Source organism: Meriones unguiculatus, chromosome 7, assembly GCF_030254825.1.
Source record: "Meriones unguiculatus strain TT.TT164.6M chromosome 7, Bangor_MerUng_6.1, whole genome shotgun sequence".
Classification (NCBI taxonomy): domain Eukaryota; kingdom Metazoa; phylum Chordata; class Mammalia; order Rodentia; family Muridae; genus Meriones; species Meriones unguiculatus.
The window spans coordinates 13,970,001-14,032,757 of NC_083355.1; the positions used below are offsets into that span (position 1 = coordinate 13,970,001).

Sequence of the window (62,757 nt, forward strand, 5' to 3'; positions counted from 1 at the left end):
CTTCTCCAAAGCCTCAGCCAGCCACACCTTTCCCTCACCCCTCCTTAGCTTCTGGCCTCGATTTCAGCTTCCTCATCCATAAACCAATCCTGAGAGACAGAAAGGTGGCCCGGTGAGCTTTCGAATGGAGCCACATCACTGCACACCAATAAACCCATGAAAATATTGTGTCCCGTCCATGTCAGATTCCCACTTGTCCACATGTCCGAAAATATCTGCATCAGATTCCCGCCTCAGAGCTGTTCCCCTGTGGCTGAGGAGTACCGGCTGCTTAGCACAGAACCCGGCCAGGGCACGGCACCCCACCATTGAGAAAGGCAGGGGCAAGTTCAGCTGAGAAGGGCAGGGTTGCACACACCGTGCCCGGCTCGTTGGAAACGGCCTCATGTCTGTGGCTGTGAGCTAGCCATTCCTCATAGATCCTACGGCTGCTGCAAGATAACCACGTGCTCCTTGGACTCTCCTGGGCCCCGGGAGACGCTCATTTGCTTGAATAATACAGTCTCTGGGCATTTCCTGTGCTTTGCCTAAGGGGAGTTAGCTGAGAGTCTGTGACTCAATACCCAGTAAAGGCTCCTGTGGCCTGCTCTTGGTCCATGAGAATTTTCTAGTTTGGGGCAGGGTCCGGAGATGGCAGGCTCACCTAGAAGAGCTCTGAAGGCTTCTTCGGTATGAAAAAGTGGCTTCCTGCGCAGTTTCCTTCTTTTCAAAAACGTATATGAGTGTGTGATGTGCCCAAGTGTGTGAGGGCTCATCTGTCTGCAGAGACATCCATGCTACTGCCTATGAAGGCCAAAGGTTGACCTTAGATAATGTCGCCAATCCTTCTCTTTATAGAGGCCCAGCTTCTCACTGAACGTAGAGCTCATTTAGCTAATCAGCTTGCCCCAAGGAATCCCCCTGTCCTCAATTCAGGGGTGCTAGGATTACTGGCATAGGAAACACCTGCCCGGCTTTTATGTGCATGCTGGAGATCTGAACCCCTGTCCCCACACTTGGGTAGAGTCACCCCTCTAGCCCTTCGCAGCTTCTCCAGACATCCTTACTCGGGGAGCATTGCCCAAAAGACTGTAACTGCAGCAAGAACAATTTATAGCCAAACAAAACAGATCCCAAAACAATAAACTAAGAGTGGAAAAAAGATTAAAGGCCGGAGAGCAGACGCTGGAAATTTTATCAGACTGAAAAATTGCAGCATAATGGTTTTTGTGAGCTAGGCAGATTCTTCCACCCTCGTCCCCGGTGACTGGGAAAGTTCTTGTCCCCTCCCCCAGCCACCTCACACCACCTGTCTCCTGTGGAGCAGAACTGGAAGGCTAGCTGAGGTCAGAGAGTCCCCCATGCCCCTCCACCAGCATGTAAGCAGGACGCATGCAGGAGACTATGTAACTAAACACCCAAACCAGGACACGCTATGTAAAAAACGTTACCCTAAGAGTAGCAAGCTGTCCCTTGGTGTCTGTACTGTTAAGGTTTTTTTGTTTGTTTGGTTGGTTGGTTGTTGTTGTTTTTTTGTTTGTTTGTTTTTTGTTTTTTTGTTTTTGTTTTTGTTTTTTTGTCAGTTGGACGTAAACTGGAGTCACCTGAGAAAGAGGAACTCCGACTGAGGAATTGCCCCCGTCAGATTGGCCTGTGGACATGTCTGTGGGACGTTTTATTGATTGATGGTTGATTCAGGGGTGCTCAGCCCTCCTCAGAGGTGTAAGTCTTGCCCCCTCTGAGCAGGTGGCCCTGGGTTGTAGTAAGAAAGCAAGCTGTGCCAAGCCACAGAAGAGCAAACCAGTAAACAATTGTCCTCCACCGTCTCTGCCTCAGTTCCTGCCTGGGTGTCCCTCGGTGACGGACTGTGACCTGTAAACCCTTTCCTCTCCAGATTGGCTTTGCCCATGATCTCTGTCACAACAACAGAAACCAAACTAGGACAACATCCTTGGGGTATCCGAGCACATCAAGATCCATACTGGTGCTAAAGTGCCTTATATGGAATGGTGGAGGCGGCGCATGACCCAGCCTGCAATGGAGGCTAGCAGGTCCCATAAACAGACCTAGGAAGGCTGCCATGGCCAGCAGGGACTCATCCGGCTCCTCTGCGCCTCTTCCAGCAAGCTCTTTCACTCATTTATTTCAAGGCTTTTTTCATTAACTTCAAAGCTAGGAAATGGCTATTTAAGATACTATTTCCTGTCATCCTGAGAGCCAGGTAATTGGGGGAGGCGACATGAGCCCAGCCCTGCTTTCTTTGTTCTGAAATAAATGGAAATGCTCTCCTTTTCTGGGCCCCCTTTTCTCTGCACTCCCATGCCATCCTTGGGTGGCAGGGTTCTTGCCTTTGCCTTGGGAGTCCAGCCTCTCCCCAGGCTGATGATGTCTGCCCTGCACGGCGGAGCTGGTGGGAGGTGACTGGTGTGTGATCCTATATTAGCTGAGCTGAGCTGAGCTGTCTTCCCTGCATGGAGCATGGAGCCCTGGATAAGCTTTCAGAGCTTGTGACCATGAAGCCACTCTTCTTGTGGAACATCTTCTAAGACCCTGCACTGTTAACCCCTTATAGATGGTAGACACGGGTCCATGCTGATGTCTGTTTTGTTTTGTTTTTTGTCTGTCTGTCTGTTTTTGTTTGTTTGTTTGTTTGTTTGAAATAGGGTTTCTCAGTATAGCCCTAAATATTCTGGAACTTGCTTTGTAGAGCAGGCTGGCCTTGAACTCACAGAGATCCACCTGCCTCTGCCTCCTGAGTGCTGAGACTAAAGCATATGCTGCACGCAATGCCTAGCTATGAAATCTTTATCTGTGTGTGTGTGTGTGTGTGTATTTGTGTGTGTATATATATATATGTGTGTGTGTGTGTATATATGTGTGTGTGTGTGTATAGGTGTGTGTATGTGGGGGGTGCATAAGCATATACATACTCTTGTTTATGCAGGTGTGTGTAGCTGTATTTGCATTCGTGGAAAAGAGAGGTGGATGTCAGGCATCTTCTATTGACCTCCACTTTTGGTGGTGGTGGTGAGACACAGCCTCTCACCGAGCCTGGAGCTCCCACTATCAACTCTGCTGGCTAGCAAGAAGCCCCAGGGACTGCCCAGGAGAGGGTGAGGGAGATGGAGTCCCCAACCCGGGAAACACTCCAGAGACCAGCAGATCTGTGTTACCGCACAGCAGCAAGCATTTTTGTATAGCCTTTGGACCAACGGGGAGTTGACACGAGCTCCAGGGCTGCCAATCATCCCACTGTCACTATGGAGAGGTGCAGGCCTGCCAGCACTCCAAGGAACTTCCAGGCAGACAGGGAAAGCATGGCTACTCTCCTTGTTTCGGGCCCATTCCGAAGCTCTACTGGTTTGCTGGCATTCTCTGTGTCACGCAGTTTGCCAGCGGACACAGGCTGTCATACTATAGAGCTGCCTCCTTTACAGCCCACCGGGCCCCACTCAGGGGCCACGGCACCCACACCCCATCTCCCCAGTTCTGGGATTACATGCACCCCCATCACACCAGCACTGTAGTGGGTGCAGGAGAGCGGAGCTCAGGCCCTGTGCTTGCAGGCCAAGTGCTTTACTGACGGAGCCATCTCTCCAGCTCAATGTCTTCACCTTCTCAGATGAGGTTGGTGTCTCCTGGAGACCCAAGGTATGAGCCAACAGAGAAATTTCAGAGGGCTCAGTTGAGGACAAGAGACTGTCTAAGCAGTGGTTCTCAACCTGTGGGTCATGACCCCCTTGGGGCTGCTGCCTATAAGCTATCTACATTACGGTAGCAATGAAGTAGCAAGACAACAATTTTATGGTTGTGGGGGTCACCATGAGGAACTGTGTTGAAGGGTGTCAGCAGCGTTAGGAAGGTTGAGAGCCACTGGTGTGGAGTCCCTGAGTTCCAGCAGACGTCTGTACCAGCGGCTGCCTGGCTCGGGAAGCCAGCCAGGAGCTGTCCAGGTGCTGACTGGACCGCTCTCCTTCCTACCCTCCTGCTGACGTTCCTTTCTTCCTGCTCCCCACCAACACTACCCCCAGGGCCCGTACTCGGAGCTACTTCTTGTAACTTTCTCCATAATCAAAACCGAGAGACATCTTCATTCTGTTGTTGGGCTCCCCTGACCTTGAAGCTGTTTTAGAAATCTAGTTACCAAGGGGACGACGCAGGAGAGCAGACGCCGAACAGCTGGCCTTTGAGTGAGCGCGGAGAACATGGAGAACAGCCATGCTGGGAACAGGAGCTGCTGTGGCAGTCACCGGGTGGGGATGCAGGCAGCAATGTAGTCGCCCGGGTTCCACGGGACGCTGCCTTGAGAATAAGGGAGAGCGTGTTCCCGGGCAAGAAAGGAAATGACTTCTTTTCCTGCTGGGCCTGGAGCCTCAACAAGGCACTCACTGGGCTGTGGGAAGGAGAAGGGTGGGTAGCTGAGAGGAAGCATGGAAAACAGCTCAGGCTGGCTGATAGAAGATGGAGGATGTGTGGCTGGGTCCGACAGAGCAGGAAGCAGGGGAGATTATGCTAGTGTCTCTAAAGGACACATATCACACTTGGCCCAGCAAAATTAAGTGCAGGAGGGAAGGGTATCTGTGCACAGAGCAGACCCCACAGGCAAAAAACAAAACAAAACAAAACTGGTGAACAACACAGCACAGCCTTGCCTTCTAGGTCCCCATGGACCAGGCTGCCCCTCCTCTTTCCCATCTCCTCTTCCTCTACCTCTTCCTCCTCCTCTGCTCCTCCCCCTCCTTTTCTCCTCCTCTTCCTCTTCATCTCCATGGGTTTCCTGTACTTCAGGATGGCCTCAAATTTACCATGACCTCAAAATCTCTGAACTGATCTTCCTGCCTCCGCATCCTAAGTGGTTGGATTATTGATATTTGCCACCATATCTGATTCATGTGGTGTTAGGAATCAAACTCAGGACTGTGCATGGCAGTCTACCGATTGGGCCACATCACCAGCCCTGGCTTTTCGCTTCTTGAAGCCTACTATTCCTTAAGCTCCGTGGCCAGTCATCCTGTCCTCTGGGCCTTCCCTGCTTCCCCATTCTGAGCTTTGTGCTTCAGAACAGCTTCCCGGCTCTCCTGTAATGATCAGCTCCTGGGAGGGGGACCTCGTCTCTGAGAGCAGCCTGAAGACTGTGGCTTTTGCTCTCACCTTCAGCAAGGGTGATACCCCGGTAAGCAGAGCATGGAGTCGCCATTTTCCTTTGGGCATCAGAATCTGGCTGTCTCTGGGGGGAAATTTACCCCTTTAAGTCTCCAGTTCCCCACAGGCAGTGATGACATCTGAGCTGGTAGCCTTGTTTTAAGAACCAACTATGCTAACACAGAGAACACACTTCATGTGATAGGGATTAATGGTGTTATCAATCGTCCCTCTAAGGGATTACACCCAACTCCTACCTGTCCTCCTGCTCGTACTTCCCCTGGCCATCTTTCCTCTTCCCATCTCCACAGACATAGACACACCTACGTGTCCTCATGTCACACATACACAAGCCTGGCAGAAAAGTGTTGATCCCCTCTGTCTTTGACACCAAAAAGGGGCGTCACCACCTGTCCGTCACTGACAGGTTCACATCTTCGCTGACTGCCACTGTGACCTGGTGTTTGGGTTCCCAGCCATCCCCTCTTTGCTCACTCTGCAGCCATCAGCTCACAGGGCAGGGCAGAAGCACCAGGGAACACTGTGGAGGTAACAACTGGCTTGCCTTTTCTTGCCCATGGCATGGGCCCATCAAAAGTCATCCAGGAACATACAAGAACTCAGGTGACAGAAGACAGCATGTCACCTGTCTCCACGATCCCAAAGGCAGACAGAAGTGGCTGACAAAGCAGACACCTGAAAATGACACTTATCACCACCTCTCCCTCCCTGGGGCCAGGAGGAGGGCTGCCAGGAAGCCCCACCCCCACCCAGATGTGCCGGCAAGGCCACCACGCACGTGTGGAGTGTGGCAGGGTGTTCCTAATTAAAACCTAACGAACGCGTGGAGCCTCAGACTCGCTCGACTCAGCTGTGGATTCAGAGAAAGCCTGTTTCATGAAACTCCTCGCCCAACAGGGAACGCATGAATTATTGAAAGGACTGAAAAAAGAGAGTCAGGGAGGGAGCTCTGCTCCATTATTCATCAGGCCCGGAGTCCCCAAGTCCCCAAGCACAGCTGCTGGCGCTCACACCTACAGCATTTTCCCATTATGTCGACAGGAGCGTTTCCAGCCCGCTGTATTGGCAGCCTCTGAGCAGGCTTCCTCTCCCGCCGTTCAAGCCTGTCCTCATCTGCAGCCCGCCCTGCAGGGCTGTAGCTAGGGATGGAAGCTCTGCGGAGAGCTGAATGCCTTCCTTTCCCTTCCCTGCCCCAGCTCAGGGGTCTTCCGGCCTGAGGGTAAGACTCCTTCAAAATCCAGAAGGACTTTTCTCTACGGCCCCCTCTGGGTCCGCAGCCTTCGCTTCCAGCAGGCCACGCCCACCCGACCCCAGCTCATTTGCATGTCAAACCCTGACTGAAATTTCCTCAGATCTTGGTCCGCGTTGACCACTCCTTCTGCTCCAAACTCTCTCTCAGCGCTCTCTGCCTTCCCACGGAAATGCTCTTCCTCCTACAAGTCCAGATCTCCGACCCAGGAAGTAACTTTCATACAGACCATGGCAGGTGTCACACCTCTTTGCTAGCGAAGTCTCAGAGGCATCCCAGCGTCCCAGGAAGTCCAAGATTCTCACCAGCTTTGGCTGCAGAGTGAGGAAAAAGTCTGTGCGGAACTTAACAGGGCCCCTCAACCAAAATGATTAAAGAATCGCAAGGTGGGCAAGTTTATCAGTAAATACACCCGACACCGACCTTCCTAAGAAAGGGCTCTACAAGCCCAAGCCGTACCCCAGTTACACAGAAGTGAAGAAGCTCAGGGAAAAGTAGTTTGTCTAAGGTCACAGAGTTAGCTGGGTGGAAGAAGAGACAGGTTGAAGATGGGCAGAAAGACTGGGAAGGGAGCCGTGAGCATCCCTGAAAATGCCCCCAGCAAGAGTTTCTTAGGAAAGAGAAAAGGTCGGGCAGGGGGGCACACACCTTTAATTCCAGCACAGAGGCAGAGGCAGGTGGATCTCTGTGAGTCCGAGGTCAGTCTGCTCTCACTATGTAGCCCTGGCTGTCCTGGCACTCACTGTGTAAACCAGGCTGGCCTCAAACTCAGATCCTTTTTGCCCTTTCATGGCACAGATCCACCACACCTGTAGTGTAGTTTGTTTAGTAGTTATCTCCTTGGCAGCTTTAGCCTCTGGAAAGTTTATCCAACTTTTAGTCATCCGTTCAACAAACACCTCCATCACACCTGCTATATACCAAGCCTTCTGTCTGAGCTCACAGCATAATCAAAAAGACCGCCAATCAACTCATCATTGCCACGCTGATGGCTCCTGGGCCCAGAGAAATGGCTCCTTAGACCATAGAGAGCACCCTCAGTATGTGGCATAGTTTATACATGGCGGTGTCCAACCATGGTGTCTGGATTGGGTGACATCAGCCACATAGGGCGTCTGTATGGGGCTCATGTGTTGACTGCTGACAAGTCAGTGTCTGATACCTACCTATGCATTTAGGCCGAGGAGACAGCTGAGCCGGTAAAATGACAGCACACGACTGTAGTCCTGACCCTGGGGACACAGCAACAGGAGAATCCCTGGGGCTTGCTGGCCAGCCAGCCAGGTCTAATCAGAGTCTCAGTATGAGACTTCAACTGAACCCTTTCCCCCCTCCCCCCAAGAACACTCCGCATCTTGTCCCACTTCACCTGTAGGAACTTGACAGAGCTGTTGCTGCTGGAAGCTCCCTGTGGCCTGGCTGGCCAAGCCTACATCCCTGCAGGGCATCCTTCCAGCTTGCAGCAAAAGCCGCTGTGTGCAAAGTTCACCAACGTGGGGACCAAGGTGCCAGCTGCCATTTCAGAGACGGGAAGATGGATGGGTAGATGATCCGGCCAGAAATTCTGAACGCTTGTGTGTGTGTTTTCCCAGCCAACATGGCTGGGTAGCCTTTCCCCACACTCTGGCTCCAGCTGCAAATTGTCCAGGGCCCCACAAGCCTGTGAAATTAAGTTTGATGGTGCTAGGCGTAACCATGGAAGCTCTGCATTCCGCTTAACAATTTAGAGAAGAGGAAAAAAAAAATGCCTAACACCAGAGCCAGGCAGCTGTAAACAGCAGACATGGTTACACCCCTGGGTCTGAGTCTCTGTGAAATGGGACTGTTGTGAGGGCCAAATGACTGGAGGTCTGAAAAGCGCCTTGACCGGTGCCTGGCCCTCAGGATTTAATAAACAACTGGCTGATGCTGGCGTGTTCTCGCCATGCTGGCCGCAGCCGGCACGGGAAGGTGGGTCTGACTCGTCAGGTGTTCTTGGGTTGGACAGCCTCCCCTGTCCCACGACAGCCCCCAAACTCTTCACCTACAGCCTCCGCAAGGGCGCTTCCCCACTGCGAGGGTTTTCCTCTCGGCGGCGGCGGAAGGCATCCTTCAGTCCCAAAGCCCACCCGCAAAGGGCAGCCAGGCCCCGCCCAGGCCCCGCCCCAGGCCCCGCCCTCCCCCAGCCCGGAGCTCCGGCGGCGGCCACCGGCACAGTCGCTGGCGCAGAGCGGCTCGGGCGGATCGGACGGGGCGGGCGCCCCGCAGGCGGCGCAGTACCTTCCACCGCGCGCTCCCCGCACGAGTCTGGGGTCGTAGCCGCGAGGTAAGAGCCCAGATGAGTGGGAGGGATAGACTCTCGCCTCGTCGAGGGTCGGGGAAGCGATGATCTCTGCGGGTGCCACTGCCACTGCGTCGGGCTGGCCTCTTTACTGAGTAGTCAGGGGCAGGGTGGGGCGTGCGCTCTCTCTCTCTCTCTCTCTCTCTCTCTCTCTGTGTGTGTGTGTGTGTGTGTGTGTGTGTGTGTGTGTGTGTGTGTGTTGCGCGCGCAGGGGTTGGGGATCATGATTTCCCCCTTTGCGGATGCTTCCAAGCAATCTGCCTACTCCAAAGCCAAAGCCACACTTTCCCATCACAGACCTGGGTGGGACTGAGAAACGACCCGGGTGCGGTAGAGCGAAGCCCTCCGCCACCTGTTGAGCTGGACTGCGGGCCTCTGAGGGCCGAACTCCCCGGGCTGTCAGAGTCTGACCGGACTCACCTCCCAGGGGCCTCACCCATCTGCAGGTTACCTGCCCAGCTTAGGACATCCGGTCTGCTTACCTTGCCCTCATCCTGCCTGCCCTGGGTGACAGGAGGGTGCCTGGGGAGGGCTGGTAGGAGAAAGGGGTTTTGCCGAAAGCCCCGGGGCTGATGATGACCTAAGGTGGAAGAGCATGAGACATAGGGACCCCGTCCATGCCTTCTGTGAGACACCGGCCCCCAGGAAAACCCCATCTCCCCCTATCGCTTCAAAGCGCCCCGCTTAACGACTTCATCCCGTTACTGGAATCCTAACTCGGCAATGGACGGAAATGCAGCATGTTAACAGTTTTAAAGTGAAATCAAATCCTGGGGCTGAAAGGGGGGTTTGGAAACCAGGGTGCCCTGCTGAGAAGCCCCGCAGTTGCTGGGGGAGGCCAGCTCCCAGGGTGCTTAGAAACCGTTAGCTTTGTGTTTGGTCTTGCCTCACAGAAGGCAAGAACCCCAATCATCCCCAGGCTGGAGGCATCAGGGGTTCGGGACCGAGGCTCCACTTCCCCCTCTTGCAAAGCGGGGCTGCGAATTGTGAGGACTAAGTAAGCTCACAAATGTCAGCGTCCATTCACAGACGTGTCCAGGGCTGCTTCTGCCTCCTCAGAATCTGGACTTGAGGGTGGTGACCACGTGTGAGGAAGCCCAGTCAGTTCTCTGAGAGGGAGAGGACCGTGTGGGTGTGAGAGCTTGAGAGAGCTCAAGTTGAGCGTAAGTGAAGATGGAGGAGTTGTAAGTACGGAGCCCTGCCTCTAGGGGGAGCTATCACTGCCTCCCCAGGCTTCTGGTCCATTCTTGGCAGACTCCTGGGTCATGGCCAGCTGGTCCTTCACCACGTGCCTGTCTGTCATCCCATCCTCAGTCTTACATGCTGGCAGAACAGGGGAAAGCTGCATGTGATTTTAGAGGCAGCAGCAAAGCCCCTCCTCACCAAATGTCATTTTTCCCCGAGTATAGACGTCAGGTGTCTAACGTTCCACCGTGAGAGATTCATTCCTTCGGTCCCCGGCCTTGTATCCTATGTCCGCTACTAAACCGTCACAGCAATGGCTTGTTTAGAAACTTCTGGGGCCTTTAAGAAAAGAGCGAGGACGGAAGGAAAAAGGGATGGGGGTGCAGGAGGAAAAGGATGGGACTTTGCCAAACTTAGGGTCCCCAGGAACCCACCCAGTAGTAGCCTGGGAGTAAGAGGGGCTGGGAAGGCAGGAGGCGGGTGATGGGCAAGGAAGGGCTGAGCCTCAGTTGTGATTCTCTGTGGAAACAGGAGGTGGGCACCTGCTGAGGAAGCCTGCGCTAGATGGTGTTGACTAGAGTGAGCTGCAGGGCCCTGTGGAAGGCAAGGAAGCCCCAAAGCAAAGCAGCACCCAGCCATTCAGCACGTTTCTCCTCTCATCACACAGTCCCAGCCCCATGGGCAGCCGCGCGCAGTCTCTATATTTGGAGCCTAGGCTGTGGCTCTGGCTCTTAGTTAGTCACGGCAGCAGAAGGACACCAGTGCCTGCCTGACAGGCACACGCCCTCTGCCCCTCATGTCACCTTTCTGGAGGGAAGCAGGAACAGAGTTATTCACCCACACTCGATGTGACTCCGGGGTGACAGAGGCTGGAGGGAGAGGGGGAGTCTTTCCGAATGGTTTGTGGGGTCCTGAGTGTCCCAGTGTGGGGTGTGCTGGAGAACTGGAGGGAGGTCCCTACTGATAGAGCCCACTGGGGGAGGGGCAGATGAGCATCACTGAGATCCGTGGACTTCGTGTCCCGCCACTGTTGACCATCCTGGTTCTCCAGAAGGCAGGGTCACAATCAGAACGGAGACGCGACGGGCCACCGACATGTCTTTATGGCCTTGCATCCCCAATGGACATCTTTTTGGTTTGTTTTGTTGGTATTGTTCTCTAATAAAACCCAGGTCCTGTGTACTTCATGCTGGCCTCAAAGTCTCCACGTAGCTGAGGATGACTTCGAGCTCCTTATCCTGTCTCTATCTCTCAAGTGCTGGGATCAGAGTCGCGTCCCACCATGCCTGAGTTATGCACTGTTATGGTTCAAGCTCAGGGGCCTCATTTCTGGTAGGTAAGCACGTTACCAACTGAGCTGAGCTACACGCCGAAGCCGAGGGACAGCCATTCTTATGTATAACTCTGATGGTGGCAGCGCATCTCTCTTCCTCCATAGGAAATGCCTCTTACCGAGCACCTAGGGTGCTCGTGCCAACCACTGAGCTAAGGGACAGGGGTGCTGTGGGATCCTTGGCTTTGGGGGATGGGTCTTCTGGTGTTTGGTGGCAAGCAGGCTGACCTGCGTATTGTAGGATGCCCCCAGTCTCTACCAACTAGCTACCAGTAGCAACCACCCAGCTACATACCTGGCTGTCCTCAGATATTGCCTGATATCCCCAGGGAGCCAGGCAGCCTGATGTTGAGAATCCCGGGGGAAAGCTAACTAAGAATAAACCAGGAGGAAAAAAAAAAAAAACAGTCCTGTTCCCTCAGGAGCAGCGTTATGCGAAAGCAGCGAAAAGCAGTCAGCTGCGTGGTGAAAATGCTGGCAAGACAGTACGGGTGAGAGGCTGGAGAGTGGGGGTGAGGTGGGCTGCCATTTCAGTAGGAGACTCGGGAAAGGCCTGCCTGCCTGAGTAGGTGACATTTCAGCAGAGAGAGCAAGATGTGCAGAAATCTGGGGACCCACCTGTCAAGTTGCAGCAGTGGGGGCAGGGGAAGCTTAAGGAGGAGGTGGCCGAGGCTGGATGGAGGGGATGGAGTAGGTGGCTGGAGTCTGACGCTTTTACCCCTGAGGACTTTTCGATTTATGAGCACTCACAGCCTGCTGGGTGCCAACGCCATCTTGACTGCCTTTAGCTATCATTGACAGAGGTAAGTACTATTTCTTTACTCGGGTCTTTTGATTGTGAAGAATGAGGTCCAGGAGGGTGGAGGAACTTGGTTAGTGCTCCTTGGAGAAAGTCCTCATCCTTAGTGCTCTTATGCCCTGTGCCCATGACCATGTAACAGCCAGGAACTAGGAGGTAAATGTCACCTCCTGCTCCTAGGCAAATCTCTTCTTGAGTTTGACTTTGCATGTATTCACTGAACCAGACCAGGCTATCTGCTGAGGTTGCGACCAGTATCTCAGGAGGTGAAGGGGCATGAACTCAAGACTGGGAGAAGCAAGAGGAAGCTGGGATTCGTGAGCCAGTGTCTCCCCAAGCCATCAGGGCTGGCTTGCCATCGCCGTCTGCTGAGGCTGGCCTGAGGCTGGACTCAAAGTAGAATTTCCCACAGTTGAGCAGAATTTCTGAGACCTTCTCCCTCCCTCAGAGTCTCAGTTAGGCCCCGGCAGGCCCTTATTTATCGATCTAGCAGTGTATACGGGAAGTAGGGTACTTCTTAAAAACAGAGGCTTAAAAACTAGCTCTGAGCTGAAAAAAGGGAAGCCGCTCCCAGTGGCTACAAAAGAATGACCTCTCTGGTCGCTGCTGCTATGAAGTCCTGATGCCTTCCCCTGCCCACAGGCCCCAGGATGAGGAAACAAGTAGAGGGGTGCTGCTGGTACCTGGAAGAAAGCCACCTGCCAGCCTGCTTGTGGGGCATCCAACCTAATGAGGGACCCTCGTACTAGGAATTCACCTCCCATGGACGTGATGATTCTCTTTGCCCTTACAAATGTGTTGTCCCTTCCAGGCATGGACTGTGTGGGAGTGTGGGTCCCTAGTGGTTTCATTAGGAGGAGGGACTAGAGAATGGAGCTAACCCCAGACACAAAGTCTGGCAAGTGTCTTGTCTGTTCAGCCTCTGGCGCTGCGCCTCACTACCATGACAGTGGAGCAGTCCCCTGGGAATGACACCTAGGCATCATCTATGCAGTAGACACAGGGGCGTGTGCTCTGCAGCTTAACCCCTTCGCGCACCTTGAAAGAGTCGCTTGACCTCCTCGAGCCCCAGCTTCTCTGACTCTGAAATGAAGTAGCGGTCGGTTTAAAGTGACCAGAGGTCACTGATAGGCCCGGACCTGCTCACCTTCTCACGGCTGTAGCTGTGGATCTCTGCCAGCCCTCTGCGTGACGTCCAGACCCAGCTTGGCTGAGGTTTGTCTGGAAAGACTGACGCCAGCGTGTTCTTAGAAACCGCCACGTTGTTGGTGACCCCGGGTCCCAAAGCCACCGTCTGCCAAGAAACGGGCACAGTGGTAATGGTGACGTTGTATTCCCTACTCTGGGTTTCCCACAGTCTTCTTGTCAACCTTGTCCAACTATGCAGTGAACTTGGGGGGCTGTTACCGTGGGCCGTGTGTGCATGTGTGTGTCAGCTCTCCATATATATGTGTGCAGATTCAGTGTAGAGTTGTACACAGGCGTGGGGAGGCCAGAAGTCAAAGCCTCAGATATTGTTCTTTAGGGACGAGCTGCCTTTACTATTTTAATTTTGATTTTGTTAGGCACAGTCTCCCACTGGCCTAGAGTTCATCAAATAGACTAGGCTGATGGCCAGCAAGCCCCAGAGAGCTGCCAGAACCTACCTCTGAGCCTGAGGGTTACAAGAGTAACAGCCACGCCTGACTCTTTAAATGTGGGTCCCAGGGGTTGACCTCATGTCCCCACTTTTGCAAGGCAAGGGCTTTCCAAACTGAGTGATCTCCCACACCCCCTATAAAACGAGCCACCTTTTACAGACGCAGAAACCAGGGCACCAAGAGGGAGGACCATTAGCTGATCTCAAGTCACCTGGCTGAAAAACAGTGGAGCCGGGACCTGACCCCGAAGGATTTCCTGTGCTTTATGAACCAGTGAAATTTGTTAAAGAAAAAAATAATAATAATGTAACCAAAACATCTAAGCTACGGGTGGACTCTTGTAGAATTGTCTTCTTTTCATCTGAATGAAACCTCCAGATGGAAACCACGTGATACAAGAGATTCAGCCAGGTGTCACCTCCTCAAGGAAGCCTTCCTAGACGCTTCTATCTGGGGCCTTGTGTACCCTGGGGGCACCCTTGGTGCATGGCAGCAGCCAGCTTCCCCCAGTGCTGCCCCTCGAGACCAAGAACACCAGGCAGAGTTTCCAGACTTCTTGCCAAATAGCAGCAGAAATCCATGCACACCGTGGCTCTGACAATGCCCAGGGCGCGGGTGCCCGCATGCAATCATGGGCCTCCAGAGGTCAGTTCCCGGAGCCTGTTCCCAGAGACGGTAGGTCTCTTGGTGTGCAGGGGGCCTGACACTCCTGCCCCCTGGGGCTGCAGGGCCACGTGGCTGTCAGGGGCAGAGTTCTCAGCACGGGCAATGCTATGAAGGGGTTAAGACAGCTGAGGGACTGCCTTGTGCCTCAACCAACACTTGGCTTCTAGTCTCTCAGCCCCAGCTCCTGCCTCCCTCTCCATTGGTTATACATACACACTTGTAGTATGCACACCTAAATTCATATGAATTGTGCCCTTTCAAATTGTGTGTGTGTGTGTGTGTGTGTGTGTGTGTGTGTGTGAACACTGTGTAACTTCTGGCTGGACAGAGCTAGTGCCCCAAGAAAGGACACAGACAACAGACCAAAGAACTGAATCCACCCCATGTAGCCCAGCGAACCAGTGAGCTCACTGAGATCCCTCACAGGAGCGTGACTCTAAGGCAGTGGCCTCCCACCCCAGTGCAAGCCATGACTCCAGAGAGCTACAGGAAGTCTCAGGCAGCTCCCCTGAAGCCCCTCCCACCTGCAACGGTTTGCCGCTTCTGTCCCCCTAAGGAGCCTGGGCTTGTAACTTTTTGAGGTTGCTAAGCTTCGTAATTTTTATGAGCTTTCTAGGTCTTTTAAATTTTGTTAGCTTCACCCAGACTTACGGGCCTCCCTCCTCTCTCCCGGAGGGAATGTGGCCATACGGCTATACAACACATACCAAGTCTACCATTGAAGCTAGTGCTGTCTCTGTCTGTCTCTCTCTCTCTTTCTCTGTCTCCCTCTCTCTGTGTCCATCTCTCTGTCCCTATCTGTTTCTCTCTCTCCCTCTCTCTCTGCATGTGTGTTGTACATTTATTTATGCTCATGGGTGTGGAAGGAAGTACATTCGGCGGCATCCCTCAGTCACTCTGCTTCTTAGTCATTGAAGCCTGGCCTCTGAACCCAGAGCCTGCGAATCAGGCTGCTCTAGCACACCAGCTCTCTGTCTCTATGGCCTGAGCACTGGAATTACAGGAAGCCACGCTTCCTGGCTTTTAGGTGGGTTCTGGGGATCCAACGCATGTCCTCACATTGGCACGGCAGGTGCTTCACCTGAAAACCAGCCTTTGCCATCTTAAACGTCTAGTTCAGGGACATCTCATAATCCAACATAATGGAGCCAGCCCTGCTCCCTAGAACAGCAGCACCCTAAGTGGAGATGTACCCCATAACCGTCCTCCTTGGACCCCCCTTTCCCTGAGATACCAGCAACAGTCAGTCTTCTTCCTATTGCTGTGACCTCACCTTCAGGCTATTTTGTGTAAAACATGTGACATGGGACTGGGTCCGGTTTCTTTCATTCCACACATGGTCAAGCTGAAACATGTATGGAGATTCCTTGCATGTGCGGGGCGGTGGGGGGGCGCATGAGTACAGGTGTGCTCAGTACGCACACCGTGTGGTGTGTAGGCCATGTTCGCTGGGTGTGCTGCGCTGTCTCACTCTGCCTTATTCCCTTGAGACAGGGTCTCTGGAGAAACCTGGAGCTAAGCCGGAGGCCGGCAATCCCCGGCAAGCCTCCTGCTCCACCCACCGTTCTCCACAACCCCCCCCCCAGCCCCTAGCACTGAAGTTATAGGCACGTGTGACCACCCCCAGCTTTTCGTGTGGGTGCTGGGGATTTGAACTTGAATTGGGCGCTGGATGAGAATGTTTTTGCAGCAAGCGGTCTTACCCACAGAGCAAGTTCATCAGTCCAAGAGATTCCCTCCCTTTAATGGCTGCTCACTGTGCGGATGGACCACGCTGCTTATCCAGCCATTAGCTGTGGACATCTGGGTATTCCCAGCTCTGGACATCTGTAAGCAGGAAGAAGCATTCTTCGGGTTCCCGCTTGAGTTCCTGCCCTGGTTTCCCTTGACGATGGACGTAATGAAAGCAACAGGAGTTGCCCTCTCAGTCACAGTAAAGGATGGCTGGGAACCTGATAGGGAAGCAACCTACCTAGATCTCTGACAAAGGGGACAGGTTCACAGCCACAGCCTCCTCCCCACTGCCCTCCTCACCAGGGTCAACTGTCTGGTCCCAGATCCCTGCAGGATGGCAGCCGGGCATGAGGGCCCCGTCCCTGGTTGCATACTTGCTCTTGCCACACCTGCCAGATCCAGTTATGAGTTCCAGGCCAAGGTCAAGGTCCTGAGCTCTAGGAAGATCCATCCTAAACTACCACAGTTATTGAGGGGCAATGGCTAGAGCCCCCTTTTCAGCTTCAGCGGATAAGGGTGTTTGGAACAGGAGGAGTCCTGCCCTTCGGCAGATGTGACTGTCACCTGATGTTCAACCTGGTCCCAACACAGGTGCACCCTGGTAGAAGGCCTGCACCATCATCAGAGCATGCCCAACAGGGGTGTCTGTGCTGGGCCCCGTCCTGTGTGCTTTTGATCCACCTGCACACAACTCCACGAAAGCAGTTCTATATTTATCACCCTTGTATAGATGCAGAATGTAAGAGAGAGCATCTTAGCCAAGGTCACTCCACTGGTAAGGGCTGGAGCCAGGTCAGAGCTGACAGAGCACTTGAATGGGTAACTCGTGGCTTTTGTAGTGTCTTGGGAGACAGCGCTAGAAATAAACTTAAGCTGGGCACAGCCCTCCTCAGTTTTCGAGTAAAAGTTCCTACTGGAGGAAATGGAGTTCCTAAGAGGCTAGTTCTAGCCGGAGCACCCAGCTGGGAACCCACCTGGGAGCTGGAGGGCCAAGGCCGGGGCAGCTGATGAAAGTGCCAGATGTAGCCTGGGCCCAAGCTTGAATTACCTCACATACCCCTTGCCATGTCTCTGAGGCGGACTCTGTGACTCTCCTCGTGAGGAGAAGGCTGTGAACATTCTGACTAGAGCATTGGTGGCTTAGTCATGCTGTCTGCACCACTCTGATTTCAGCTTAGCTATGGAGGCATCTGAACCTCGGGCAGAGAGGAATTCTATGTGGCGGTGGGCTGGCTGGGTTGGAAGTTACGGCAGTGGAGCTGTGTCCATCCTGGAGACCCTCCTCCGCCACCCTCAGACCCCTGCAGTTAGACAGCAGCGCTGGGTCAGGGAAAAGCAGGGTAGAGAGTCAGACTGGGGCGCTTGTGCGCATTAATTGAGAACTCACTGTCAACCCAAGTGCCAGCAGGTGGTGGCCAGCTATTAAAGGGCACTGCTAGCTTCACCGGGCTTCGAGATCAATTAATATCAGAATTCTTTTACCTGCCGCCTCTGCGGAGGGCCCCGGGGTGGGGAGGCGCAGAACAGACCCATCATTCTCTGATATTGATTTCCTCCACTCGCTCTCTCTTCCCTCCGGATAGGAGCGCCTGTCTCCCTCCTGATAAACGTGTCGTTATGGGCCCGATAAAGCCACTCATCACTTGGGGAACTGCACTGTGCACAGGCAGGCGGGGGCGGGGGCTGAGAGCCAGCCCAGGAGAAGGGGGGCGGGGAAGGGAGGCAGCAGCTGCCCCATCTTGCCTTCTCCCCAGCCTAGAGAGGGCAGACTCAGCATGGGGTGATGGCTAGGAGCCTCTCCATTTGGGGTGCCCCAAGCTCTGCCTGAAGAGGACACCCACTGCTGAGTGGCCTCCTAGACCTGTGTTCCGGGGTCAGCCTGGGAAAACCCCTGCCTCTTCGGAGGATGACACCCAAGTTCGAATCCTGCCCTAGCTGTCCCAGAGCAGGGTACCTCCATTGGCTTTTCTCTTACACTTCATAAGATGAATCATATCATCTATCATGTCATCTCTGTGGGCTTGGTCAAAGGAGTCAGTGAAGTGACGCGTGTCAAAGGAACGGTCAGCACAGTCAATCAACAAACACTGCTCTTGGTCAACAGCTCTTCCAGGGTGTGTAAACTCTGGGGTGTCAGATGGTCAGAACACACAGTATAGGTTGCAGTGGAAGTGAAGAAATGAAATTGTAAACACCAGGCTGAGGACACTGCTTAGTTAGTTGCTAGAGTACTTGCCCGACATGCAAAAAGCCCTGGGTTCGATCCCTAGCACTGTAGAAAGCTGAGCATGATGGTACATACCTCTAACATCAGTGACTTGAGGGGTGGAGGCAGGAGGATCCAGTCCAAGGTCATCATAGTTCTATGTCCAGTTTGAGGCAGATTGGGCTACATGAGACCATGTCTCAATTACATTAATTAAATAATCATTAATTATTAATTCATTAACTAATTATGTGGGGATGTGGCTAATGGCAGAGTTCTTGCTTTAGCATGCTCAACACCCAGAGCTTAATTCCCCAGCAATGAGAGAACAGGACAACGATTTAAAAAAACCCATTCCTGCCTGGAGGAGGCTCAGCAGGGTTCTCAGCCCGCAGCTTAGTTCGTTGGTCAGAAGAAACGAGGCAGGGGAAGTGAGAAAACGCAGTGACAGCACCCAGGGCGCCTCACTCCTGCAGGGCTGGCTGCAAGCAGGCCCTGACCACTGGCTTCCCCTCCTGCAGCCAGCTCCCCGCCACACTCTCACTCCCCCCCAACTCCTCCTCTGATTCCTTGGCAGATTGTCCCCACCCCTGCTGTCCCGGTCTTGTGCTGAAGTTTAAGTGGGGGGAGGGGGCGCTGACGACCCTGTTCATGGCCTGCAGAGTCTCCATGTGGTCTGGGCATCTGAGGTCAGTGGTCCATAAACGCCGGGGATGAGCACTCTGCTTCCAGAGTCTACGGGCTGCTGTTAGGGCTGCTGTTAACTGGACAAACAAAAGTAGAACACAGCAAAGCCTGGGGCAGGCCGGCTGGAGCCCCAGGAGAGAAGCTGTCCCAGGGAGAAGGGAGGACGTTGATGGCTGGCCTTGATGCTGAGGTCACGGGCTGCTATGGTTTGGCATATATATCCAGCTGTCCCTCACTGTGGGGATGGGGTGTTCTTCCAGAGTCCTCAGAGACACCCAAGTCCCAGAAGGCCCAAGCCCTTAAATGGTGGTGTGTTCACAGCTCACATACCACCCTTCTGAGTATTTAAAGTCCTTACTACATCATGGATGTCAGCTCTTACGGGGCAAACATCATAAAACCACTGTTTGCTCCAGACACAGTTTAAAACACATTTTCAGGTCAGGTCATGGTGGTTCAAATTCATGGCCATGAGGTCCTTATTCATTTCCATCATTTAAAAATTGTTTAAATTAAGTTTAAAATGAATAAAAAATAAACATTTGTTCATTTTTCTTTTCTTTTTGAGACAGAGCCTCACTATGTAACCCTGGCTGGCCTGAAAATTACCGTGTAGGCCAGCTGGTGTTGAACTCACAGAGATCTGCTCACTTCTGCTTCTGTAGTGCTGGGATTAAAGGTGTGTCCCACCACACCTGGCAACATTTGTTAATTTTAAATTACAATACACATACACACACATATACACAAGTATGTAGTCACACATTTAAATATACACATACATGCATGTGTGCCCATAGATATGCACACGCACAAATCCTTGTGTAGGCACAGCGCACTGGAGAAATCATCTGTGCTCCTAGCAGCACTTTAGAAGGTGCAGAAGGCTAGATAGAGGAGCCTTCCTCCTCTTCTCCATCCCATAACTCGGAGCGAATGTGATAGAGAAGCCTGGTACACCCCTAGGAACAAGAAAGGAATGTGGAGAGTAAGTGTGAGTAGAGGATGAGCCCAGCTAGACACACCCATCCAGCTGCCAGCTGCCTGAGAGATTCTCAGAGTACACAGTGCATTTATGAGAATCGCCTGCGAGCCCAACCTCAGAGCCCTGAAACTGGCATTTAAACTGACACCAGGAAGGGTCCCCGTGTGAGTGTAGATGCCTGTATTGGATCCAGATATGGAACAGAGGAACACACAGTCACGTAGTGACTCGTGCATTCCCACACACACCACCATACATGCATACACGCAAAGGTAAGTGATTTAAAATTCAAAGGTTAAGTAAAATAACTAATCTGTGGCCATATTAGAAAAATAACGAGAAAGATTTAAAAAAAAAAAAAACAATATTAGGAATGAGATTAAGGGTGGGTGAAGCTCCACACCAGCAGGAAATGTTTAACATAGAAGGGAACATCACACACTTACATTAAAATGGGTGACTTTCCCAAAAGCAATGTGCAAAGAGACAGAAACAGAATAGGTTGTACTCATTAAAGAGACTGAGAGGAGTTCAAATGCAGCCACACTCAAAAATGGGCCAGTGTGTGTGCGCGTGCGCGCGCGGGCGTGTGTGTGTGTGTGTGTGTGTGTGTGTGCGCGCGCGCGCGCATGCGTGTGCGTGCGTGTGCGTGCGCACGTGTGTAAGCCAGAGGTTTGCAATGGTGGTCCCCAGTGAGATCTACTCTCTTTTTTGAGACAGAGCCTCCCTCTGACCTGGAATTCGCTGGCTGGCTGGCCAGTGAGCCCTCTGTCTCCATATCCCCACTGTTAGTATTAAGAGCTTGCACCACAATGCCTGTTTTTGTTTTGGTTTGGTTTGGTTTTTGTTTGTGTATATGTGTGTAATTCTGGGAATTGAATCATATTCCTCATGCTTTACCTAATGAGCTATCCTCCCTCCATGAGGCTTTCCTGGCAGGTTTTACCAAACCTCTAAGAAGCTGGTCATTGCTGTAGAAACCTCTTTAGGAAGCTCTCCATATAAGGAAGGTGCAGTCCATGTGTAACGAAAATTATCAATTACTCATGTTCAGTCAATGACTAGACAAAGTTCTCTTGTGCCTCTTGGCAAGCAGTCCTCTGTCCTCTCCACTAGTAATCTTTCTACCCCCTCTCCCCATCCCCACCGCCACCTCCATTCACTCCTCTGCTCTCTCTTGAGGCTTTGCCTCTTCTGCAATGGTATGTAAAGGGGAATCAGATAGAACATGGTCCTTTGTATCTCAAATCTAATTTCATATAATGCCTTGTGTTTTAGACAGGGTCTCACTGTGTAGCCTGGCTGGCCTGGAGCTTGCTATTTAGACCAGAATGACCTTGAACTCACAGAGATCCTCCTTCCCCTGCCTTTGCCTCTTTTTAAGTGCTTAGGACTAAAGGCCTGTGCCATCTTACCTACTTTTAAATTCTTTTCTTGTTGTTTATCCATTTACCAATAAGACATATTTATGCTGGTTGTAATTAGGACTTTTTTGAATTAATATGTACTTGGGATGAGTTTTGTGAGATGGTATATTTATCCCACAGTCTCATCCTGAAACAGAACTGGTGAGCTGTATGGTAAAGGAGCTATCAAACTGCTTTCTGAAATAGTCACACCACTTGGCATTCTCTCCTGCCAAGTGCAGCGACCCCTACTTGTCCCAGGTCTTTACCAACACTAGATATTGCCAGTCTTTTTCAAGTTTAGCCACGTCTGTGTATCACGGTATCTCTTTGTGGTTCTCCTATGACTTCTATGGTGATACCAGCAGTTATAGCTCAACCTTGCCTTTCAATATAAATACAAATGCTGCCAAAGTTAATTATGTCATATATGTGTGTAAGTATAAAATAAGAACAGAAAGGCAGACCCAAGGTGTAAGGATGGCTTAATGCTAGAAAATAGAACATGTTCTCTCAAGAAATGCAGAAATTTATTTAAAATATCAACATATTATAAATTTAGTTAGCTAGCCAGCAATAATCAAGAAAGTCTTTGCCCTCCATGAGCCATATTTTAAACAAATATTATGCTCAATGACAATACTAGAGACATCTTTTCCAAACCAAACAAGCATCACAAGCATCGTTGCTTATATGTCTCAGAGATGCTACACAATTCACCAAGATAAGGGAAAGAAATGAGAGGTATAAGAATCGAAATCAAAACTACAAAGCGTTCTGGTCCACAGATGCTATAATCTACACAGAAAATCCAAGAGGGCCAGGTTCAGCAAAGTTGTTCAATACAAGATCAACACACAAAAATCACTAACAGTATAGTGCCTTGGCATCTAAAAAGCTCCTACAAGATAATACACACGCACACAGGAGAGCAACACTAAATGCAGCCAAGAAGTTAGAGAGGTCACGTATTTGAGAGGGAGTGGAGATTTGTAAATACAGTACTTATGTACAACATTCTAAAAGAAAATAAATAAAATCAGGAAAATAAACAAATGAAGTCATTTCGCAAAAGGGGAAACAGTAATGACTGTAAATGAGAAGATGCCTTGTGTAATTGGTAACCATGGAAACACAGATGAGAAACCAGGTACCATGTTATTCTCAACATCGCTGAGAAGAGTGAAGTGTGACAATCCCGAAGGCTGGAGTGGATTGCATGTGCTACGAGCTCTAAGACTGCAGGTGCTGCCGCTACTCTGGAAAACAACGGGACACCTCCAGCGTCACTGTGACACCCCCTTGCACACAAAGGTTATGTTGTCTCTTCTTTCTATCTTTACCGAAGGAGGCTGAGAAAACTTAACCACCTTGCCAGAGTTCCCATATGCTGCAGCACGGTCCGGTGCTTCGCATTTGACTGTTAATTATTTTGTTCCCCGGGGTCTGCTTGCTGGCTTTTATGAGCAGACCATCACGTCCCCGAAATGAACCTTGCCTCCAAATAATCACGGTTTGACCAATAGAATGCCCACGCCCAGGGAAGGGCGGACGCGAAGGAGGCTGGGCTAGGGTTCACATGTGGAGGAAAGAAGGGAGAGAGAGAGCTGCAGCGGGTTAGGGTGAACAACACCTGGCTGGGAGGAGCCTGCTCTGAGACTCGGTGATGGAGCAAGCAGCCCAGATGAGAAACACACATGCAGGTATTGTGAGCTATTGGATGAGAAGAAGCCCGGCTAGAATTTATGAGAACAACTGGCATGGGATGAGGGGCTGGGAAGTAAAAGAGAGCATAGGGTGTTAGTTTCTGCCCAGGCCAGTGAATAGGCAGATTAAAAATCTAGCAGACAGCTTCGTCTTTTACTGATATACTAGCAAGTTTAATAAATATCCGCCACAATAATTATGTGGATTAATAGTACATATTAATAACCAATTTTCTACAACCCTCCTAAGCTATGAAGATTCAGATTCTCCTTTCTACCCCCTAATAGTCAATGACTTGCCAAGTAGCACTGAGGTAGGATCAGGCTCCCAGATCTACCCAAATTAACCTGATCCTGGTCTGTCCAATCTGTGCTTCTGGGCAACACAGAACATCAAATGGCACCACCAGGACAAGCCCGCAGGGGGCAAGTCAGCTGTCTGCCCTCTTCCTGGGTAAGTCATTGTCTCCTAGCAATAGAGGGCCACCTTGTTTCACAGGGTCTAAAAAAGTGAACATTCATTCAACAAAAGCAGAAAAATAAAATTCACAGTAACAGTATCAAAATAACCACCGTTCATAGTTCTAGATCATTTCACGCTAAAAGACAGCCTTAAGACTTAGCAAGCAAACTGTTGATACAGATTATTACCTTTTTTGTAGGTGATGGGTTTTGTTTTTGTTTTTCTTTCCAGTTATTTGTTTGGGACAGAGTTTCACTATGTAGCCCTGGCTGTCCTGGAACTCATTAGACCAGGCTGGCCTCAAATTCACAGAATTCAAATTCATCTGGCCCCTTCACGCTGGATAAAGGTATGCCCAGCCCGTTGCTTAACACCGTCTCTCCAGCACTAGCTGTGGCTACCTAATAGCCTGCTCGTTGGCCACATCATATGTCATGTAACTTTGCTGATTAAAAGGTACATTGCGGGGCTTGGGCCCTGGCTATGAGAAAGAAAAGTGAGTCAACATCTTTGTGTACTTACATTTACATTTAGTTCCCTGGCAGCAGTCCCCAGGGGCAGCACTGCTGGAACCAAGAGAAAGGAAAAGGCTTAATGCTTGACCAAACTGCTTCCCTAATGAGGTCTACTGTTTTCCATTCCTGTCTGTGTCAAAGTTATTGTATGGAAGGTGACTCTTTCAGAGTTAAACCTTTCACTTTTTTTTTCTTTTCCACGTGTGTGTGTGCTGTTTGCATGTTTACATGTTTGTGTGTGTGTGTGAGAAAGAGAGAGAGCCCAAGAGAGAGCAAGAGGGCACTTATGAAGAGCTGAAGTGGATGTTACAGATCCTCAATTGTCCTCATAGCTCTTCCACAGGATTCATTGAAGCAGTGTCTCTCAGTCAAACCCAGAGTTCTCTCAAGTGACTATTCCCCCTAGCCAGCTTGCTCTGGTATCTTCTATCTCTTCCTTCTGAGATAGCCATGCCTGGGCTCTGTGGATCCAAACGCTGCTCCCTCCTCTAACCCAGCAAGTGTTTAACCACTGAGCCACCTTCTTTGCGCCTGAACCTTTTGTTTTGAGGTCACTGTGGATCACATACAACTGTAGGAAACATGTAGAGATTCTGTTTGCTTTGTTTCCATGTCCACCCTCACCCTCATCTTGCACAATAATTACAGTATATTACTACCAAGATTTCAGCATCAATCCAGTCAAGATACAGACTGTTGCCTCTTCGTAAAGGTGTTGCTCTTCTCTGCCCACAGCCTGCCTTTTGGTCCTTGCTTTCCACCTCGTTTGAGACAGTCTTTTGTTTGCTGCCATGTAAGCAAAACTAGCTGGCCAGCAGGCTGACTCCACTTCCCATTTTGCAGTAGGAGTGCTGGGATTAGAGATGCAAGCAGCTATGTCCAGCTTTATATGTAGGTGTTCTGAGGATCCCAATTCAGGTCCCCACGCTTGCGTGGCAAGCACTCTGCCCACTGAGCCATCTTCTTGAGACTCCTGTTGTGAAGGTCTTGTCCTGTCCCATCCTGCTGGGCCATGGGCTCTGGGGAAGGCCCAGGACACCATGACCCCTTTCCTCTTGCTTCCTCCGCTGCCCTGTTGGAAAGCATACCTTTCCTTCTGGCGATTTCTGTGCTGCTCCACTCTGCAAAGTCTTGAGCAGCCCTGTCTTACTCTAGTTCCCGACCTGCTCCATGCTGACTCAGGTGTTGGATTGCTGTACCCGCCCTCCGCATACCGTTAACCTTCTGGGCTTAGCGACCTCAAGGGTCAACACCTACATCCCTTCCCCACACAGGAGTGAAGGATGCCGTTTGCCGGGGGCATCTCATACAGACTCTGTGCAGAAAATCATTCCTGAATTATCGATGAGATGGAGAGGCTGAGCAAGATGCCTGAGGGGGCTCAGCTAAGGACAGAAGTAGAAGCCAGACGGCCTTCCTGGGGCTGCAGCATGAGGCAGAGCTTCACGCTTGCCTGCCTTCGTGTAGGCTCTTCCAGACCAATTCTCTCAGATGCCCAGCGGCTCTGAGGCTTGTGAGATGGTGTTGTCAGCTGAGGAAGAGGAAGAGAGCAGTCTCCTGCCTTCCCCCGCCTTGTCATCACCCAGGGACCCAGTGAGCTCTGACCTCTGCCCCATCTTGGCTCTGCATTCCCCCCCTCCCCAAGCCTTTAATTCTGTCACCAGTCAAGAGAGATAAAGATCTCTTTTAAAAGACTCTAAGCAACTGGGCACATCTCTGAAGAGGTGTAAGGCACCTGCCAAGGGCACAGATTGGGGATGTGGGTCACAGGCAAGGCCTCTCAAGGGCCATGGGGCCACCTTCCAGAGCCATGGGAGCCAATAGACATGTTTTGCCCCATTATGGCCTTGGGCTTCATCATGGGGACGTGCTCCAGATCAGGCCGTCGGAGTCACCAGGTTTGCTCAGACATCTTTGTATCTTAAGTTACAGAGATGGGAAATGGGGGGGGGGGGGCGGGGAAATCAAGTCAAGAACTCACTCCTTTAGAGGAAGCCAGCATCTTCCTGAAGCTTTCTCTGTCCTTGTTCATTTATCAAGGCTCTCACCCTGAGGGGCTGGAACATCGGTTTCCTTTTTGCACCAGCCCTCGAGGGGCTGAAAACTGAGGTCTGAGAGTTGTTTCTGGACCCCTAGGAACCTGTCCAGCTTTTCCGTTTGGCAGCTAAACCCAACGGAGCAAAGCTGGGCCATGTTGGAGAAAGGTGGGGACACAGTGGTGGGGAGAAAGGGGAGGCGCGGGCATGTGTCCTACATACCGTAGCACGCTGATTTATAGTAAAATAGGCTGGAGGCAGGAAAGCAATGCTGGAGGAGGTATTTTTAGCAGTGTGGTTGTGCTTTGTGGCAGGCGAGGCCACACTTGATTGTCTGGGAAGTCCTTCAGCGCGCATAGCCTCGCTCTCAGGAGGATGGGTTCTCGGCACGGCACCAAGCTGGGCTGGGAGCTTCTCTAAAGCCAGGCTGGTTTCCCTCCTCAGGACCCTCCTCTGCCTCCCCAGAAGGAAGAATTGGCACAAATGGGAAGAGAGACAGATGGACGACAGAGACAGACAAACAGAGAAGGAGAGATAGAGAAGGGGAGGGAGGGTTGGGGGGACAGAGAGAGAGAGAGAGAGAGAGAGAGAGAAATTTCTCTTGGAATATAAATATTGACTCTGACCATCAAGGGAGACCCAGAAGTAACCATGAATAGCTTCACATTCAGCAGACGGATTCACCAGTCTCCTCATTTTCCCCTCTGCCTTTCCTCTTCCTCCTTTTCCTCTGCCCCTTCCCTTCCTTTCTCCCTCTTCTTCCTGTTCTTACCCCGTGATCCTCATTTTTCCTCTTCCTCTCTCTCCTTCTTCCCTCCTCATCTCTCTCCTCTTTTTCTTTCTCCTTCTACCCATGGGCATTTCCCCCTGTCTCCTCCTCTTTCCTTCATCTTCATTCAATTCCTTCCCCTCTCCTCTCTTCCCTCTTTTACAATCACTATTTTATACGGGAAGTATCTGCTTGCCCATCCACCTGAGTGACACACTGAGGGGGAAGAAAACGAAGCCTTCAGTGCTTTTATGCCAGGCAAGAAGCTGACGGTGTTGAGGAAAATTAGGTCAAAGTTTCTGCTTGTCAGTGGGCAAGCTCTGCCTTACAGGAGAGTGTTCCCAAGCTCGGGGACTCAAGCAGAGCATGGCACCTGATCCCTGTAGCCCTGCAGGAGGCAGGCTGGTGGTAAACAGAGGTCAGCTGAGCAGAGCCCAATGCTGGTGGGACCACAGGGCTGGTTTCAAAATCCTGGGTCACCCACAATTTTGCTGGGCTGGGGACTTGGCTGTTCCCCGATCTCTGCATCTAAAAGGGGAGTGCGGATAACCATCATGGGCATAAAGCATGCCGCCACCTCATACAAGACACAACACAGGCAAAGACAAAAAGAACATTGTGATGGGGCCGGAGAGATGGCGCAGGAGCTAGGAGCACTGTTGTTCTCCCAGAACAACAGTGGTTCAATTTCTAGCACCCACAGGGAAGCTCACAACTGTCTGTAACTCCAGCTCCAGGGGATCTGATGCCCTCACACAGACAGACACGCAGGCAGAACACCATAAAAATAAATAAATAAATAAATAAATAAATAAATAAATAAATAATTTTTAATAAAATAAATTAAAAAATAAAATCTAAGGGGGGGTGCGTCATGAAAACAGCAAGAGGAAAAATACAGAGAGGAGACACTCTCACCCCACCACGTATACACAATGAGCTCAAAAATGAATCTCCCTCAAACACCCTGAGGGGAGAAGGCAGATAGGCTGCTTCTTTGAGAGGCTGGAAGTGGGAGACGTGGGCAGCTGGGGAGGGAGGTGCCGCCCACTGAGAATCTCAGAGCCCGCAAAACCTACCTGTACCTGTGGGAAATAAAGAGGGGAGAAAGGCAAAAACAAACCAGCTGAACAAAGCCAGAGTTTATTGCTATAGGAACCACCTGACCCTCTTCTTCCACGATGCTCAAAGCAGGTGAAACTAGGTAAGAATATTAAGTCCCATAAAATATTTTTAAATATACCAGAAGTAATTACGTAGATAATTAGAAAACAATATCGCTGCCCATTTCCTCTCCTGACAGTAATAAAAAAAAGATACTAAGCAATACATATATAATCGTATTGCTGAGCCAGAATTGTAATATTCTGTGCGTGTGTTTGCATGCATGCAGATGCGCATGTGTGGAGGGGTGCCCATGTGGAGGTCAGAGGTCAGCCCCAGGTATCCTTTCTCAGGCACTGTCCCTCTTGTTTTTGAGGCAGGGTCTCTCATTGACCGGGCTGTGCACATTAGCTCCATTAGCTCCGAACAGCCTGTAAGTGCCACCGTCTTCATCATCCCTAGTGATGTACCGCAGAGGGTTTTTGGGGGGTCCAGAGAGTTAATGTGTGCAAATCACTTGGAAAGGTGCTTGTCACGTGTCCTGGTCCAATAAACATCAGCAGAGCTGCACACAGCAGGAGAGGGTTGCAAGCCCACCCCTGGGGTTCCGAGGAAGGGTGGAAGGAGGGGACTGGTCGTCTCAGCAGGCCAAGGCAGCCTGGACCTGACGGATGGCTATTGTCACCAGAATTAGATCAAGTCTGCACCGTTTTCTGTCGACATCTATTAAGTCGCGGGGAACAAGAATTGTTTTCCATTTCTCACTGGCTTCTGTCACATCCTGCGGCCTCAGGGGAAGCGGGTGTTGGATGCTGCTCGGAGTTTCTGGAGGTGCGAGCAGGCCAGATCACGGGAGCTGGCCTCTAATTGGCAACAATTAAGACTCCATGTCACTGAATTATGGAGCTTGAAGCCACCGCCGCCGCCGCCGCCGCCGCCGTGTTTAATCTGAAGAAGAGAGAAAGCACATGATGCCGCCTCTCCTGAGGGGTGCTGGGCTTTTCTGAAACAGCTGTAAGAGAGAAGTCCATGTCTTTTGCCTCAGAAGTTTTGGTGGTGGTGCTTCTTGATGCTTGGTGGGCTGCTGGGACCCTCATGCCTGATGTGCCCTGTGGCCAAGCTGAGGCTTCGCAGGCCAAAAGGAAGGTCTGTGCCAATACCTCAAGGATGGTGGTGCTGTTGCTCATCCATCAAAACAGGAAACTCCCGGGACAGATGTGTCTGTCTAATAACTCACCGTGTGTCACCAAGGACAGGAGACAGCATCAGATCGTGTCCAATGAAAGAGAGGCAGAGTTTTCACAGGTAGAGGCAGAAGGGGGCAGAGGAGTCTGAACTCTGAGTCACACACTTGTGCCTCAGCCCCACCCCACCTGCTGGCCATCCTCTCCTTTTCCCTCTCCCTTCCTCCCTCTCATTCCTTCCCTTCCCCCTTTCCTTCCACCTCTCCTTTTCTTTTCTTTTTTGCTTTTAAAGAAATGTGAATATACATTAGAGGCCAGAGGTCTTTCTCCATCACTTTCTATGCTGTTTTGATTTTTTTTTCTTTTTATTTGTTTTTAAGATAGGGTTTCTTACTGAACTTGGAGCTCTGATTGGCTAACCTGGCATGTCTCCATCTTCACCCTCATGCTAGGGTCACAGGCACATGCTACCACACCTGGCTTTTATGTGTGTGCGGGGGACCTGAACTCAGATCCCCACGCCTGCATGGCAACCATCTTACTGAATGAAACATCACCACAGGCCTCTCTGATATTTGCTCTTCAGGCAGTGGCTTTCCTAAGTTCCAACTTGTCACTTGACAAGTTCTGACAAGGGATATTTTGATGATCATTTAACACAACCAATGAAGAGAAAAATCTTTAAACTAGTCATAGAGAGAAAGACATACTGATTTCAGTTAATTCTGTCTACATCTGAGACCCATAAGGCAGTATTATTTCTTGTTTACACACTTGCCTTTCTTTTCTTTCTTTTTTTTTCCATTGGCCTATCTTGATCCTGCATTTCTGTGCTTTGGTACAGGTAATTCTTCTGAGGAGACGGTTCAGTTGATCAAGTGCTTGCTAACAGGTGCGAGAGCCTGAGTTCAACCCCAGCACAAAACACACAAAATCCCAGGTTCACCTCAGTGCGTCTTCTTTGTATTCATCTCTTGACCTCTGAAATCTTGGTTTTCTTGATTACTATCCAACATCTTCAAACTGATTTTTTTTTTCTACATTTAATTCAGCTCTTCTGGTTATTTTCAGCAGGAAGATTTGCCTAACATATGCTAGTTATTCATAGCCAGAAATGGATATTTTTAACAACCTACTTAATCACAGCCAAAAATAGCTTTTTAAATTTCCATTGATGTTCCCCCCTGCCCCGCCCCCATCAGAATCAAACTGTGTTCGTTATTGTAGCTGCATCGTGAGAATAATTGCCTGGTATTTCCTACTCATTTGTCTTCATCCTTAAAATAAACCCCTGGCTATTTGCAAGTATTTTCCCTCTAGGCTAACCCCGAAGTCATGGCATTTACCTAAAGAACTCATTGTTGGGGCTGGAGAGATGGCTCAGTGGTTAAGAACACCTGCCATTCTTAAAGAGGACTCAGCTCAGCTTCCTAACACCCAGGGGCAACTCACAGCCATCTGTGACTCCAGGAGACACAACGTCCTCAACTGGCCTCTGCAGACACAGCGTATGTGCGGTGCACACACATGCACTGGTACGCTTAAAATTAAAAAATGTATTTTCAAAATAATAATAAAAACAGCTCATTCCATTGAATTCATAGACTAGTTTAGGGGAGACTTTTTAGTGACATTGTATTTTTATCTAATAATATAAGATATCCTATGTATCAATATTATTTTATATTTGTCAATAAAGTTATTTTGTGTGGGGGGGGTGGGTAAATCTGTGTGAGTGTGGGCATTCACATGACAGAGGGCCTCGGGGATCAGGAGGGTCCTCTCCTCCACCTTGTTTGCTATAGGATCTCATGTCTGCTGGGTATAACATGTATCTGTCCAGCTAGCTTCTGGGAATTCTCTTGTCTTTGCGTCCTGTCTCACAACAGGAGTGGCAAGCACATCTGACTTTATGTGGGGTCTGGAGATCCAGACTCAAATCCTTATGCTCACACACACGCTTTACTCACCGTGCTGGGTCAACATTTTGTCAGCTCGACACAAACCTAGACATATCTTAGAAGGGGAGATCTCAGTTGAGGAAATGCCTCCATAAGAGGGCACATCTGTAGGGCGTTTTCTTGATTAATGATTGACGTGGGAGGGCCTAGGGCATTGTGGATAGCACAGTCCCGGGCTGGTGGGCCTGGGTTCTCTAAGAAAGCAGACTGAGCAAGTCATGAGGAGCAAGCCAGTGAGCAGCACTCATTCATGGCCTCTGCATCAGGTCCAGCCTCCAGGTTCCCGCCTTGAGTTCTGACCCCTGTCTTTCCTCAGTGATAGAGTATGACCTGAGAGTTGCAAGATGAAATAAACTCTTTCCTCTCCGAGTTGCTCCTGGTCATAGAGTTTATCCTGGTAACAGAGAAGCAAATGAGGAAATGCACTGAGCCATCACTCTGGTCCTGTGTTTCTTCACACAGCACCAGCACATAACTTACTGTTTGGTTCCAACAGTTTATCGTCTGGTTGCCACACAGACAGTATTTTTCCATGTATTATCATCCTTTCTACTTGGCTGCTATTCGTGTGTAGCTATTTTTGCATCCAACCACTCGTTATTAGCCCTTGTATTTTCTCGTTTTAAACAGGTTTGGGTTTGAGATAGGGTCTCACACTGTAGCCCAGGCTAGCCTGGAATTCACTGTGTATTTCAGGGTAGTATCAAATCTATGCCAATTCTCCTGCCTCATCTTCTGGACTTCAGACATGCGCCACCATGCCTCATTGGGTCATTTTTACTCCTGCTTTTCCCGGCTGGTTGCCATGGATATCTGTGTCTATATATCACATAGGTGGTGATGTACCTAGCCTTGAAGCTTCCAACTCATTGTCTTTATCAGGGTTTGTTTTTTTGGTTTTTGTTTTTTGTTTTTTGTTTTTGTTTTGTGTTTTTTTTTTCCTCTGATACAATACCTGAGTTGATCAACCCTTTCTCTTCAGAAAGGCTTATTTTAGCTCACAATCCTGGAGACTTCAATCCACAAATGTTTGTCCTCTTTACTCTGGGACCGTCATGACACAACATATCAGGGTGGAATATGCAGCTCTTCTCAAAGAAAGAGAAAGAGAAGACTGAGCTCCTGTACCCTCTTCAGGAGCACGCCCCCAGTCATCTAAAGATGTCTTTCCAGGTCCTGCCGCTTCCTAGCAGCACCGCCCACAGGACTCCCACCCCGACCCCTGGACATTTAGGAGATGTAGTAGCATCGATGGAAGACATGTTGTTTGTTACCTTGGGAAGCCTGGAAACTTCCCAGAGCATCTAGGGTGGTGTGGCATCCTCACCCTGTCACAGACCGTCAGTGAGGCAGACAGTGGTGGCTGCGCAGAGGAGGCCAAGTTCTCCGTGGAGCCAGGGGAGGGTTCTTCACACTGAGTGCCTCCGCTGTGCCTCAGCTGGCGGGGCTTTCAGAGGTCCTCGGATGGTCCTTTCAGGATTATCAAGATGCCTTCTTTCCTTCTAAAATCCTATGTAGGAATTTATCCTGAAAAACTATTCACACGTGCCCTCCTGATACTTAGAGGTAAGTAAATTTATTCATCGCTTTTTGTAGTACGGACATATTTGAAGCCAACTGTTCTGCAGTAGGGAAACGGCTATCTCCACTTGAATTCATGCAAATTGGAGAATGTGCATTCTGAAGCCATTAAAATAGGCAAGATGTTGATGGTATTAAGTAAACGAACATCAAGCTACACTGTGTAGACATCCGGTGTATGTAATGTGGTCCCATTTTTAATGCAAAGAAAATCTTAAGCTGCACAGAAAAGTTCTGCAAAGGTAATAACACAGCGATATGCGTCAGTTAAACCTTTCTCATTGTCCTGACAAAATGCCTGAAAGGTCGGAGGGTTTGTTTTGACTCACAGTGTAGGGTACAGTCTGTTGTGGTAGGGAGTGACTGTCAGGAAGCAGAGAGAGCTCTGCTCCTCCACTTGCTTTCTCCTTTTCCTCTTTTTATTGGGTCTTGGGGCCCAGCCCTCAGGACAGTAATGCCCACATTACTCTTCAGCCAGACACTTCCGGAAATTCCCTCACGGTGCCTAGAAGTGTGCTTCCTAGGTAGTTCCAACTCCCGTCGGGTTATAGTGGAGAGTAACAGCACAAGGCATCCTGTTGGACCTTCAGCAAAGGTCAACCCCCAGCTGGACGTTTATTGGCAACAAACATTGGCCCTTGCTTCTTGCCCATGATGCCTCTTGGCCTCTGTGAAAACTCTTCAATCAACCACCCCTTGCCAAACCGAGGGTGGGAGGAATTTTAATAAACATTGACCTCCGCTCCAGGAGGTTTGGGGACATAACATGATGGGGTTTGCCAGGGCTCTCTCCCTCTCTGTGTATCCTCTGCTTGATAGCCCAAGTTCCTGGCAGACAGGCTGGCTGTGGCTTACTCTTAGAGCAGAGCGGGTAAAATTCGGAAAGCATACTCCTTGGGTTCTTTTTGTTGTTGTTGTTGAAGGACAACATATTCTTGCCCAGCAATTCCCAAACCCGAGCCAGAGGGCAGCTCCCCAACCGGCAGCTATATGACTGGTTGGTGGGAAGTGGCGTGTCCAACCAAGACAGAGCAAGTTTGGAGAGAGAATCATGGGAGGGCGTGGAGGTCTCTGGGCTTCAGGACACAGTCCCTTCTGAGCACCTATGTGTTTGGTACTCAGTGCTCCGGTATACATTTGGATATTCTTCCTCTGTGCCTTCAGAGATGCCACTTTCCCCACTATGAAGGCATCCTATATCATTATGCAGAACAGTTTACCTCCTCCTAGGATAAAGACCCAACATCAATTCAGTTGGCTGGTGTGGAAGTGAGAGAAGAGACAGGGGGGTATTAGGTAGCACATATGGCTCTTGGTGGGAAGCTCAGCATTGTCAACCACAGCATCTAAACTGACCCAAGCGGGTCCCAGTCAGGTGCTTTGCTTCCTGTTTTTTGTTTTGTTTTGTTTTATTTCCAATAAAAAAGCATTTTCATCTGTCGGGACATCACGGGCATGTGGTGAATGGAGGATAGGGACACTCTTAAGCGTCATACGATGTACATGATTGTCCCTCACAACAAATAACTTCCCAGTCCAGAAGGTCAGTAGGTTGAGAAACCCCACTCCAAAGCATGATGGTCTCAGCTTGGTCATCACTTTTCCTAGGGGCAGCTCCTGAGAAAATCCAGGATCCTTTCATGGCCAAGATGGCCCCTAGCATCACTGCTGCGTCACTTCCTAATCAGAACAGTCACAAACATGTCTAGATTCAAGGGAAAGAGAACACAGATCCAGATCCCACTCCTCAGTGCAAAGAATACAAATAATTAGCTTGGTGGTGATGGCACACACCCTTAATCCCAGCACTCAGGAGGCAGAGGCAGAGGTAGTCAGATCTCTGTGAGTTCGAGGCCAGTCTGGTCTACAGAGGAATTCCAGGAAAGCAAGGACTACACAGAGAAACCCTGTCTCAAAAAAATATATATATCAAATAATTCATGGCCATTTAAAAAAGATTTTATTTTTATTATATGTGTAGAGTGTTTTGCTTGCATGTATGCATGTGAATCACACGCATGCCTGATACCTTCAGAGACCACGAGATGTTGATCCCCCTGAACCTGGACTTATAGATGGCTGTGAGCCACCATGTGGGCACTGGGAACAGAACCCAGGTCCTCTGCAAGAGCAGCAAGTGCTCTTAAGTACAATACTAGCTCTCCAGCCCCTGCGGTCAATTTTTAACTCCTCTGGAAGATAATGAGGACATCCTGGTAGGAAGCAAGCGGGAGATCAGGACCCTCTGGGCTGTCCTCAGGTCACCTTCTCCTGCTGGCTGCTAGCCACACCAGTGCTGAGTCAGTGGATTGGTTCGGAGGAGCAGCTGTCAGCAGCTCCAAAACCCTGTCAACAGCCTCTACTCCCTAAACCCTCCATCATCGCTCTACTGGGGCGCCCCTGAACCAGTCAGGCATCGCCTCTGGTGTCTTCACTTTACTGTCTTTCCAGTGTTCTCCGGTTGAGTCCCATCCATTTTCCCTTACACCTACTACCTTGCCTGCCCCCTGAGTCCCTGTGTACTTTACCCCAGAGCCCCCTCGTGACCAGCTTGGACAGGGAAATGTACCATTAGTGATTTAATCTCCACAAGATGTTTCTCTCTAATTGCTAGTCATGCATGATAATTAGCAGCCGTTAATTCCTGATCATTAGCAAGCTAATACTTAGAGGCAATGGCACCGGCAATCATCATAAGCCATGCTAAAGCCGCCACGCTCCTGGGCCCCAGTCTTCCCAGGATGGCACGGCAGCATCGTGGTATCCTCAGTGCAGGAGTGAGCGGGCACCCCCTCATTTTTGTTTCTGACAGCAGTAGTCGGAGAACGGACGCCTCTCATCTTTCATTTCATGTTCTTCTCTGGCTATGAAAATAATGTGTGTTCTTTCAGAAGCTCTGTGGAGCACAGAAAAAAAAAAGTAGAAAGAATATAGAACATCCATAACCTTATTATCCAGAGCATCTCCCAAGTCTGTGAAAATTTCACAGTCAGCTTCCGGTTTTACAGTCTGCTTTGTTCATCGAACAGTCTGAGGTAAACATCTCTCACGTGGCAGCAACTTATACAGATTGTCTGTCTCTCCCATCAGGGAAAAAAAAATGCTATAACTGTAGAAGGATGAGAGTCAGGAGACAGAGAAGCAGGCTTCAGAAGCCCAGACCCAGGACGAGGGAAATGGCTGCATGAGCAATATGTTCTCAGCAAAGAGTTCACAGCAAGCCTGGGAAAGTGACTCTGATTTCCCCAAACTCCTGTAAAGGATCTGTCTGTATATTGAGATTTGTCACTTCTTGTTCCTTGAAGTTATCCGACTGGATCATCTCAGGCCCCTCTACCTTCTGGAACCTGATTGTCAGCCATGTGGGTTGAGGGAAATAATAGTCTCGTGGCTTACAGTGCGGCTTCCAGAATCAGAAATGCTGAGTCACAGTGCCCCGCCATGGAAATTACCCCAGAAGCTATACCCCAGGGGCACGCCATAGGAAGCCCCAAAACATCTGTTCCTCCAATCCTGTGTAATACTTGGTCACCTGGAACATTCTCTTCCTTTTTCTTTTTCTTCGTTTGTTTGTTTCTCAAGACAGGGTTTCCCTGTGTAGTCCTGGCTGTCCTGGACTCACTTTGTAGACCAAGCTGGCCTCGAACTCACAGAGATCCACCTTGCCCCGTGGATCCACTTGGAACGTTTTCTAAAGACCCGTGCCTTACACATTTCTAGATTCCTGAGCAACCTCTTTTCACATTTCTCCAACACCCCCTGAGTCAGTCAGTTTCTCCAGTAGAAAACCATATGGTCTAGGCACAGAGTTTGGAGTTACACCCAGTTTCATCCACTCTGCCACCTGTGATATCCTGTAGGCTGATGGAGACCTCTAAGCCTCAGTTTCCCTGACTGTGAAGTGAAGTTAATACTGCTTACTCATGGGGCTACGGTGAAGGTTTGGAGAGGGCTTTGTGCAGTGATAGAGTTGGTCCTTTATAAATAAATACGATGCCACAATAAGTGCATGAATGTGTTCGCAATGAATTACTAAAGCTGTTGCTTTTCATCCTCTGTGCAATTGTCCCGTTCTCTGGAAAGCGGGGTAGGGGGGGACTTTTGTGGCTTTGCCTGAACACACTCTAGATCTCAGGACCTGTTCTTGTAGAGTTCGCAGGCAAGGTCACCTCCAGCCTCCTCTTTGATGCTTTGCCTTACTGATTCAGATCCAATCTCCTCTCCACTTTCATCTCTCCAAATCTCCTAAGACGCAAATCGTTCTCATCTCTGCCAAGCTTACCATTAAAACTGGCCGCTCAGCTTCAGCCGGGCAACAGCTGTCGTATTTCAGGCGCCCGGATCTGCCTGCTCTGCGGAAAACAGAGCATTTAGTCCATTGTTACTGAATAATAATACCCCACACCTGGTCTGGCTTTGGCTTTTGCAAACTGCAATCCTATCCGCTGTGACAGTTAACCCCCCAGCGATTCTGGGGAGTGGGGCAGAGCAGGGCTTATTCTTCCGAGGAGCAGCATAGATCTTACCATGGGTTTTCCAGATCCCACATTTTGTGGCCAAATAAGTCTGGGGAAATTTGGAGTGATTGAAATGAAGAAGCCGGGTAGTCGGCCTTTACCCTGTGCAATGCAATTCTTCAAAAGCAAGATACAGTGCCTCCTGGTGCCTTCCCCCCCTTCAGCCCTCACCACACTGTGTAGGAAATGACTCGGCACTTTAGTTTTCCCTGCCTTGTCTAAGTCAGTACAGGAAGGGTTGGAGAGCTGGGGTTCCAGTCCCACACTCTCCTGCCTGCTGGACCTGCTGCCTTTACACACCTCCGGAGTGAGGGTGTGTGGCCCATCCGCAGCTCTCCCAGCAATCTCTCCCTCCATCACCTGCTGGGCTAGGGCGGCTGCCGTGGGATCAAGGCCAGAATGACCACTTCCAGGCACCCCTGACACCCAACAGTGAGCTCAGCTTCACAGACAAACCTGGTCTCTGATGCGTTTCAGCTATCCTGGCATCCATCTATGGTTAGATCTCAGCCAAGGTGTGATGACATCGTGCCTGGTAGAGGCCCTGTGCCCCGTGGACCCCGCCAAGGCAATGCCGCACCATCTCAAAGTCTCTAATCTTGTGACACTCCAAGTTGCCCACACCACGGGAAGCTTGCAGCAGGTCTGTTACCTGTTCGGCCCTTGTCCTTGTCACGCTAGGCTTACATCTTTCAGGGGTGGCTCTGCCTGCCTTCTTCTGGGCTTAGGTCACATTCTGAACTCTCTCTCTCTCTTTCTCTCTGTAACTTTTTTCATTTCTGTGACAAAAGCAACTTAAGGGAGAATTTGTTTTAGCTCACAGTTTGAGGGTACCCGGTCCATTGCAGTGGTGAAATCGTAGTGTCAGGAGCGTGAGACACGTGAGGTCACATGTGTCTGCAGGAAGCGGGGAAGGTGAAGACGCGTGCTCAGCTTCCTTTTCTTTCAGTTTAGGGCCCTCCTACCCCATAAATGCTGCCGTCCGTGCTCAGGGTGGGACTTCCCCTTTCGGTTAAACCTTTCTGGGAACACACACCCTCACAGCATACCCAGAGGCGTGTTTCCACAGTGACTCCAAGTCACTGTGGCACCACACTCTCTGGCAGCAGATGCCGCAATGCAGTGCTGTCCCCTGTTGACTTGGCACAGCGCTTTTCAGACCTCAGAAGGCAGACAAACTGGCTCTTCCTAAAATGCAGATTCTGATTTAGCTACGTTTCTCATCGCTGTTACAAAACACCCAACAGAAGCAGCGTGGTGGAGGAAAGATTTATTTGGGTTCATGCTTCTAATCCATCCGTAATAGGAAGAAAGGCATGGAGTTTGTGGCCGTGGAAGTGGCTGGAAGAGCCTCGTCGTTTCCTGGTGGAGCAAAAACCCGAGGCAGATACAATCTCACGGGCTGTCCCCAGTGCCCTCCTTCTGCCAGCTAGACCATAACACCAACGGTTTCATAACTCCCCCAAAGCAGCACTACTAGCTAGGACCCAAATATTCAAAACCACAAGTGTGTGTGGGATCACTCCAGACCTGCTTCTCGAACCAGCTCCCTAGTGATGCCATCACTGATGGACCATGGACAGCGCTTGGAATGGCAAAGATCAATTTGTCTCAACTTCCGCTTCATGTTAGAATTACCTGGGAGTGCTTTTTCAACACCATCACCCAGGTCCCAGATGAGCACCCTATCAGAATCTGCAAGGCGCCCACGAATAGGGATTTTTAGACACTCCTGGGTGAGTCTTGGTTGCACCCACAGGATAGAGGCCCCAAGGCAGACCATGGCTCTGTGGGGCTAGCATCCATCTGTTCCATTCACCTCTACTTCCTCACTCTAAGCCCTGAAAGCATCAAGTGGATTCATGACTCACCTTGCAGACTCTCAGCTTTTCTCTGGATGCTTCAGAGCTCTAGCCATGGAAAGGTCATTCTACATCCATTCAAGTGTATTTGGGAGGCCTGTTGAAACTGATTTTGGGTCTGGCTGCTTGACAGGTGCTGACTACCCCACTCCTTCCTGTCTGGTGCCTCAGCCATGGCCCCCAATGGGTTTCATTGGACTGCTCTGGGGCACTATTGTTCTAGATAAGTAGTTCTTCAAGGGCAGAATGTTCATCCCTATATCTATCAGGATGGATGGATGGATGGATGGATGGATGGATGGATAGATGGATGGATGGGTGGTTGGGTGGATGGGTGGATGGGTGGATGGGTGGGTGGGTGGACAGACGGATGGAAGGACGGACGGATGGACGGATGGATGGGTAGATGAGTGGATGGATAGATGGATGAACAAATGAGTAAATGAATGGATGGATGGGTGGATGGATAGATGGATGAATATATAGGTGAGTAGATAGATAGATAGATAGATACATAGATACAGACAAATGAGTGGATGGCTGATGGATGATGGATGGATGATGAATGATGGATGGATGATGGATGGATAGATGGATGGATAATGGTCGTGTATAGTAAGGAAAGTTCAGAAGACAAGGGAATAGATACAGTAGCCTTATGAGAAAACTGTGAGTTCCTGAAAGGCACAGGGAGAAGGTCACCCTTAAGTGGAGACGGTCTGGAAACTAGGAAGTAGCCTAGTTGCTCTTATTCATCCACTGACCCAGAGCAGACTGACTTTAGTTACTGCTCACCACCACCTGCTCACACTCTCTCCCTGTCCCCACAGCTCATTCTGCCCCCGCAAGACAGCACTGCTGGCTGCCTGACCACCCAGGAAGATGAGCGCTTGTGGGAGGAAGGCCCTGACCCTGCTGAGCAGTGTCTTTGCTGTCTGCGGCCTGGGCCTGCTGGGCATCGCGGTCAGCACTGATTACTGGCTGTACCTGGAGGAGGGCATCATCCTTCCCCAGAACCAGAGCACGGAGGTCAAGATGTCCCTGCACTCGGGCCTCTGGCGGGTCTGCTTCCTTGCTGGTAAGGACAGTCCTACCCTGTGGAATACCTTCCCCAAGGGGGTTTCTCCCTACTGGGAGGTACCCAGGAGGTGCCAGCAGACAGCTCACCACAGACAGACTCCACTGATTGAGCAGTGCTGCAAGCAGCCACAGACTATGGACCCAAACTCAGGCCCTGATTCATAATGTCCTCTTGAGCAGGCTCTCTCAGGTCCCGGGGCTTGCTTCCCTCCTAAAAGCAAGCCTGGCTTTCTCACACTCTGCCCTCCAGCAGTTGCTGAACAGCAACTCGCAGATCCAAATCGCCTTTTCAGGCTTCTCACTGCATCCTCAAGTTATTGATCGCCCATAATCTTTGCAATGGCATTGCAAGACAGACTTATTACTGCCACTTTACAAACAAGAAAGGGAAGATTCTGGCTGGTTAAGCGCATCTAGATTTCTACTTCACCAACATCCACAAGGTTAAGGAACAGGAAACGCTCAGGGGCTTCTGGTTCCTCTGTCTGTGAACCGGCCGCAGGAAGGAAATACAAATGTGGGAGGATACAGATTTGACCCTGCTATTATGGACATCCTTCCAGCTCACTGGGGATTCTCTGGAACCAAGTGAGTTGCTATACCAACAGCCCTGTCCTTGAGGCCTTTAATCACATCCTATATAAGAGTAGTGTCCCCATGTCCTGCACGACCTATGTAAGCTGTGCTGGCAAGCATACCACAGTATGGTCTCTGAGCATCTTCTGTGAGATCCTTGAACGTGTGTGTGTGTGTGTGTGTGTGTGTGTGTGTGTGTGTGTGTGTTGAGAAGAGACACAGCTTGGTTCCATCTTGATGCTAGGGCTTTGATGGATAGCAGAAAGGACACCTTCAGCTCCAGCCTAGCTACATCACTTTGTTGAGTCTGTCTCAGGACCAGTATCTAACTGTGACCTCATCTCCCACTCATCCAGATGATGTGGCATCCATCTCTGCTTAACCTGAAGCAGAGTGTGAGGCCACCACAATCTGATTGACAGGGCAGGGGGGTAGTTATTGCATAAAATCTACACTCGTGAATCTGAGACCATCATCAGTCAAAGGCAACAGTTGGCACCAGATGCTTGCTGGGCACAGAGTTCATAGTGCTGGCCTCTTCTGTCCTGCTCTGGTCCTCACTCCAGAAAGAAAGTGACACCAAGACATGTTCCCCACTCCTGCTATGGGCCACCAGCCAGGGATAGAGACGTCCCTAGAGTTTTTATCCAGCACAGGTACAGAGACACAGGCCCAGAATGTACTAACCTCAAATCCATGGTGGGGTAGGACCGGGAAATAGCTGTCCTTTCTTGTCTCCGCAGGTGAAGAGCGAGGACGCTGTTTCACCATAGAGTATGTGATGCCCATGAACTCCCAGATGACGTCAGAATCCACAGTCAATGTGCTAAGTAGGTGCCTATAACATTCTAACCTGGGCCACTGTTGGGACGGAGAGGCAGATGCAGGGAAGAGTCAGACATCCAGAATCTTCTCAAGAGCTAGTGCCCTTGGCCTTAGCTGGTTACACTGGTCCTGCTTACTAGAGCTTGTTCTGCAGATGCATTTTTTTCTGGGGATGAAGACAGATTGCTGGAGCCCCTCCCCCACCTATGACCCCAGGAGGTGAAGGAACACTCACTCCTAGACTGAAGCAGTCTCTCTGGACTGCTCAGCAAGACTGACTTCACCGCCTTGACCTCATCAGAGTCGCTTCTGACCCCTGGCACGAACTTGCCATGCTACAGCACAACCCATGCCCTTGGTCTGTGAGGAGAGTCGGTTCCAGGACCCGCTAGATACAGACATTTATGAACACATCTGTTATGCAACGTGGTTTAATACATTGACGTGCATGTAACTAACAGACTTGTCCCTGCAGGCTTCAGGCCATCTCTAACTCACAACAGTGTGAATGACTAAACTCAGCCGCTTCCCTCCTCAGAAGTCAGGCTTACGTCACTTAGGCCCAAACCCCAATTTTTTTAATCAATGTGCTTGCTCTTTCCCACCTCCATCCTGAATCACCTGTTAGCATAAACTCAGTGCTCTCGGGAGCCCACGTGAATAACGAAGATACTCTCTGGGAAATTCTGAGAAATTCTCAGGAACCAGGGTCAAAGAGCAGCTTTAGTTATGAGTCTTATTTAGTTATGAGTCTTATTATCTGCTTTGATAACACTGCTAGGTAGAGTCTTTCAGAAGTCCTCTGTGGTAGGCTCCTGTCCTGTTGCTTGTTTTCTCCTACATCCAATGTCCATGCCATTTGTCTTTCTAAGTGAGGATTGATCATCTTACCCTGGGTCCTCTTTTTCTTCATCTTCTTTAGGTGTATAGATTTCAGTATGTTTATCCTATCTTATAATTCTATATAAGTTTTGGGATACCTCTCTCAGGATGATCGTTTCTAGGTCCCACCATTTGCCTGCAAATTTCATGAATTCTTCCTTTTTAATTGCTGAGTAGTATTCCATTGTGTTAAAGTACCACAATTTCTGTATCCATTCCTCAACTGAGGGACATCTGGGTTGTTTCCCGGTTCTGGCTATTACGAATAAAGCTGCTATTCTTTATTGTACAATGGAACTCCCCAAGTGATTAAATGCTGAAGAAGAAAGAGGCCAGTGCCTGTCCCCTCTAACACTCAGATCATGTCCTGTACCCTTGGGAATGGTGGATGTCTCTCAAAAATGAGGCAAGATGACATGATCAGGCACCTCTCAGCGCTCCTATAGATAGGTGGTATAGGTTCCTGGGAGGGGAGCTTATGACCAAAGGGGAGAGAAATCTCTGAGTGTGTTGGCAGTTGGAGTCAGTTCTTCCAGCCTTGCCTTGCGGACAAAAGCTCAGCCAGCACCAGGGGACCCCGGGACCACTCGTGGGGCAGACGGGCTTTCAGGACCTGTTGGCAGACAGTGCAGGAACATGCTTGTCAGAATGAGGCAGAGTAAGGAAGGTCACCGGAGCCTGACAGGCTGTCCTTCTACCCCCTGGTTAGAAATGATCCGCTCAGCCACCCCGTTCCCACTGGTCAGCCTCTTCTTCATGTTCATCGGCTTCATCCTGAGCAACATCGGGCACATCCGCCCCCACCGGACCATACTGGCCTTTGTCTCCGGCATCTTTTTCATCCTGTCGGGTAAGCTGTGTTGTTCTACCTCCATATACCCTGGGCTTCGGATTTCATTTTTAAAACGCCCGAGCAATTCTGCTGCAGGAACTCTCACTCACAGCCGTGAGCCAGCACTGGGCATAGAATGAGTTGAGCCAGTGACCAGGGCAGAACTGAGTCAGGGCGTAAGGACACTTCTGATGTCCTTAGACCTACCCATGAGCTTCCAAGAGTATGAGGCCTCCGAGTTGGAGTGACTTGACTGGTTCGCCCTGGGCATTGCTGGGATGTCCTGGCTGCCCTCACAATACTGCCACACTCCCTCCCCCTCTCCCACTGGTGAGAATTCATTCCTGTCTGAAATAGCTTTATCCTTGGGTGGAGCTGTGGAAAATAAATACATCAGCCTTCAGAATAATGGTTCCTTCACCCCTGATCCTCAGCTACCCTCAGAGAGTCCTTGCTTTTATTGTCTAATCACACCCCATATCCAGACCACTTCAACAGACCTATCTTCACGGACTATCACCAGGTCGTACTTCATTCATTCCTGCCTTCATTCAGCCAGTCACCATATCTACATACCCTGTTCTATATGCTGGCGTCACCGACTATAGAAAGGTCAAGGAAGTGAGAGATATAAACATGTAGACTGGAAACAGGAACTCAGTGGCCACTAGGCCACTGGGAGCTACCGAGGAGACCAAGAATAGTGGCCAAAATTCAGAACAAGGGAAAACTAGAGAAATTGATCTAAGCAGTGAATAGGAATCAGGCAAAGAAATTAGGTTAGAGGTAGGAAAGGGCCTAGAAGAAGGAAGAGCATGGAACTATCATGGAGTCTCTGGGGGCCTCAGAGGCATTTGAATTGTCTTAAGATTTGAAACTTTATGAGGAGCCGTCAGAGGATTTTGAGCGAAGCAGTGATATCACATTTGGATGATAGAGAGCTGTTAGGAGCAGTGTGAGGAAAAGACGTGAGCCAGGAGCCAGGGAACCTGGGGCAGATGCAGCTACAGGAGTAACAGGAGGCAGGCAGCAGTGGCCCAGGCTAAGATGGTATGCCACAGAAAGAAGTGGACGATTCATGCAATGTTCAGAAGGCAAACTCAATAGGCCCAGACTAGGTTCTCAAGGGAGGCATCAAAGGTGAGTTCTGTTTCCTTGCTCAGGCTTTGAGTGGATGGCACTCATATCCATGATTTAGGAATACCAGACAGAGAAGAGGTATTCAGAAAGCTGCCAGACATCAGGGCCTGGAGCTCATAGAGTCACCTGAGCCAAAGACAAAGATTTGAGAGCTTATCAGCCTAGAGGATGAGGTCAATAAAGATGCCTGTGCTGGAGAATCATTTTTCCTTTATTGACATTTATCTGTTCACCAACACACGGGAACGATTTGAGAAGGCAAAAGAATGTGATGGCTAAAATGGGTGCCTTCCCTTGACCTCACAGAGACATTTTCTCTAGAAGATAATGGATTGGCTTTCAGGGCACGCATTTTAAGTGCCTTGAATTGGTTGACTGGAGAAAAGAGGTCCAGGAATTGATGCTCAGGTAGAAGACGGGTAGGTTTGCCTGGGGTGGATAGATTCCATGGATGAATGAATGGACGGACACATGGATGGAAGGGTGGACGGGTGGGTGGGTGGATAGATGAATGGATGGAGGTGTAGGTGAACAGAAAAATGGCAACAAAGGAAAAATTATTTTCTGGTATAGGCATCCTTATTGCCAACTGGCTTCCCAGACCTTTTGGGTATTTTTCCCATTTCCCTGTGAGTGCAATCTTTGAGCCAAGATGCAATCAGATTGCATGACTCCCAAGAAGCACTCTTCCTTGATCTTTACACGCACACACACACACACACACACACACACACACACACCTCTGCCCATCCATTATTTGTCCCACCCCCCTGTCATGCATTCTCTCCTCTAGTCCACTCTTCCACTCTTTCGTCCATGTATGAATCCAGCCACACCTACAATATCAACCGCCCTCTGTGGGGTGCTCTCCCACCTAGCCAGAGTGGGCCAGATCCATGACCAAGCTGCTCATCTGTTCTTGTGTGAACTCCATAGCAGCCAGGGTGACTGGACATCAGGTTGCCTGAGATCTCAGATGTGAGTGAATCACAAGATCACAAGTCTAGGATGGAACTGTTACAGGTGGAGTGGCTTCATGATAATAACAAGGGACATTTGGGGACAGCAGTGACTCACACTTGAGTTAAGTACAGAGGAAGGTTTGAATCACACCTATCTCCCTTCAGCGCCCGTCCTTGGAGAGGCTCCGCTTTCATAAAATAATGTGAATGGAACAAAACCTGAACGGCTCAATGTAGAGTAATTAATTATGACTTGACTCAATTACACTCACTAATTGATGGAACTGCTGCCTGAGGCAGTCATGCGCACAATGGCAGTTGGAGATTGGCGGGGGGGGGGGGGGGGGGGCAGTAGCTTCCTGATTCAATGCTGCCCAGCATCTGAACAAACCTCCCTTCCATCTCCTGGCTGAAGACCTCAAAGAGGACACACTGTGTGACCAGGGTGGTCTGCATAGGGCCCAGGCCCACACTGGCAGAGTCTAGAGAGGTATGTCCCACCCACTGCTGGAGACAGGGATTAGAAGCCCTGCTGAGGAGTCTTAACTTAGTCCCCACATTAGTTAAAAGCCCTCTTGGTAGCTCAGGGTTCACACCACAGACTCATACTAGTGCTTTCAGGACGATATTGTAACAGGGCCCCAGAGCAGGCCCCGTGAACAAGAATACCCAGGAATACGTGTGAGAGGGCTGGGTGTATCAATCCCTAGGCTTGTGTCCTGGTTCAGGAAAGCGATTGGACAGGGAGGTTTGCTGCCTGCATCTGTTCATTACCTAGAAGATGCTGGTGTAGACAGAGTCAAGCTCGTGCCCGCTTTTGAACCCCAAACTGAAGGCTTCGTTCTCGGTGGGTACCAAGTTGGCACACTCCCCGGACTTCCGGGCTGAATGTGCCCTCCCCCTGACCCCTTGCCCTCACACAGGCCTCTCTCTTGTGGTGGGCCTGGTGCTGTACATCTCCAGCATCAATGACGAGGTGCTCAACCGAACCAAGGATGCGGAAGCCTATTTCAACTACAAATATGGATGGTCCTTTGCCTTTGCCGCCATCTCCTTCCTTTTAACAGAGGTAAACTGCCCTACGCTGCCCCATGCCAGGCTGGTACTGCGCCACCCTACCTGGAGGGGAGGAGGGAAACATCCCACTGCATCTTAGACCACCCACTCTGCCGCTCTTCCCCAGAACGTTCCTCTCCCTGCCTTTCCTGGCTCTCTTTTACCCCGGAGCTTCCCGGGACCCACTGCTGTCCACCCATGCCCTGGCCATCCCACTGTAGAGCTCTATGGTTTGTCCCAAGAAGACACGACCCACCCTACCCCCACCCCATCCTCAAGCTCTCCCCTGCTCCTCTCTTACTGTAGAGTGCTGGGGTGATGTCTGTGTACCTGTTCATGAAGAGGTATACTGCCGAGGACATGTACAGACCTCACCCGGGCTTCTACCGGCCACGGCTGAGCAACTGTTCCGACTACTCCGGCCAGTTTCTACATCCGGACGCCTGGATCCGTGGCCGCAGCCCCTCAGACATCTCCAGCGACGCCTCCCTACAGATGAACAGCAACTACCCAGCCTTGCTCAAGTGCCCGGACTACGACCAGATGTCATCATCGCCCTGCTGAGCCCTGGCCTCCTCCCCGCCTAAACTTTGGATGGCTGGACAGCCTTTCCCTTCCCCCCACCCTGAGCCGAGGCCCAGGCTGTTCCCTGCTTAGCCGTTGTTACTTGACCACATCCTCTCCCTGCTCCGAGAGTAGCTCTTCCTCCAGTGGGCATCTGAGCCTGGAGTCAGAGGCATGCTGATTGGCTGAGAGCATGAGCCGCGAGAGTGCCAATCATAGCCATGAGCGCCAGGAAGCCAGCAACACCCCGTGCTGCGCTGTGTTGGAAAATGCCTGTGTTCTAGTTGTATTTTGTTCCTTCACTTCCGGGTCAGCCAAGGCCAGGCTGTAGTTGCCGAGTTCTGATACAGACAAAGCCAGACTTGAACGCTTGCTAACCGGCCTGGCTCTCCATCCATGATCTGTATTGTGAGGTCAAAAGGTGAGCCTGCCCCAGCGCTCTGGCTGGCTCAGAAACCCCAAGCAGGCGGTTCCTTTTATGTCCTTGGGCGCCCTCCACAAAACACATCTCTCTGTGTTAACACTGCCCCCAAGGCTCTGGATGGTTCCCAGCTTTCATCTCTCAGAACACAGCTGCCTCCGTCAGGGACTAAGGTAAGTGTTCAGCGGAGTCAATGACGTCACAGAGGTGTTAATGGCTGAAGATGTCTTAATACACATGGCCCCTTGGTAAGCTATCTCTCAGGGGCTTTTGATGCCTTAACCCAAAGAAGTGACTGATGATGAGAACTGGAGAATTTGACAGTTCTGTGTTCAGAGTGCCAAGCACTGTGTCCATCGCTGTGGGGAGACTGTCCCTGACTTCAAGGACCATATCTCCATTGAAGGCTCTAAGATCTAATCGTGTAGACAGGTGCCTGTACCCCCTAAGGGCACCGTAGCTGTGAGCTGGCTTTGATGACACAATGTGTTTGGAGCCCAAACAGACCAGATTCCAGATGACCCAGCTGCCCGGCCAAGGATGCCTGTGAACATTTGGGGGTTGCCAATTTAATCCTAATATGGGGAAGCATCTGCTTCCCAGTCATATGTGGGCAAATCACCTGCCTCCAGCAGGCCAGACAACTGCTTTCCTCAACAGGAAGCTGAGTGGGGAAGTCTGTACACCCTCCCCCCCCGGGTTCTCCAGGTGTCGGCTGAGCCAGACCATTGTTCATTCTGAGGCTCTTGAGAGGCAAGCCAGCGCGGCTCTCCCTGCGCTGTGTATTTTTGCCCTGCCCACTGCTGCCTCCGCTCTCCTTAAGATGCCAAATGTCCCCGAACATACAAAGCCACAGCGGGTAACTTGGAAGCTCTGACAAGTGGCACAGGAAACCTCACAGCTGGCGCCTACAGCAGAACACTGACTCAGTCAGCTTGGGGGAGGCCGTCAGTCCGAGATGAAGTTGTCAGATGATCTCTGAGGCATCCGCTCCTGGTGGGCCACCTTGCTGTGTACTCACGTGCCCCTGAGACTTTATATATATATATATATATATCCAAATTACCTCTTAAAAGGACACCAGGGGCTGGGATAGAACCCACATAGTAGGGTGTTTGTCTAGCATGCATGAAGTCCTGGATTTGACACCCCACCCACACACAACAGGACATAATCCAGGTGTGGCGATACACATCTGTAACCCTAACACTTGAGAGATGGAGGCAGAAGGGTCAGAAGTTCAGGGTCACTCTCACCTACATAAGCTAGTTTGAGACCAACCTGGGCTAGGTGAGACTGTGTCTCAGAAAACTTAAAGACACTTGTGTGGATTAAAGCTCATTCCAATAAACTCAATGATCACTATTAATATAATCATTTAAGTACCTGCGTACAAATATATCCACATTCTGAAGTACTGGAGATGGGGATCTCGGAGCACACATTTGGGAGACGGCACAGGTCAGCCCCTAACACGCAGATTGCTTTAGTAGCTGCTTGCTCCGTCGGTTTCACAGACGGTGGAAGAGAAAGAGAAGAGAAGGCAATTTTCGTCTCTCGGTTCAGTCAGTGACTCACTGTGACTCCTTGGGCAACCCCGTCTATTCTGAGAAGCTCGGCTGAAATTGTTTCCACGCCCGCTCTCCACACCCACAGCCACACCTCCGGAGACCAGGTCCACATTGTTCTTGTACGCCAATTTCCGAATCCACCTGTGAACTGAGAGCAGCTGGCAGGCTCCACGCCATGGGCACCTTACAATGGCCGTCATTCGCTTTCAGTGTTGTTTGCAGGAGTCTGTCTGGAGACGGCTGAGTGGCATTCAGATGTTCTTGACTCCAATTTTTGTCAGTGTTATTAACACCTGCGATGCACTTTTCTCTCTCTAAAACATTTCTCTGTCACTGCCAAGCTTGCTTTTGTACACACGAAGGGAAAACAATCTACTCCTAACTTCAAGCTGACCATTGACCATGGGATTGTTAGAGCGGGCCATCCCCAGCCTAAAACTGAGCTGTCAAGTCCAAGGGCATTCCTGCCCTGAAATGGGCCATGTGCACTTACCCGAGCGATAGTCTGGGCTCCTTTCTTCTCCCATGAGGGGATGGGCCACCATCATAATTTCTTTTCCATCTGTAAACTGATTTCAGAAACTCTTCATAGTCTTTCCTTGATCAAAATATTTGTATCACACGTGCAAGTGTATAAACCCAACTCTTGCCATCTCTTGGTTGTGCTTTCTGGAGTTCACTTTACTCGTGGGTCAGCAGCAAGAGGATGGCATGAAGCATCATTGGGAGATGCAACAGCAGCAGCAGAGATACAGGACTACCCCCTTTTTTTGTCTTCCCTAGAAACAAAGACAACAAACAGGCCTAGTAGCAAGCCCCCGTTGGGTCACATACCCGTTCCTGAATCACTTTCTGGCCCTGGGAATAGGATGACCATCTATTGATATATCAGAAATTATCTTCCAAAACTTAAAGCAACAGGAATCATGTCACATATTTGAGGGGGTGGCTGGGCCTCAGAAATGTGGTTCTTGCTTCGAGTCTGCCAAGAAGTTGAACTTGAGCAGTGGCTGTTATTTCAAAATCTTCCTTGTCCCCTTCTCTGGCCACTGGGGTCCACTGAAGGCAGCAGTTGATGGGTTTTGGCTGGAACACCTGTGTACAGACTGGATTCCCTCACAGCCTGACAGCTGGGAGCTAAGACAGAGTATCCCACGAGACAGGCAGGAGCCATGTTTCTGGGTTTGAAGAGGCATGGAAGTGGCCCACAGTCATTTTTAGCATCATCAAGCCACCCAGATTTAATTGCAGGAACTTAGAGCCTCCTGCCTGGGAGGTGAGAAGGCATCCTTCCACTGTAGCACGAGTTGGCATCTTGGAAATACAGCATATCGCTTCATGATTGGCTTTGTCGGTGTTCTCCCAGCCCCACGATCCAGATTCCGAGGTGTGTGCTGTATCTCTAACCAACTTCCAGATTATGTCGAGCCCATGACATACTCTAGGCTTCAAAGATGGGGTTCTAGATATCTGAATATTTTTAAGCTCCCCAGAGTGCTCTGACCCCAGGATTAAGAACTTGAGCCCAGATCTGCTAGAATTTACCATCAGAGATGGGGATAGAGCCACCTTCTCAATAGTCTGTTTGGGGATCACTGGTTTCTTATAAAAATACAGGAAAGAAAGGATGATACACTGCGCCCTGGGCCACCAAAGAGGCTAACGGTCCCAGGACCATCCTCGCTCCCTCCCAGCCTTCACTGGCCTTACTTTCTCAGACAGGCCGTGCCTATGGGCAAGGCGTCAAGGGTAAGCCCAGTACTTCGGCTTCAGAGCCTTCCTTCAAGCTGGCGTTCATTAAAATGCAACAACAGCTTGCCCTTGAGGACCAGGATGGCAAGTGCTAAACATCGCAGAGCCAAGCTGCTCTTCTTCCTGCATCCAGGGCCAAGAGTGGACATCCAGTCCTGAGGAGGGCCAGCGGCTCTTCAAAGGTGACCTTGTAGTCTCAGAACTCCAATTGCAGAACTTCAGCCAATCTTCACTGCTGGCTTATGAATAATTCATTTTCCCCTCATCCATTATTAATTAAAACAGGCTTGAGGGCTTCGGGGCCATAAAGGGACCATGTATCACCATGTTCAGCGTGAACACGACTTCAGTCCATTTTTATTTTAAATCTCCGCACACCCGTACACCTCCCCATACCAGTTCAGGTTCCGCGCGAGTGCGAGGAAGTTCTATCATCTTGAGAGCTGGCGAGATGGTTCAGTAGTTATTAAGAGCACTTGCTGCTCTTGCAGAGGACCTGGGTTTGGTTCCCAGCCCCCATGTGTCGGTCACACTGGTCTATAACTTAAGTGCCAGAGGATCCAAATGCCCTCTACTGGTCACCATAGGAACTGCACCTACGTGCATCTATACAAATGTACATTTACAGACAGACAGACAAAATACTCATACATATAAAATAAATAAATATTTATCTAAAAATCCAAAACACGCAAAAATTGTAAAAAAAAAATCTCTTCAGATTGCTGTCTTTTATTAAGAGAATGGTAGAGGTAAATTAAGTCTGCTCTCTAAGAGCTACCGGGGAGTATCATCCGTGAAACCCACAGAAAGTCCGGATGTCCTCAACATCAAGGCCAGCCCTCAGGCTTGTCATTCACCCAATGAAGGCGACAGGGGTCATGTCACTAGTACTTGAGGGGGTGTCTGAGCCTCAAAAAGGCGCTTCTTCTTCAGAGTCTCCCAAAAGCTGAACTTGAGTTTTGTGAAGTTGTATTCTGTGAGCTCAAATACATGCTCCCGTGAGTGTCAGTGAAGAGACAGTGACTTCAGCGCCCACTCCCACAGGAGGCCTCCGGCAGACATTATCACCAGCGCCCACCTGAAGCCTTCGTCAAAGCAGACACTTCACAGGAGGTTTCTGTAAGCACGGTCACCTTTCACCCTCCTCATCCTCTGCGTGGAAGAATCCTGAGACCTAAAGAAGTTTCTCATCAGAGTTAGAGACTGTGCTGGGGAGACAGCGCTATCAAGTGTTTGTCAGTCAAGTGTGAGGACCTGGGTTTGGTCCCCAGAACCCACACGAAAAGCCAGTCATGGCGGTATATGTCTGTGATCGCTGGGGAGGCAGAGATGGAAGGATCCTGGGGCTTGCTGGTTCCCTGAGCCCCAGCTTCAATCAGAGATCCTGTCTCAGAAAAGTAAGGTGGAGCCTGACTAAAGAACACACTGGACATGGAGATCTCTGACCTCCACAGTGCAGGCATGCACAGACACACACACACACACACACACACACACACATTCAGAAGGGCCTGTGCAGGGGGAATAGACTTATTCAGAGTTGGTAGTAATTGCAATACTCTTCAAGTTTCATTTCACTCCCAAAGGTTTGGCATCCACAATTCCAGATGCCCAGCTTGGCAAATGTATCCTTTCCATAATCAGAGGGGGAGGAGGGAAAGGTCTCACTAAGAGGAATAGAACGGTGACACATTGTTCCCTAAGAGCCTCCCAACGCCTTGCCTGCCATCTCTGCCCATGACACCAACCCATACTGAAAAGGCCGCAGTACAATCGAGGATCTTCCAGGCTGAAGCCACTCTGTGGCGAAAGCCTACCCACTCTTGCTCACTGACAACTGGAGCAAGGCTTGTGACAGCTGGTCAGCCTAGTGTGTCAGCACATCCTCAGCTGGACAGTAGGAAGGAAACTTTCATTCCTCCACAAAAGCATTTCTGAAAGCTCCATGGGAGCTTACAAAAAGGAGGAGGAGGGAGGGAGGGAGGGAGAGAGAGAGGTAGTATGGTGATAATGAACTTCTCAGATGTGAGAAGCATCATCTTGGCCCACAAAATCAAATTCAATCTGAGTTGGATCCCCCTGCTCGGTTGCATGATGGGAAATTCCCAAGGGATACCCAGGAGTCCTATAGGGAGAGGACAGCAGCAGCTACTGGGTAGCAGAATACAGGTCTCAGGGGCTTCACAGAGATAGGGTGCCAATGCCTGATGCCCACAATCCACCAAACGTTGCCAGTCACACCTCTCAGGCCCTTTAAATCTCTCCCTCGTTTCCTTCCTATGGAGACAAATTCTATAGATCCACTTCTCTCCCTGACACACTCCAGGGATTTCTCCCTGCTTGATGCGGTGAGAGGATGCTTCATGTTCTTATAGGTGAAGTCAGGTCTAGATTGGAGGAGCATACATGCAATTCCAGAACCTGGGAGTCTGAGACAGATGGGTTGGGAGTATAAGGCCAGACTGGGCTACACAACAAGTTCCAGGCCAGCCTGGTCTACATGATGAGACCTTATCTCAATAAACACGAAGCTCAGTCGTGAACTCTTTCCACAATTGAAAGGAAAAGGATAGAGATGATTAAAAAAAAAAAATCTGTAGAATTTGTAGTAATTTATCCCATTTATATTCATACCATTAAATTATTACTAACACATTATTTTGGTCATTGCAACCATTTGTTAACCACCTTCTATGGGCACTTATGGAGTACTTATCCTCCATGGCTTCATTTTACTTATGGACTCCAACTGCCGGTGCAGATACTGAGCTAAGCATGCCCTCCAGAACACAGTACCCACCCATCAGTGGTCCACGCAAGGCCTGGCTCTCACTGTGTCACTCCTTCCTTCCTGGCCACTGTCCAAGAGCAACATGCAAAAGTCTCTAATAAAACCCGGTGGGCTAACTGCTCTTTAAGGTGGCTGCTATGGTTTCCTTGCACGCAGATCTTAGTTTCCTTAAGTGATGTGAATATTATTCATCACACACGTGCTCTTCATCCGGTAGTGCTTTGATGGGGCTTTGTCGGCCTCTGTGACCCTCTGCTCCACTGTCAGACACTCTGCAGTTTACATCACTGCTCTATACCTAAGTCCTAGTGAAAGTCCTAGTGACAGACAGCAAGACAGTGCCGATGCGGCTCCCCTCCGGGGTCTGGCATCAACACCATTTTCAGCATCCTGCTGGGTCCAGGTCCACCTTGAGCAAAGCACTGGCTATGTCGTAGCCTCTGCCTCTCCTTGCAGGCCTGATGACCAGTCATGCCTTTGGACAAGATCACGGAGGAGGGTGAACACGTCACAAGCCCTGCATATGCTCAGTGTGACCAGACAGGCTGGGAGAGGGGGGCTGTTGTTTTCCTTGTTTACTGTTTGCACTTGGGATTAAATTTAGGGCCCTGTGAATGCGACCTCACTGAGCTACATCCTGGTCCACACATTCTGGTTTCTGATCCCAGCAGGGCTTGAGCACGGCCCTGTCCACCTACTCAGCCCCTACTCAGACAGCTAAGAATTCCCCAACATCAGAAGCACTGATCCCTCGGCCCGAGAATCCTCTGTATGTAGAGCAGAGGATTCGGCAAGGTCTCAACCCAGCCTGGGCCAGTAGCACAGCCGTCCTTCGCTGTGGCAGCCCCAACACATAGACATTGCCAGCTGTCCAGGGGCGTTGTCCCCAGTTTAGGGTCACCTGGCCTTGCCTAGCATACTCTCTGTGTCAGTTCTGTAGCAACCTGCAGCAACCCCAGGACAGAAGCGCTATTCTGCCTATCTCATGGCGGAGGATTAAGCGATTTGCCTCATCAAGAAGTAGTTGAAGCCCCCCATCCTTCAGAGAGCTGCTGACTCACGGTAGAACGTCTGCAGTCCTATCTGGACATCTGAGCTGATGCAGCACGTCAACCCTGAGACCAGGAGACCTAGAGACAGGAAAGAAAGACGGTAGAGGTGAGGAGGTAAGGGACAGTATGAAGCGGAGTGTCCCTTAGCTGGTCCTTGGAGCCCAAGAGCTGAAGGCTAGGTTGGTGTGATACCAAAGCCCAAAGTCTGCAAGAAACGTATTGTTTTAAGAGCACTGTTCCAGATGACACCTCCAAAGCCTGTTCAAAAGTAGAAGAGAGGGGCTATGGAGGTAGCTTCGTCAGCCAAGTGCCTGCCGCACAGCATGGAGACCTGAGTTCAGGTCCCCAGCAGTCAGATAGATAGATGGATAGATGGATGGATAGATAGATAGACAGACAGACAGACAGACAGACAGACAGACAGACAGACAGACAGACAGACAGACAGACAGATAGATAGATAGATAGATAGATAGATAGATAGATAGATAACAGACACAGTGGTATACCTCAATAACCCTAATGTTGCGGAAGGTGGGTGGGAAACAGGTAGCAAAGGCGGCTCAGGGCTCTCTCCTCAGTGAAGACCGACCATGTTTAACGCCAGGTGGTTAGAAAGAAATCTTTAAAATGAGCTCACTTCCCCTGAGACTAGTGCACTGCATGTCTATAGGAAATGTCTCAACCTCAAAATGCCCACAGCACACAGAAAATGGTGAGAATATTTCAGGGGGCAGCACCGGAGATGGCATCACGGCTTTATGCACGGCAGCCATGCAACCTCACGCTAATAATGACATCACGTTGTAGTTATGTGGATAGTTCACCAAACGGCCACATTAATGCTCGGTAGCACATTAAAATGTGCATTCGTGACTGAGTCTCCCGTTACCATACCCAGACACGCTTCTTGCATTTCTTCTTGTCACTGGGTTCATCCTCTTTGCCCTCTGACTGATCACAGAGCGTCCCACGGCTTGGAGCTCTGCCGCTATTTCCCTGTCTTGCTGGTGACCTGGGTGCATCCAGACATTTATGCGGACACAGGACTAATGCTAATCCAAGTACTAACACTCTTTCACAGGCCCTGTGACATGTCTACCTACGAGTAACAAGCAGAGCCCAGTGGCAGTTTTAAAATGGTGATGTTCCCATACCATTCTTCCATTCTTGAGGAGGCGGAAGACGGCTCTCTGAGACGCTCCTGCCTAAGGCCTGGCGTCTCTGTGTTGGTCCCCAACCTGCTCTGTACCCACACGGGAACATACGTGGTCCGCAGTAGGAAGGCATTTGAGCTGGTTTCAGCTAAATGTCTAGTAGTGACATTTTGCTTCCTCCCCTCTCCCCCTGCCCTCCAGAAGCCATTCTTCGACCTTGTGTCTAATTCATGAATTTTCATGTTGTTCTTTCTGGCCCTGTGCTCCTGGGACATTAAACAACCATTTTCCAACTTCTCCAAAGGTCTGCTCTGACTGAAGCACAATCAATCCTTTGCCAGGATAGAAGAGGCTTCCAGTGAGGCTAGAAGACGGTTCTGGGGAAGGCTGGGAGTGAGTGGGTCGGGTTCCCCCTCCCCCCCCCCCCCCCCCCCCCCGTCACGGGATGACATTGCCATGGGCTAACCCCACCCCCAGCCCCATCCTCACAGGGAGAAGAGCCTTTCCCGGAGCCACCACAGCTGTGAGTCACCCACCAGCTCCCCAGCCCCAAACCCTACAGAGAGAATGCAAATGGGATCTGGCGACTGGGAACTAAGGCCTTTGCTGTGTGGGAGAGATGTTATAATACCAGGCTGTCGCCAAATTAACATTGTTAAACAAACGTGCAAAAATAGCAGCCGTAATTATCCCCGTACAGTAGCTCAAGCTGCAGCTTTCCGTGCGCGTTTGCTCACCTCCTAAATACAGGGCTGTCTCCACTCCTGTTCCCTCAGACCTTCCTTCTTTCTGAGGCAAACTCCCAGAACCCCCGTCTCCTTGGGAAACATGACGGAGGATAACACAATGTCTTCAACACCTACTAAATACGTATAGAACTCGATTTAACCCATTCCAACACTGAGTAAAAGAGAAGCTGTTTGGCTCAGTCTCTCAACTCAGAGACTCGGAGGCCTGGGTTTGACTGACCTTTGCTCTTTGCCCTTTGTCCTTGATGCTCTACATACACCTCTGGCTGACATCCCTCAAGCTCCTCCCCCAGGGAAAGCTCTCCAATCAAAGTGCAGTCTGATATCTCTTCTCGGAGATGCCCAGGGACCAAAGTGTTTGGGATCTCAGATTTTAATTTTAGAGTTTGGAATATTCACATGTACATAACAAGATACCTCAGGGATGAGATCCAAACCTAAACCCAAAACCCACTTGTATTTTATAGATAAATCTTACACTCAGGACCTCATAGCCTGAAGGTGCTTTTGTCAAGATTTGGGGTTTTCGTATTTTTCCACTAACTTCAGCTGCACACATTCATCCCAGACCTCACAAGGGTGCCCTCTGTCCCTTGGGCCATGCCTCATGGTCAACCATGCCTCTGAATGACTCCACATTCCTGCCACCGAGAAGGCTCAGAGGATAATAACATCTACCACCAACCCCAAGGCTCACATGGCAGAAGAGAACCAACTCCCACAAGCTGCCCTCAACAACCACATGTATGCTGCTCTCTCTCTCTCTCTCTCACACACACACACACACACACACACACACACACACACCTCCATACACAATTAATTAGTTTTACCCTTTGTTGTGGAAAAAAAAAAACCCGGGTTTTGACTGGACGCTGCCACATAAGGTCAGGTTTGGAATTTTCTATCGTGTTCAAAAGCATCAGAGCCCTACAGACTTTTGGAGTTTCAGAATTTCTGACTCTCAACCTGTACCTGCCTGTGACACCATGACTGTTCTAGGGAGCTCCCTGCTTCCTGCTCATCCTGGCCTGCCCTCCCCCAACCCCAACCCCCGGGGCCTGCATGGGGCAGCTATCTGAAGGAGAATGGAGCAGGAGGGCTTCTGTTGGGAAGAGGGTGACTCAGGCATAGGCTGGCTTCCTGGCAAACTGGAGTCAGAACAGGAGGTCCAGGCAAGGAGACGGGAGGGTCAAGAAGAGGTGGCTTCAGTAACGGATCCGACTGTCGAACCCCAGCTGGGCTGCTGGGGACAGCTGGTAGGGTCCTGTGCTCACAATGGCAGCCTGCTTCTGCCTCTGCCTCAGCAGGTTGATGGTCCCTCTGAGTCGCCATCTTCCCAGGATGCCTCTGAATTAGATACTACAAATGTAACCTGTTATTCAGAGCATACACGTCAAAGGTGGCCATTAGTCCATTGGGCATGCAGCTGTCAAGAGGACCATCTCAAGCCCCTGCTGTCAGCTGAGGCCAGGGCTGAAGACAACAGCAGTCAAGCTTGCCCTAAGACATTTCACAGTCAAGCAGAGACGCCATGGTGATGGTGCTCATGACTATTGTCAGGGTTTGGTAGACATCATGAGCATCACCAGGACCCCCACCGTGAAGGTTATGGCACCCCAGGTTCTAGCTGGGAGAGCCATCAGTAGTCAACCCTCAGCCAGCAGCTCCTTGCTTTGGGAACCTCAGTGCTCCCTGGGCAGCCTACATCCAATGACAGACCCGCTGGGAATACGTTGGTGCTGAAGTCAGGGCAACTCACAGTAATGCTAAGGATCCACCACCCTATGGCACCCTCAGGGGTTGAGTTTGTACCATAGCTAGCTTCTCCTCTTGGGAGCTGTCCCTTCCCACCAGTCCATTTCCAAGGGCTGAGCGCCAGGACACTGCCCCAGGACCTGTTGGCTTGACATTCTCTTGTCATCACTCGCTTCCCGAGGAATCCCATCTGCAACACATGGCCGCTAGAACTGTGGGGCAGTTCCTGAGGGCAACGGGCCTGCTTGAACAGCTGACGGCAATTGCTGGCAGCCACACGCATGGACCACAGACAGGATATGTCCCCTTGGCCTTTTCACTGTCTTCTGGCCTCACAGGTGACAAGGGACAAGGAGGATCCCAGCCCTCATGTGGGCTGCATGATTAGGTTGGGAAGCCAGGTACGAGGCAGGCCTTCCGTGCTCGATTGACCTAACGACGTCTGCCATTGTCTTTCGTCTCACAGAAGGACTAAACTGAGGGACTTACCCAAGGCCACACAGCTAAAAGGTGGTACATTATGAATACGTGAGCAGTTCAACCTTGCCGGAGGGACTCTGGGTATCCTGGGATATTCCTAAGGGGTCCCTAGAAAAATGAAGGCAGGGACAAGGAGGTTAAGGAGGCTGGATGTATTGTGCCCCCCTCATCCACTGCACTCCAGTGGCCACAGCTCAGTCTATAGACCCCACATGCTGGGTGGTGCTCCCTGTGCCTGTCCCATTGACCTTTCCATGCAGGGACGGCACCTCCGATACCTGATGTGCTTTCTCTGCCTCAGGTCACTTCAGTCTCCTGGTTTTGCTCTGGCTTTAAGAAAAGACTGTCTTTGTAGTCTGGGAGTGTAGCTCAGTGGTACAGCTCTTCCCTGGCACGTTCGGGGCCCTGGTTCTAATATTCGGTGCTTGTAAGGCAAACAAACCGTAGCGTTTGCAGCTTCACATTCAAGAGTTACCTCTTGTTCTCACTGATGGTTCAAAGTGACCACGCCCACCTTCCACAGGTGCTGGGATTCAAGGCATCATCCTGGCAGAACCTCCATTCTCTCTCTCTCTCTCTCTCTCTCTCTCTCTCTCTCTCTCTCTCTCTCTCTCGTATGTATGTGTGTGACATATGCATGTGATCTGTTCTCAGAGGTCAGGGGTCAACATCAGGTGTCTCTCTCTCTTCTGCTCTACCTTATACTTTGACACACTCTTTCCCTAAACATGGGTCACCATCTTTGGCTAGACAAACTGTCCAGCCAGCCCCAGGGATCTTCTGTGTGTCAGTCTTCCGAGGGCTGGGGTAATAGATGCTCACTGCTGTGCTTGGCTTTTATGTGAGGGCTGAGGATCTGAACTCAGGTCTCCACGCTTGTCCAGCAACACACTTCACCCACGGAACCATCTCCCCAGCCTACACCGTGATTTCAGAACTGAGCCCAAACTCTGGTGCCCGAATGCTGGGGGCTGGGACTTTCCCTTGATGTGGGCACCCTGCATTTGTTCATCTTGTCTGTTAAGACACTGACCGGCTTGGCAAGGTGACTTAGCGGGGAGGTGAGCTAGCTGCCAAGCCTGACAACCTGAGTTTGATCCCTGCGACCCACACGGTAGAAGGAAAGACCTTCTGTGGGTTGTCCTCTGACCTTCACAGGAACACCACGTACACCTACACCTGTCCATACACACACACACACACACACACACACACACACACACATACACACGCACACGCACACGCACACACGCATGACAAATAGTTACCCAGTGTGTTCAGGCCCTTTGGAAGTTGGTTTTGGGTATCTGAAGCCAGTACTCTGCACTTTTTCCCTTATCAAATGAGGCTTGTGCATATTCAACATAGAACACGCACCATCCAGGAATTCTTCCTTTTTCCAGAATTCAAATGCTTCCCCGGCTCTACAGGAAGAACATGCCAATTCTGCCCTCTTATGGCCACTTCGCCGTTGCTGTCTTCTCTCGTCTTTCCCTCGATCTGTGGTGATGTGTGATTCCCTTCATAATCCTGGCATTGAGATGCATGCAAGTCTGGGATACAGCAAGTCTGCTCCTGGAAATGCAGAAGATGTGGTCATCTTAACAGCCTGGCCCGGTCCCCAGACACCTACCTACTATGTTTGGCATTTACGGCAGCCTAGAGGGGTAGAGAGACCTGTGTCTAACAGAGGCCTAGGACCAGCTTGATACCCAGTGCTTCCTATCTTATTCTGAGGCAATCTAATGCTTCCAGGAAAGTTTCAAATTTTAAACATAGACCTTGTTTCTGTGCTAGAAACATGGTGCCATTTCCTTATGGCAAAGGGCACACTTAGTGCCATGGTGATTTTTTTTCTCACATCACCCCTAAGACCAAAGACATACACAGCAATTTTAGTCATTAGGCAATTAAGTTTACGGCCTCTGGTCCCCATTTCATTTTGGAGTGTCACATGCCCTGTGGGATGGGTTCTCCCATTCCCCTGTGGATGGACAACAATGTGCCTTAGTGATACTCTTCCAGCCCATCCTTGAGCTTGTCTTCATCTCTGACACACCAGGTAATGCTTTCGGTATTCATATCGTTTCCTCTGAGCCGTGTGTGCTCCGCGTGCTCTGAGAATGTGAAGGTCCTTGTGGTGCTTTGGGCTAGAAGGGCACCGAAAGGCTCACGGCTTTGAATGCTTGGTCGTCACAGATAGGCAGTACTTTAGGATTAGGAGGTGTGGCCTGTTTGGAGGAAGTGTGTCACTGGGGGCGGGCTTAGGGGTTTCAAATACTCCAGCCAAGCCCAGGGTTACTCTCTGCCTGCTGCCTGCAGATCCGGATGCAGAACTCTCAGCTACTCTCCAGCTCCATGTCTGCCCGTGTGCTGCCGTGCTCCTCAGCATGACGGTAATGTGAGCCAGTCCCACTTAAATATTTTCCTCATAAGAGTTGTTGTGGTCATGGTGCCTCTTCACAGCACTAAAACGGTGGCTAAGACAGTCTGTCCTGGGTCACATCTTTGCCATCTTGTAGAGAGCAACCCACGCACAGGGAATAATTTAAGCATGGAAATCTGATAGGCTTTTCTGTGTTTCCCTCAAAAAACAACACACACACACACACACACACACACCTCTATGTGGGAGCAGCAAGACGGTTCAGCTGGCAAAGGGATTGGCACCAAGCCTGAAAACCTGAATTCAGTTACCAAAACCCACATAGTTGTCTTCCTAACTCCACATGTGTGCCATGATACTTGTATGCCCACACAAAATAAATAAGTGCAATTTTTTGATAATTAAATCAAACCTTTTATTCTTAATCATTCTTCTTACAGAAAATTATGCGCTCAAAATAATAATATAAACTAAGTATTTAACTGTTATAGCACATGAGTCAGAGAGATGAATAGCAACAAGGTTGCTAATGAAAGGTGGGAAATGGAAGTTCAATTTTTTTAACATCCTAAAGGGCTGGGTTGGAGTTCAGTTCATAGAGCAACTGAACACACACACATACACACGCACACACATGCCTAACATGCATGAGGTTCTGGATCTAATCCCCAGTACCACATAAACCAGAGGTGGCGGTGTACATCTGAAATCCCAGCACTCAGGAGTCAGGTAGAAGTTTCAAGATCATCCCTAGCTATATGGCAAGTTCGAGGCCAGTTTGATCTATATGAGACCCCATTTCCAAAACCAGTTCAAATAAAATATCCTACTGACAAGCCAAGCTGAAAACCTGCACAGAGGCTCTTATTTGGCTGGAGAACATGGCATACTGTCAGGAGAAAAAACAATATGGAGACTCTAACAATCATCTTCAAAAACCTTTCACTATCAACTGACCCTGCCAGCAAAGGGTGGTCAGAAGCTAGGTGTCCAGCTTCCAGGTCACCCTGGGGCTTCTGAGACAGTGGTCTCAGGGGCTGCAGTCAGGGCATGCTGCAGACTTTCTGGATTTTCAGGCCTCACAGATCTGGAAGTATGGCACTCACTTCCTGGACGTAGCTCTTCTAGGATAGATTTCTAAACAGCTCGATGGAATTGGGCTCCTGGACTTCCAAACGGGTTTTCTGGCTTAGCAGAGACCCATCTGCAACTGACCTGGGGGATGAGGGGAGTCATTTAGGAAAACAAGTACCCCTTGCCAGGAACTCAACTGGTTGGCATGGGAACTTGAGGTGGGCAGATGCTCTCCTGGCAGGTTCTGGCACATTCTGTGCAGAGTGTCTCTACCCCGCTGCTTCAGATCCATCATCTTTCCACTCTGGATTAGCTGACTGTGGGCTGAGCTCAAGGGGCTTCTTGCAGCTCCTGTCCCCCTGTCCCTGAATGAGTCCTCAGTCAACAAACAATGGGGAAGCCAGGCAGTGAGTAAACACAAATGAACGAGGAGCTGAGAGATGGCTCGGGGGCTAAGAGCGGGTACCATCTACAGCTCGTGCAGAAGACCCAAGCAGCTCACAACTGCCCGTCCTTCACTCCCAGGCCTTCTAACACCCTCTTCCAGCCTCTGAGGGTACCTGCACACAAGCAGTACACACACAGGTGAGCAGTAC

At 50.2% G+C, this 62,757-nt stretch overlaps 1 protein-coding gene across 4 annotated transcripts; it reads left to right on the plus strand.

The window, feature by feature from the left end:
- Positions 1-8,560: 8,560 nt before the first annotated feature.
- Positions 8,561-48,251, plus strand: Cacng5 (calcium voltage-gated channel auxiliary subunit gamma 5). 4 transcript variants are annotated; one of them, XM_021648500.2, is made up of 6 exons: positions 8,561-8,696; positions 39,881-40,128; positions 41,450-41,536; positions 43,123-43,263; positions 46,271-46,416; positions 46,710-48,251. In XM_021648500.2, the coding sequence occupies exons 2-6, from the start codon at positions 39,933-39,935 to the stop codon at positions 46,965-46,967; spliced, it is 828 nt and encodes a 275-aa protein (XP_021504175.1). In that variant the 5' UTR covers positions 8,561-8,696; positions 39,881-39,932; the 3' UTR covers positions 46,968-48,251. The 4 variants fall into 4 exon arrangements, with proteins under 4 accessions (XP_021504175.1, XP_060242494.1, XP_060242493.1 ...); XM_060386510.1 differs by lacking the exon at positions 8,561-8,696 and adding an exon at positions 11,088-11,228; XM_060386509.1 differs by lacking the exon at positions 8,561-8,696 and adding an exon at positions 11,685-12,032.
- Positions 48,252-62,757: the final 14,506 nt, after the last annotated feature.

Coding starts and splice junctions, on each gene's coding strand:
- Cacng5 (XM_021648500.2), top strand. CDS start 39,933: ATGAGCGCTTGTGGGAGGAAGGCCCTGACCCTGCTGAGCAGTGTCTTT. Junction 40,129..41,449: donor GCGGGTCTGCTTCCTTGCTG/GTAAGGACAGTC, acceptor TTGTCTCCGCAG/GTGAAGAGCGAGGACGCTGT. Junction 41,537..43,122: donor ATCCACAGTCAATGTGCTAA/GTAGGTGCCTAT, acceptor CCCCCTGGTTAG/AAATGATCCGCTCAGCCACC.